This window comes from Triticum aestivum, chromosome 1B (genome assembly GCF_018294505.1).
Source record: "Triticum aestivum cultivar Chinese Spring chromosome 1B, IWGSC CS RefSeq v2.1, whole genome shotgun sequence".
NCBI lineage: Eukaryota > Viridiplantae > Streptophyta > Magnoliopsida > Poales > Poaceae > Triticum > Triticum aestivum.
In genome coordinates, this window is record NC_057795.1 from 494310574 (window position 1) to 494382662 (window position 72089).

The following is a 72089-nucleotide window of genomic DNA, read 5'->3' on the forward strand; positions in this document are numbered from 1 at the left end:
GCCTCACAAGCTTGCGAAGGAGAGACACCTGGCACCGTTAGAGCTCATACATTCAGATCTCTGTGAGATGAATGGTGTGTTGACTAAAGGTGGGAAGAAATACTTCATGACTCTGATTAATGACTCCACTAGATTCTGCTATGTGTATTTGTTAAATACTAAGGATGAGGCTCTACACTACTTGAAAGTCTATAAGGCTGAAGTTGAGAACCAACTTGAGAAGAAAATAAAACGAGTCTGGTCTGATTGTGGTGGAGAGTACTTTTCTAATGAGTTTGATTTATTCTGTGCGGAACATGGTATTATTCATGAGAGGACGCCTCCCTACTCACCCCAGTCAAATGGGGTTGCCGAACGGAAAAACTGTACTCTAACTGATTTGGTTAACGCCATGTTAGATACATCGGGTTTATCCAACGCATGGTGGGGGGAGGCTGTATTGACATCATGGCATGTCCTGAATAAAGTTCCCACAAAGGATAATGAAACTACTCCCTATGAGCAATGGGAAAAGAAAAGAACTGCACTCTCTTACTTATGCACTTGGGGCTGCTTGGCGAAGGTCAACGTGCCGATAACCAAAAAGTGCAAGTTGGGACCAAAGACTATGGATTGCGTTTTTCTTGGCTATGCGAAGCAGATCATTGGCTATAGATTTCTAGTGGTGAAATATGATGTACACGACGTGAAGGATGATACGATCATGGAGTCTAGGGATGCTACATTCTTTGAGGATATTTTCCCCATGAGAGATATGCAAAGCACTTCTAGACTAGAATCTGATGAGACTCCTGAACCTGCCATTCCGATGGAATATTATGAACATAAAAGTGATGAGAGTTCCACGGAGGATGACGAGGAAGCTCCTATTAGGAGCAAGAGACAGAGGACTGCAAAGTCTTTTGGTGATGATTTCCTCGTGTACCTCATGGATGATGACACTCCCAGTTCCATTTCAGAAGCTTATGCATCTCCGGATGCTGACTACTGGAAGGATGCGGTTCGTAGCAAGATGAATTCCATCTTGGCTAATGGGACATGCATGGGAGATCACTGATCGTCCTTATGGTTGTAAACCATTGGGATGTAAGTGGGTGTTCAAGAAGAAGCTTAGGCCCGATGGTACTGTTGAGAAGTACAAGGCTAGGCTTGTGGCCAAGGGTTATACCGAGAAAGAAGAAGAGGATTTCTTCGACACTTCCTCACCCATGGCTAGACTGACAACCATTCGAGTGTTACTCGCTTTGGCTGCCTCACATGGTCTCCTCATTCATCAGATGGACATTAAGACGACTTTCCTTAACGGAGATCTAGACGAGGAAATTTACATGCAACAGCCAGATGGCTTTGTAGTAAATGGTCAGGAAAGAAAGGTGTGCAAGCTAGTGAAATCCTTGTATGGCCTGAAATAAGCGCCTAAGCAATGGCATGAGAACTTCAACACTACTCGGACATCTGCTGGCTTTGTTGTTAACGAAGCTGACAAATGTGTATACTATCGCTATGGTGGGTGTCGGTGTCAAAACCGGCGGATCTCGGGTATGGGTCCCGATCTATGCATCTTAGGCTGATGGTAACAGGAAGCAAGGGACACAATGTTTACCCAGGTTCGGGCCCTCTCGATGGAGGTAAAACCCTACTTCCTACTTGATTAATATTGAAGATATGAGTAGTACAAGAGTTGATCTACCACGAGATCGTAGAGGCTAAACCCTAAGAGCTAGCCTATGATGGTATGATTGTAATTGTGATCGGCCTTCTAAGGACCATCCTCTCCGGTTTATATAGACACCGGAGAGCTAGGGTTTACATGGAGTCGGTTACAAGGAAGGAAACATAATATCCGGATCGCCAAGCTTGTCTTCCACGCAAAGGAGAGTCCCATCCGGACACGAGCCTAAGTCTTGAGTCTTGTATCTTGACGCTTCTATAGTCCGGACGATGAATATAGTCCGGCTGTCTGGATACCCCCTTATCCAGGACTCCCTCAATAGCCCCTGAACCAGGCTTCAATGATGATGAGTCCGACGCGCAGTCTTGTCTTCGGCATTGCAAGGCGGGTTCCTCCTTCCGAATACTCCAATGTTCCCATCATGATGAACAGTGTCCGGCATTTTCATTAATGTTGTACTCCTCGGCTTCAGTGCTTCAATAATGACCATTTCCATGTCTCGAGCGAATGCGAGGAGTCAAGGCATTTTTGCATTATCCACCCTCGGTCCTTCGAGCTAGCCGTCTATTTGAAGAGACGGGGACTCCCAGATCCAAACCTCACTCTCCCTCCTCGAGCAAGCATCCAACAGAGCGCCCAGAGAAAAAGCATTCCAACATGGCCGATCGTCGCAGCTCTTCTTCTTGCTCCCCTTGCCCCAAGCCAGGGGACTGGGGAGAGTGTTCAGTTTCCCATAGCCATTTGGTAAAGTTACAAACCCAAGGGCTCCTCCCGCCAGTGTTCATGGTCCCTGTCCGAGCCGGAGTGGCCGCCTATAACGGCGGAGAACAAGCGGAGAGATCTCCCAATCCATCTCCAGAGGAGCGGATATGCTTAATTCTGCATTTGTTAAGGGGCGTCGGGTTTCCTATTCACCCGTTCCTTCGTGGACTTCTGGAGTTCTACGGCCTCCAGTTGCACAACTTTACCCCAGCCTCCTTACTACATATAGCAGGGTACGTCGCCCTTTGTGAGCTATTTCTAGGCTGCGAGGCTCATTTCAGATTGTGGAAGAAGCTATTCTGCCTTGTCCCCCGCTACCAGGGAGAATCCCTATGTCAAGTGGGCGGGGCCGAAGTATGGCGTATCGCTGAGACCGGATACCTATCCGGTACTCCCAAGAAGGCACCAGATAACTGGACTTCAGAGTGGTTTTATATTGACGATGCTCCCCTTCCAGATCTAGTCCAGACAGGACTCCCCAAATTCAGTAACACCCCGCCGAGGGCACGTCTAAGCTGGCGCCCCCGAGGCCCCCGAGAAGAGGATTCCAGGGAAGTACATTTCCTGATGAGTAGGATAAAGTTAGTGGCCAAATCCAAACTGACGATAGTCGAGGTGATGGCAATATGCATAATGCGGGGAGTGCAACCGCTTCAATACCGGAGCAATCCCATGTGGCACTACAATGGGACAGACGATGCTACCCGCTGTGGCCATAAGGGTCCGGACTCCCCCGCCGCTCTGGCAAGGATACTGTCCGATCTGTACAAAGGAGAAGAGGAAGAATTCCTTCATATCAAACGCGGGACGGATTCTCCATGTACAATCCCCCAAACTGGGTAAGTCGTCATTTATTTCATCGCTTCACTTATTGTGGCGTTCTTTGCTAAAGTTATTTGCATTGATATTTCTAAGTAGGAACTGAGGAGGGACGTGGCAGGAATCTCCAGCCCTTCCCCACAGCCAGAGGACCCCCAAAGGGCCCTGGATCCGGGACTCGAAGAAGACCCAGATGCGGTCGTGGAGCTTGTCGACGGGATATTTTATCGGGCGAGCCGTGACGGCGCCCCGGTAGCTATCACAGCTAATTATCCCGGACTGTTACCTTCATCGCGTGTAAGCCAAGCCGAAAACTCGATCCTCCGAAGAGGATCCTTTCCTGATGTCACACCTTATCCCTGATATGTCGTGCTTTTGCAGAAGCGACGTTCGGAGCGCAGAGCCGAGCCCCTAGGGACCCGTCAGCCACAGGCGTCCGGATTGGGTAGGCTCAAGAGGAAGGCGATTAGAACCGACACGCCTCTACAGAGGTAAGAAAACAATTTGTCATGTAATTTGTTGTCGTTTGAAGTATAATGGTGCCCTTTGTATATCTTGGCAGGAAGAGGAGTATCTGGACTGTATCCGGAGATCCTGCCAACCACGCCTCCACTAGTCGGGCTCCAGGACCAATTTCGAGAGAGGAGACGGATGTAGGGCCGACGCTGTGTAGTCCTCCGACAGAGGACACAGACATGCTCTCTGTCACAAATTCGGAAGTAGAGAGCGCCATGCATCATTGGCGTCGACGGGCCGTGCTTCGCAACAACATCTTTTCCGAAGAGGCATTTAATGCCTTCAATTCGGGAGACGCATACATCCGAGCTGCTCAAAGCGAACTCGCTCGGGCGATAGTCCAGTATACCAAAGATATACGGGTAAGAAAGTTTGTTGAGCATATATATAGCAGTAGCCCCTGAGACTTGAAACGGTTGAAACAAGAGTTTTAAGTATCAATTCATGTGCAGGTTCTTGTAGATAAGAATGAGCAATTGTCTCGGGAGCTATAGGAGTGCAAGACTCAACTGAGGGCCACAGTTGCCAAGCTAGAGGAATCCCAGAAGGCCTCATGTGGTAATATTTATCTAAATTATATGAAAATGCACCAGTTGGCAACTGGCTAGAATGACAAATTTAACAGAAAGTTCTGTAGGCAACCCCGGAGTAAATCCGGAGGGCGGCGGGGATGACGAGTCGCATCTCCAGAGGCAACTAAAGGCCGGTGAGCGCATTCTGACGCAAGTGAAGCATGATAAGAATATGCTCCAAGATGCCAATGTTCAGCTGGACGTGGAATTGAAAGACGTCCGTGCACAGCTGGCAGACTCCGTGAAGGAGAACAGAAGGCTTCACCGCGACATTTATCGTAAGTGCCTAAACAAACTGTAGTATAGATCGGCGAGGAAGTATATTGAAAAAGTTATGTTTGCAGGAATGCTGACGGGTCGCCCTGAGGAGGAGATGCCCTCTTCTGTATGTGATTTACTGCAGGACCTCTCACAACTGCACGAGCGAGCTCGGCAGGTGATGCAGGGCATTGCGCGGTCTCTGTGGCCATCAAGCTCCCTGCCAAATGGCATGGGGGGGGCTTGTGGACATGCTTCAAGGAGCACGGCAGCGCTTCAGTTTGTGGAAGATATCAGCCTGCCGGCAAGGTGCAAGAGAAGCATGGGCGATGGTGAAGACGTGCTACACCAAGCTGGACCCGAACCATATGGCCGAAGTTGGAGCGGCCGGGCCAGATGGGCAAGAAATTCCCGTGAGTCTGGTATATGACCAGGTGGCGTTAGCCGCAAAGTATTCTCAACAGGATTGTAAGCTAGATAGCATGTTGGATAGTATAGAGGCTGAATATAATTAGTCCAAATAATTGTGTAATTCGATGGACGTAAGTAGCCCCTAGCCGGATTAAAATCGTTTGTCTTGGCGGACCTTTTCGCTTCAGCCCCCGGATCCTAAAGTCTGGGGTGTGTCCGAATACCCGCTCGGTTATACAAAACCGGGGTATGCGTGGAGACCAGGCGTAGGGGTCATAAGTGCTTGAACAGAGAAGTACCCAACTAGTTATGTTATATTACATGGTTAGTAAGAAACATCTTCCAGAGAGAATAGTTCCGTTAAGGGTTCCTTTCCCTAGGTAAGCATGTGTCAAGGCACATGTCCGGACTGCGAACCAAAGCGCAGGATACAAAACTTCTGGGGATTAATGTTATAATAAACGAAGACATCTTTCGTTCATCGACCGAATATTCTCTTAAGGAAACTAGCTTTCGGCTTCACCCAGTCTGAGGTACACATCCGGCTCAACCGGCAGTAACAATCGCAGAGGTGCTCCCCTTATGCCCTAGCCGAATTAACGGGAACGTAGGGCATAAACACAGGAGCCAGGCAACCCAGCTTGGCCACGTCTTAAGTCATATCAATGCATATAATGGTGAAGAAAAGGCACACATGGAAAAAATAAACGCATGTGCGACGGGCAAGAAGCCCTGAAAGTAATTTATATTTAGCTTCCATATAGGAAGCCCCCAGGTAAAGCTTACACACATAGTGCGGCCGGAGTAATCCGGTAGTCCGTACTGTATTAAATACTGTGTGAAAAGAAAAAGATCGAGAAAGGAAAAGGGAGGGAGCATAATTGAAAAAGGAGGGTTAAGGAGACGAACACTGAGTTCGCTTCTAGGCGTAGAATCTCCGGAGTCTGGCCGCGTTCCATGGGTTCGGCTCGAGTCTGTTATCGGACGCATTACGTAAGCGGTACGCTCCCCCAGTGAGAACTTTGTTGATGATGAAGGGGCCTTCCCACTTGGGTTTGAGCTTGTCCTTCTTCTTCTCCGGTAAGCGTAGAACGAGTTCACCAATATTGTAATTTTTGGACCGCCCTTCTCTGCTTTGGTATCGTTGAGCCTGTTGCTGATAGAATGCGGAACGGGCCTTAGCGACATCGCGCTCCTCCTCCAGGGCATCCAAATTATCCTGCCAATCTAACTCGGCTTCCTTCTCTTTGTACATACGTACGCGTGGCGAATCATGTATTATGTCGCAAGGTAGTACTTCTTCCGCGCCGTACACCATAAAAATGGTGTATATCCGGTGGTGCGATTCGGCATGGTCGGCAGCCCCCAGAGTACAGAGTCGAGCTCCTCGACCCACTGAGTATCCGACTCTGTCAAGGATCGCACTAGTCTGGGTTTGATGCCGCTCATAATAAGACCGTTTGCCCGTTCGACCTGGCCATTTGTTTGAGGATGGTAGACGGAAGCATAGTCGAGCTTAATGCCCATTTTGCCGCACCAAGATTTCAACTCATCGGCCGTGAAATTTGAGCCATTATCGGTGATGATGTTGTGGGGGACACCGTATCGGTGTACAACCCCGGATATAAAGTCTATTACTGGTCCGGATTCGGCCGTTTTCACTGGTTTGGCTTCTATCCATTTGGTGAACTTGTCAACCATGACCAATAAGTATTTTTTCTTATGGCTTCTCCCTTTAAGGGGTCCAACCATATCCAACCCCCAGACCGCGAAGGGCCAAGTTATGGGGATTGTTTGGAGAGCGGTGGGGGGCATATGACTCTAATTAGCAAAGAGCTGGCAACCTACGCAGTGTTGGACAAGGTCCTGTGCGTCTGCTCGGGCTGTCGGCCAATAGAAACCTGTACGGAAGGCCTTGCTGACTAATGTTCGAGCCGCAGCGTGGTGCCCGCCCAGTCTGGCATGGATTTCAGCCAAGAGTTGCCGCCCTTCCTCTTCGGAGATGCACCTTTGGAGCACTCCAGCGACACTTTTCTTATAGAGTTCCCCTTCATGGACTCTATAAGCTTTAGAACGCCGGACAATGCAACGTGCTTCATTCTGGTCATCAGGGAGCTCCTGCCTATTTAGGTAGGCCAAGAAAGGCTCAGTCCACGGGGCGATGACAACCATTATTTTGTGGGCTGACGATGTTATTTCGGTGGTAGAACCTCCGATTACGTCTGATAGTTCGGAATCTGGGGATGTATTTGGATCAATGCTGGTATTGCTGGACTCCCCTTCCCATACCACGGATGTCTTGAACAAGCTTTCCAGGAATATGTTAGGTGGGACGGGGTTGCATTTAGCGCCGATGTGGGCAAGGACATCTGCCGCTTGATTGTTTTCTCGAGCCACATGGTGGAATTCGAGCCCCTCGAACCGAGCTGACATTTTAAGGATGACATTGCGATAGGCCGCCATTTTCGGATCCTTGGCATCAAAGTCTCCGTTTATTTGTGATAGTGCGAGGTTTGAATCCCTGCGCACTTCTAGGCATTGAATGCCCATTGAGACTGCCATCCAAAGACCGTGCAGCAGAGCCTCATATTCGGCTGCATTGTTGGAGTCTGTGTATAATATTTGGAGGATATATTGGACCGTGTCTCCAGTGGGAGAAGTCAGGACTACGCCTGCTCCCAATCCGGCCAGCATTTTAGAGCCGTCAAATTGCATGATCCAGTTGGAGTACGCGCCGTACTCTTTAGGGAGTTCGGCTTCCGTCCATTCGGCGACGAAGTCGGCTAATACTTGCGACTTGATAGCCCGCCGAGGCTTGTATGTTATGTCGAACGGGAGGAGCTCGATGGCCCATTTAGCAATCCGGCTCGTGGCATCGCGGTTATTTATTATATCGTTTAGTGGTACTTCGGAGGCCACCGTAATCGAACACTCTTGAAAGTAGTGTCGTAGCTTTTGGGATGACATGAAGATCGCGTATGCTCTTTTTTGATAGTGTGGCTATCGGGATTTGCATGGGGTGAGGACCGTGGATACGTAATAAACCGGCTTCTGTAGCGGGAATTTGTATCTGTCAACCTCTCGTTCGACGACGAGTACTGTGCTATGTACAGCAGCATAGGTTCGCCGATTTGGGCGCTGTTAGGACTGGATTTTTGGCCAATAAGGTCTTTATTTCATCGAGTTTGGCCGTGGACGCATCCGTCCACGCGAAGTGTTCGGTACGCCGAAGAAGGCGGTAAAGAGGCAATTCCTTTTTTCCTAGCTTGGAGATAAAGCGGCTTAAAGCAGCCACGCATCCAGCTAGTTTCTGGATATGTTTGAGGTCTGTTGGTATATCCAACTGTGACAAAGCTCAGATTTTTGCTGGATTAGCTTCAATTCCTCTATTGGAAACGATGAAGCCCAGCAGTTTTCCGGAGGGGACGCCGAAAACGCATTTTTCCAGATTCAGCTTGATGTCATATGTTCGTAGGTTGTCGAACGTAAGCCTCAAGTCATCTATTAGGGTTTCGACGTGTCTTGTTTTTATGACTACGTCGTCCATGTATGCCTCCACTGTTTTGCCGATTTGCTTTTCCAAGCATGTTTGAATCATGCGCTGATAGGTTGCTCTGGCATTCTTAAGCCCGAAAGGCATAGTGTTGAAGCAGAAAGGGCCATATGGTGTTATGAAAGCTGTTGCAGCTTGATTGGACTCTGCCATCTTTATTTGATGGTATCCAGAGTATGCATCGAGGAAACACAGCGAGTCGTGTCCGGCTGTGGCATCAATGATTTGATCGATGCGAGGGAGGGGAAAGGGATCCTTGGGGCAAGCCTTGTTAAGGTCTTTGAAGTCGACGCACAGGCGCCACGATTTGTCCTTCTTTGGTACCATTACCAAGTTCGCCAGCCAATCCGGATGTTTGATATCTCTGATGAATCCGGCCTCAAGTAGCTTGGCTAGCTCCTCCCCCATGGCTTGCCGTTTGGGCTCCGAAAATCGCCTTAGGGTCTGTTTAACAGGTTTGTATCCCTTCAGTATGTTAAGGCTGTGTTCGCCCAATTCGCGGGGGATGCCCGACATGTCCGATGGGTGCCAGGCGAAGATATCCCAATTCTTGCGTAAGAAGTCGCGCGGTGCGGCATCCATAGCGGGGTTCAACTGTGTCCCGATGGAAGCTGTCTTCATGGGGTCCGTTGGGTGGACTTGAAATTTTATTATCTCATCTGCGGCTTTGAATGAGGTGGACTTGGGTCGCTTGTCGAGTATCACGTCGTCTCTGTCCACGATGGCGCGCAACATTGTTAATTCTTCTGCCGCTAGGGCTTCGGATAGTGCTTCCAAGGCTAGTGCCGCGGTTTTGTTTTCGGCGTGGAGTGCGACGTCCGGATCACTAGCTAGAGTGATGATTCCATTGGGTCCGGGCATTTTAAGCTTCATGTACCCGTAATGGGGTATGTCTTGAAAGCTTGCAAACGCGTCCCGCCCTAGAAGGGCGTGGTATCCGCTGTTAAAGGGAGCCACTTGGAAGGTGATTTCTTCGGACCTGTAATTCTCTGGGGTGACGAATACCACATCGAGTGTGATTTTTCCCACACACCGTGCCTCCCGGCTAGGGATAATCCCCCTGAAGGTTGTGCCGCTTTGTTCAATGCGGCTTTTGTCAATCTCCATCTTCTTGAGTATTTCTTCGTAGATTAGGTTTAATCCACTTCCGCCGTCCATGAGTACTTTAGTGAGCCGAAAGCCGTCCACTATTGGGCTGAGGACCAGAGCGGTCGGCGCCCGGACGGACCGGAATTGGGGTTCGTCACTGGCATTGAAGGTTATAGCAGTGTCGTTCCACGAATTTATTTTTGCCACATGGCAAATTTCAGCAGAGCTTCGATGCGCTCGCTTGCGCCTATTGTTTAAGGCGAAGGTCTCGAAGACTGTCAGTACCGTATTGTGTTCCTTGGCGGGATGTGGTTCTGCTTTATGGTTCTCGAGGAGATCCTCACCACTCTTAGCTACCTGCCGGAGTATCCAACATGCTCTAAGGCTATGGGTCGGTGTTGCATCAGGCGTGCTGTGAAGCTTACATGGCCCGTTGAGCCATTCTTCCAATACGGTTCCGCGCCCTGGGGCGGGTTTTGGTTTCTTGGGAATTGAGTTGGTCGACTTACGGGAGTTCGGCCGTTTAGTTCGTGCAAAGGTTCTGATGAGGGCCGTACTATCCCAAAATTCTATTTGGGTCTTCCAGACACTTTCCATCGCACAGTACTTCTGTACTATGGTTGCCAAGTCCATAAAGTGCACTATGTCACAACGACTTATAGCATTAAGGAGTCCTTTGTTCGTGCAGTTTCTGCAGAAAAGAGAGACTACGTCCTCCTTGGGGCAGTCCTTGATTTTACTAGGAGCAAGGAGAAATCTGACCCAGTAACGGCGTACCGTCTCCTGGGGCTCCTGCCTGATACGGGAGAGACGGTTTAAGTCCGAGCGGGCGTCGCTGGCTGAATCCGGATTCTGATCCGATCTGATGCCCGGGGGCACGGGAAGTACCGAGCCCGACAATTTGGGATCTGGAGTATTACCTAATCCCTTCGGCCCAACGCCCGTTTCTAAGTCCGGGACCTGGGTCGTGTCTTCATTTGGGTGGGTGTTTGGCTCACTGAGTTCGGTGATCCGGACATAATTCGTCCTCAAAGTTGAGGGGCAACCCACATGTGGTTCCTCCACTACCGCTATCTCATGGGTGGCCGGCGAGGATCTAATGTCCCTCTAGTCGGGTTTAAGCCCAATCTGTTCGTAGTCCGTAGCGACTCCCAAAGCGGCGATGCGATCCAAGAGCTTGTTAAGAGAGGAGAGCTCCATCGGATCCATCTGTTTGGCAAGCTCTGAATCGATGGGAAGGTTATGCGTGATGACCCGAGAGGCCATCGTCAGCGCGATAGCCGATGGGGCGGTCATATGAAGCCGCCAAGCCGGAGAGTCTGGCCTACAGCCAGCGCTCCCCCGGAAGTGATGTCGTCCTTGACAACGAGACGAGCCATTGAGCCTTTGCAGCGGCAACACAGAGGAACTCTCAATGAAAGCACCAATGTCGGTGTCAAAACCGGCGGATCTCGGGTAGGGGGTCCCGATCTATGCGTCTTAGGCTGATGGTAACAGGAAGCAAGGGACACAATGTTTACCCAGGTTCGAGCCCTCTCGATGGAGGTAAAACCCTACTTCCTGCTTGATTAATATTGAAGATATGAGTAGTACAAGAGTTGATCTACCACGAGATCGTAGAGGCTAAACCCTAAGAGCTAGCCTATGATGGTATGATTGTAATTGTGATCGGCCTTCTAAGGACCATCCTCTCCGGTTTATATAGACACCGGAGAGCTAGGGTTTACATGGAGTCGGTTACAAGGAAGGAAACATAATATCCGGATCACCAAGCTTGTCTTCCACGCAAAGGAGAGTCCCATCCGGACATGAGCCGAAGTCTTGAGTCTTGTATCTTGACGCTTCTATAGTCCGGACGATGAATATAGTCCGGTTGTCCGGATACCCCCTTATCCAGGACTCCCTCAGTGGGGGCGAAGGAGTTATACTCTGTCAGTATGTCGATGACATACTGATATCTGGGACCCACCTCAAAGTCATTGAGGAGGTCAAGGCTTTTCTATCTCATACCTTTGAGATGAAAGACCTCGGTGTGGCTGATGTTATCTTGAACATCAAGCTACTAAGAAACTCTGAGGGTGGAATTACACTTTTGCAATCCCACTATGTTGAGAAGATTTTGAGCCGTTTTGGATGTTCGGACTGCAAACCATCTGCAACACATATGATCCTAGCGTGAGGATTCGAAAGTTTGAAGGCACGACTCTAGATAATTGAGATATTCTCAAGTGGTTGGTTCACTCATGTACCTAGCATGTGCTACTCGTCCTGACATCTCATTTGTTGTGTGCAAACTGAGCCGGTTTGTTTCCAATCTGGGAGATGCGCAATGGCATGTTGTTAAGCGAGTGATGCATTACATGCAAGGTACTGCGAACTATGGAATTCACTATTTCTGGGTACCCGGCGGTACTTGAGGGGTATAGTGATTCGAATTGGATATCTGATGCTGATGAGACGAAAGCCACAAGTGGACATGTCTTCACACTTGGTGGTGATGTTGTTTCCTGGAAGTCTTGCAAGTAGACGATCTTAACCAGATCGACTATGGAAGCAGAACTCATAGCATTAGACACATCATGCGTCGAAGTAGAATGGCTTCGAGAGCTTTTGATGGATTTGCCGTGGTTGAAAAACCAGTGCCGGCTGTCCTTATGAACTGTGACAATCAAACGACGATTGCCAAGGCTAAGAGTTCAAAGGACAACATGAAATCCACAAAGCACATAAGAAGAAGATTGAAATCTGTCAGAAAATGAAGAAACTCCGAAGTAATAGCGTTGGATTATATCCAGATGGCTAAGAATCTGGCAGACCCTTTTATGAAAGGGCTATCACAGATTGTGATAGAAAATGCATTGAGGGAGATGGGTATGAGACCCACGTAAGTTGCCATGGGGGTAACCCAACCTATGTGATTGGACATCCCATGAATTAGGACCTGGGAAAACAATCCAGCGGTCAACTGAGGAGAGTATCCTTAACAAACCCACTCCATTGGAGATGCAGTAATACTCTCAATTCTGTAAGGCAGGCTGACATTTGTCTTAATGTGTTCCAAAGCTTGTGTAAGCAAGATGCTAACCTACGGAGCATTCTTTGGAGGAACACACCTATGTGAGCCCGACTGTTGGTCACGGTCTATGAGATTGGGTAATCTCTAGGAAGCTCATGAGAAGGTACGTAGTATGACTAATAAGCTCCACCCGTGAGTTTAGCCTTCGGCAGCCACGTATCAGCTGACAATAGGCGAAACTTCTACACGCCAAACTGACAATTCAAGGCATAGTCCATTGTTCAGTTGTGAAGAAGTCTAATCATGTTGCTCTAGGTGGAAGTTCAACTTATGTAACATCCCAAATTTCCCATTTGGAATGTTTTACAATCATAGCTAAGCATCTATGCATATTGTCTGAAATTGAGTGGCATTTGATTTTTTCAGAGGCTTTTGAGTTATTTGAATTTGGATTCAAATTGGCAGTTGATTTATTTCAAAACAATGCCTAACAAATACTTGAGCAAAAGTATGAGAGGAGTAAACATGACACTCCAAAAATGTCAGAAGAAAAATATTGCCAAAGAGTTTGAATTCAAATTTGAATTTTATTTGAGATTTCCATAAAGTGTTTTTTTAGTTTGAGTTTTGCCCTTGGAAAAATGTCCACGTTGTAGGATAAATTCCCCTAAGCATTTTGATATATATATGTCCTATATAAAAATAATATATAGTTTTTTATATTTTCTCTCCTGTCTAATTCAAAAAAAGAGGGAAAAGCCCCAGGCGCCAGCAAGGCCAACCAGCCCAACCAGCGCCGAGCGCAGCCCACCAGCGGGGCAGGCGAAGCCCACCAGCGCCCGAGCAGGCGTGCCCCCAGCGCCCCGTGCCCGATTCCTCTCCCCCTCGGCCGCCCGCTCGCCTCCACCCCTCTCTCTCTCTCGCTAATGCCCGGGCCCGCCCTCATCTCTTTCCTCTCATGCACGCAAAGCCGCCCGGAGCATGCCAGACGCCTTTGCGGTTCCGATCCTCTCGGGATCGTGATCCCGAGATGCCCCCTCGCCCAAGTTTATGTCCTATATAAACCCAACTCCCTCCTCTCTCGAACCCCCTAAAAGCCCTAACTCCAAACCCACCACAGCGCACGCCATCGCCGTTTGCATCTCACCGCCGCCGCCTCAGTTCACCGCCACGTTCGCTGCCGGTGAGCACCTCCTTCCCTTCCCTACTACTCCACCCGAACCCCCTCAACCCCACGTACCTCCCTATCATCCTATCATCGCCCAGGAAGCGCCGGAGCCGCCACCCCCGAGCTTGACCGCCGCTCACCGGAGCTGCAGCCCACCAGGGAACCGTCATCGTCGCCCCGATCGCCACCGTCGCCCCCGAGCTCCATCGAGACCACCCCGTTGACGCCCGTGCTTCGCCGCACTACTCTGACCACTCCTCCTTCTTCCCTGATGACCGGAGCCGCTGCGTCGCCATCGCCTGAGTCACCGCCGGCGTCTCCGTCCGTCACCGCCGTCCGCTGTAAGCTCGAGCTCCCCTCCACCGTTGGATCTCGCATGTACGGTTTAGATTAGATCTACGAATGGTTAGGTTTATTTTAAGTAGACCGGTTTTAGTTACGGTTTTTTTAGTTGGTTTAGTTACTGGGTTCTTTTTAGATCGGCCGTTTGGTTTATTTCTGTTAGCCCATAGAAGTATTAGTTTATTTAACGCCTAGGCGCTGTTAGTTTGGCGCGCACACTGTTTCGGCCGAGTAACACTAGTTTTTTTTCAGTTTCTGGTTTTTAGCAGATTAGTTCTGTTTTTGTTTTTGCCTTTTCTTTTAGTTGGTTTAGTGTTTTTAGTTGATTCTTTTTTTTGTTAGTTTGAAAATTTCTTGTAGTTTCTGTAGAAAATATGTTTAGCCATGTTTAGATTAATAAAAATAGTTTTATATTAGTTTTAGTCAGATTAGTTTTTCTGCCATAAATTGAGTTAGGATTATTATTTTTTAGTGATTCCTTTTTTTACTGCTTAGTTTTGACTATGCCTAGCAGTAGGAACTTGTTTGGGTATTTTAGATTTAATAAAAAAATTAGTTTTAGTCGAAATCAACTTTTTCTTGTTTATTGAGCTAGCTACTGTTTTCCTACTGTTCTAGTTAGTAAATTATTTTATTTTTATTATGTTATAGTTTATTTTAGTTTAGTTTCTATAGCTACAAAGGATGAACTTTTATTTACAGTAGAATAATTTTTTATTATTTTATTTTCTTTGCTAGAATTGTTTGAGTCATAATATGAGTTCTATAATAGCTTTTAATATGATTCTTTTTGCACCTAGTTTGTATGATGTTTCCCCTTCTGTTAGTTAGCAAAACCCATGCTTAGGTATTTTAAGAAAAGTTTTAGTTGTGTAAAACTATTTCTTAGTTGTTGCTTGATGTGCTGAAAACCTTGATTTGTTTTCTCCGATACTTATTTGTTCTATCGTTTGACTCGGTAGAATTCCCGGAGTGCGAAGCCTGCTATTATGAGTCGCTAGCTTTCGAAGACCGCCAGTCAGGCAAGTCATTTGATCATGTTTTTACAATACCTATGATTTTATTGCATTAGAATTATACCTCCCCACCATGCATGCAGTAGGAGGATTTTGTTAAGTTATGTTCTTGAGTAGTATCATGAGGTAGGATGAACCCATTCCCCTTGTTATCAATGCCCGGGATGATGTAGTTGATTGCTATGCTTTAGTAGACGGGGTTGGTTGAGTGATTAACAAGGGAGATGCGAGAGTCAAGATGATGACAACCCCATGACTTCAAGCTCAAGATGGACTTCAAAATTCACTACTGGGTGGAGGACGGTTGATGGGCACCCTGGAGAAACTAGCGGATGGCCGAGATGCATGGAGGAGCACCATGACATCTTGCGGAAAGCTTCACCCAACCACGAAGAGATGGATGGATACCCCATTGACCGGAAGCTTACTTGTGCAGCCACAAGACATTATTGGCTCTGGCTTGGTCGACCCTAGGCGTGACTCTGGCCGGACGGTGCTACGAGATGTAGAAGAACGGTAGGATTGGATGGGCACCGGCAGTGGCCTAGAGAAACTCTTCGGAAGACCCTGTTTCATTCGTCCTATCTTCAAACACCAGGCAGTGCGAAGATTTAAAGGAGGGAATGATTCTTGCGGGTAAAGTGCACAAACCTCTGTAGAGTGAAGACCTAATCGTTTAGTCGTGTCCCCGGTTATGGACAATTTGAGCCTCTGGAACTTGGAGTATTTCGGATATCTCAACACTAAACTTAATAAATTAATTGAGGAGTTATTTAATAATTGGGAATGAGACATTGGTTGGCGGAACCATCTCAATAACTACCAACATTTTGTAGTAATTGCAAACTAGTCCTTTTATTGTAGGAAAAAACTGGCTTTTTCGCAGAACAATGAAATGTAGAGCCCCACAACCAAATTTGCATATAGTGTTAGTAATTTTTATTGTTGTTCTCTCTTCATGACTTGCCGGCATATTCAAAAATGCTGACCTACATGGCTGCAACATATTATGTTGCAGAGGAGTTTTCCGATCAGGAGTGAGGCTACAATCCACGCTTGGCGATTGCCCTATGGAGTCGGATGGACTCGCTATTCGTCTACGCTTCCACAACTTTGCTTAGTTCATTTCTCATGAGTTGGCCTTTGGCCGAATTTATTATCATGTAATAAAGACTCGATATGAAAATCGTTTAATAAATTCAGGTGTGATTGAACTTTGAATATTTGCATCAATGTACTGTGTGTGCCAGCATGATCTTGGGATGGTACAGCTACACAAAGACTTGACAGATTTCAGGTCGGGTCGCTACAGAGATGGTATTCAGAGCACACACTGACCATAGGACGTAACCCCTAGGATCTGAAAGCCATAGGAAGAGACCAGTTTATTTTCTGTCTTTACTTTTCCTTATTTTTTTTCTTCCCTGATCATTTCTGACTCTTCTCCGATTTCAACAATTCTAGATGTCCATTAAGTTCATCCTGATTCTGCTCCTGGAGTTTTGCCAGCCCGACGAGACTATGCTTTTCGGCAAGAGGATGGTCCAGATCACCAAGGAATTGAAGATTGCTCTGCCTTCAACAGGGACCCCTACCATGGCATTTCCAGACGATCGTCGCTTCAGGATTAAGGTGCACATACCAGGGAGGACGTTCGGAAATCTCTCGGCGCCCATTGACTTCAAGTTCGTTGCACCCGATTGGATCTCGGGAGAGACTTAGCAGTTCATAGTGCACTTGGATGCATACAGGAGGAATACAGGGCCGAGCTTGTTGGATCAGACCACACCATGTTTTCTCACAGGACTGCAGAGGGAGAGATCATCTGCACCAGAAATGACGACTCTGTTCACTCATTCGCCCAAGACTTGGAGGTTCTCATCAGGGCTCTAGAGATTCAGATGCGCAGTAGCATGAAGACGATCCAGAAGTTGCACCATCATGAACTTGATCTGGAGGCTACAGCACGTGAAGCCACTATGAGCATGAGGATGAAGTCAAGGATTTCATGGAGAGAGTCGACAACCTGAAGTTGGATGTGGCTGCATTGGAGGAGAAGCTCGATCATGGAGAAGACCTTTTTCCGAGTGGAGATGATGGGCCTCTCGTGAGCAATGACCGGGATTATGAGAGCTCCACCGAAGGAATCCGCAAGAGGAGGCGCCACAGCAGGGGACACCGCACCAGAGGACGCCGTACCGGAGGACGCAAGGATGATTGATGAAGACATTTAGTCGACTACCATAATTATTTTTATTTTTCCGTTGATCAGTTAGGCCATTATTTTTGATTAGTCGTGAGATTTTGTAATCCGAGGTTGAACCATGTTTGAGATGATCGAATAAATGATTGGTGTGATTGTGATTGTGCATTCATATGGGTAGTGCTATTTTCTCATTAGACCCTTGTTCTATTCTAATCTTCTCATCCAATCCAAAACACCAGATGCCTCCGAGATGTGACCCCAGTTTCAACTTTCTGCCGGAGCTCACCCAGCTGATCCAGCAGTAGAATGCCCTCATGCAAATGCTCATCCAGAACCAGAACAACAACAACAACAATCCACCACCACCACCCCCTGTTGACAACTTGACCCCCTTCCTAAGGCTGAATCCACCAGTGTTCTCTAGCAGCACTGAGCCGATTGTGGCCGACGATTGGCTCTGCAAGGTTGGAAGGGAGTTAGCCACTGCTGGATGCGCAGATGTAGAGAAGTTGCGCTTTGCCGCACATTAGCTTGATGGACCTGCAACTTCTTAGTGGGAGAACTACACCACCACTTACCCGGCCGCCACCTTGACATGGGCTGAGTTCCAGCAGGCCTTCCGCATCACTCATGTCTCAGCTGGAGCCATGAGTATGAAGAAGCGTGAGTTCTACAACTTACGCCAGGGGAACCGTACTGTGGGGCAGTACGTGAATGAGTTCAGCAAGTTATCTCGCTATGCCCCGGATGATGTGGCCACTGATACGTCTCCAACGTATCTATAATTTATGAAGCATCCATGCTATTTTATTATCTATTTTGAAGGATTACGGGCTTTATTATACACTTTTATATTACTTTTGGGACTAACCTATTAACCGGAGGCCCAGCCCATATTGCTGTTTTATTGCCTGTTCAGTATTTTGAAGAAAAGGAATATCAAACGGAGTCCAAACGGAATGAAACCTTCGGCAACGTGATTTTTTGGAAGATTATCATCCTGGAGACTTGGAGTTCACGTCAGAAGATACTCGAGGAGCCCAGGAGATAGGGGCGCCCCCCTACTGGGTGCGCCCCCCTGTCTCGTGGACCCCTCGAGCACCCCCCCCCCGATCGACTTCTTTCGCCTATATAAGCCTACATACCCTAAAACCATTGAATATCAAGATAGATCGGGAGTTCCGCCGCCGCAAGCCTGTGTAGCCACCAAAAACCTCTTGGGAGCCCTTCCCGGCACCCTGTCAGAGGGGGGATCCTTCACCGGTGGCCATCTTCATCATCTCGGCGCTATCCATGACGAGGAGGGAGTAGTTCACCCTCGGGGCTGAGGGTATGTACCAGTAACTATGTGTTTGATCTCTCTTTCTCGTGTTCCCTCTATGGCACAATCTTGATGTATCCCGAGCTTTGTTATTATAGTTGGATCTTATGATGTTTCTCCCCCTCTACTTTCCTGTGATGAATTGAGTTTTCCCTTTGAAGTTATCTTATCGGATTGAGTCTTTTATGAGAACACTTGATGTATGTCTTGCCGTGCTTATCTGTGGTGACAATGGGATATCATGTGCCACTTGATGTATGTTTTGGTGACCAACTTGCGGGTTCCGCCCATGAACCTATGCATAGGGGTTGGCACACGTTCTTGACTCTCCGGTAGAAACTTTGGGGCACTCTTTGAAGTACTTTGTGTTGGTTGAATAGATGAATCTGAGATTGTGTGATGCATATCGTATAATCATGCCCACGGATACTCAAGGTGACAATGGAGTATCTAGGTGACATTAGGGTTTTGGTTGATTTGTGTCTTAAGGTGTTATTCTAGTATGAACTCTATGATAGATTGAGCGGAAAGAATAGCTTCATGTTATTTTACTACGAACTCTTGAATAGATTGATCCGAAAGAATAACTTTGAGGTGGTTTCGTACCCTACCATAATCTCTTCGTTTGTTCTCCGCTATTAGTGTCTTTGGAGTGACTCTTTGTTGCATGTTGAGGGATTGTTATATGATCTATCTATGTTATTATTTTTGAGCGAACTTGCACTAGTGAAAGTATGAACCCTAGGCCTTGTTTCCTACCATTGCAATACCGTATACACTCACTTTTATCGCTCGCTACCTTGCTGTTTTTATAATTTCAGATTACAAATACCTTTATCTACCATCCATATTGCACTTGTATCACCATATCTTCGCCAAACTAGTGCACCTATACAATCTACCATTGTATTGGGTGTGTTGGGGACACAAGAGACTCTTTGTTATTTGGTTGCAGGGTTGTTTGAGAGAGACCATCTTCATCCTATGCCTCCTATGGATTGATAAACGTTAGGTCATCCACTTGAGGGAAATTTGCTACCGTCCTACAAACGTGTGCACTTGCAGGCCCAACAACGTCTACAAGAAGAAGGTTGTGTAGTAGACATCAGCCACAGATGCCGCAAAGCAGGAGAAGTTTCTCGAGGGACTCAATGATGAGCTGGGAATGCAGCTAATGGTGGCTACCTTCAACAACTACCAGGAGCTGGTAGACAAGGCCACCATACTTGAAGGCAAGCAGCAGCAAATTGATAGCCGCAAGCGGAAGTATGGCCAGGGGAAGTACAACTCTGGAGCTCAGCAGAAGCCCCGTTATGCCCCATACTCGGGACGGCATACCCATCACACTCATGGAGGACATAATCATGGAGTACATAACCATGGAGGGAATGGGAACAACCGCAACCACGACAACAAGTCAGGCAATGGAAACGATAATGGCAACCAGCATCATCCTGCCCCGACTTAGAAGGATCTGAGTCACATCACCTGTTTCAAATGCCAGAAGACAGGGCACTATGCCACCGACTGCCCGGAGGCCAAGCAGAGGAATGGAAACGGCAATGGCAATGGAAGCTCAGCAAAGAAGCCCAACCCTTTTCCTCGTGCGCAAGTGAATCACATTGACGTGGAGGACGTCTATGATCAGCCAGAAACTGTGGTTGGTGAGTTTTTTTATTAAATTCATGTCCAGTATTGGTACTCTTTGATTCTGCTGCAACACATTCATTTATAACAATGGTAGTTGTGGAAAAGTACGGGTTGCCCACTAGAACCCTTAGAAGCCCTCTTCAGGTCAGTTTCGCAGGAGGAGAAATGATGCATGCTTAGGCTGTCGTGCAACCCTCAACATCGGAAACCATAATTTTCCCGCAGACCTCATAGTATTGGAATCCCAGACCTTGGATGTAATCCTAGGCATGGATTGGTTGACGAAGTTTGAACGAAACATCGATTGTGCCCGCAAGACGATTCTGCTCAGTACCCCGGAGCAGAAGAGGATCAAGTATGTATCCAGGCGCACCCCGACGAAGAATTAGGTGAATTCCCTCACAAGAGTTGTTCAGGAGGAAGTGCCGGTAGTGCGAAATTTTCCCGATGTGTTTCTGAAGGAATTACCAGGAATGCCACCAGACAGAGACATTGAATTTCTAATTGAGTTATTACCCGGCACATCCCCAATATCCAAGAGACCTTATCGGATTCCCCCGAACGATTTGGAAGAGATCAAGAAACAAATTAATGAGCTGTTGGAGAAGGGATATATTTGGCCAAGCTCATCACCTTGGGGAGCCCTAGTTCTTTTGGTAGAGAAGAAGGATAAAACCCTGAGAATGGTTGTGGATTATCATTCATTGAACATCGTGACCATCAAGAACAAGTACCCTCTGCCGATGATTAATGATTTATTTGATCAGCTAGTTGGAGCCAAGGTATTCTCCAAGATCGATCTTCGATCAGGGTACCATCAGTTGAAGATCCGTGAAAAGGATATACCCAAAACAGCTTTCACCACCAGGTATAGTTTATATGAGTATACTGTCATGTCATTCGGATTGACTTGTGACCCTGCATACTTCATGAATTTGATGAACAAGGTATTTATGGAATATCTGGACAAGTTTGTCGTGGTGTTCATCGATGATATATTGATTTTCTCCAAGAGCGAGGAAGAGCATAAGAAACATTTGCATCTAGTTCTGGAGAAACTCCGAGAACATCTGTTATATGCCAAGTTCAGCAAATATGAATTTTGGCTGAAGGAAGTCGGATTCCTCAGACATGTTATATCAGGAGAAGGAATAGCAGTCGACCCCACCAAGGTTGTATAAGTCACCAATTGGCAGTCACCCACCTCGGTCAAGGAGATCCGCAGTTTTCTCGGACTCACGGGATATTATCGGAGGTTTATTGAGAATTTCTCCAAGATTGCCAAGCCCATGACTGAGCTATTGAAGAAGGACACCAAGTACATTTGGACCGAGGATTGTGAAGCCAGTTTCCAGGAATTGAAGAAACATTTAGTTACAGCCCTAGTGCTGATTTTGCCGGACATACACAAGGATTACCAGGTATATTGTGACGCTTCTCGTCAGGGACTCAGAGGAGTACTCATGCAGGAAGGAAAAGTTGTAGCTTATACCTCCAGACAGCTACGACCTCACAAGATGAATTACGCCACACATGATTTGGAGTTAGCAGCCGTAGTGCATGCACTCAAGACCTGGAGACATTTCCTTATCGGAAACAGTTGTGATGTTTACATGGATCATAAGAGCTTGAAGTATATTTTCAAGCAGAAAGAGTTGAACCTCAGACAGTGGAGATGGCTAGAGTTAATCAAGGACTATGACATGAGATTGCATTACCACCCGGGGAAGGCTAATGTTGTAGCAGATGCCTTGAGCCGTAAGAGTTATGTGAATACTCTTATAGCGGGAGGATTACCCCAGGAGTTAGTCGATGACCTCAGAGATCTTCGACTGGAGATAGTTCTGAGAGGATATGTTGCAGCACTGGAAGTTCAGTCCACTTTGGCCAAAATAATTCGTGAAGCCCAGACGTTGGACAAGGAAATTGATGAGATAAAGAAAAGGATGAATGAAGGAAAAGCTAAAGGGTTCCGTAAGGATGAATATGGAGCTATATGGTTCGAGGATCGTATTTATGTACCCAATGATCCCGAACTCAGGAAGCTAATTCTTCAGGAGGCACATGATTCACCGTACTCGATTCACCCACGCAACACCAAGATGTATCTGGATTTGAAGGAAAGTTTCTGGTGGACAGGTATGAAGAAGGATATTGCCGAGTACGTAGCAGTATGCGATGTTTGCCAGCGAGTAAAGGCGGAACATCAAAAGCCAGCAGGGTTACTTCAACCTTTGCCGATTCCCGAGTGGAAATGGGAGAAACTTGGAATGGATTTTATCACGGGATTACCCAGGACCCGTTCAGGTTATGATTCCATCTGGGTAGTGGTTGATCACTTGACCAAGGTAGCTCATTTCATTCCCATGAAGACTACCTATACCAGCGCTAAGTTAGCCAAGATATACATGACCAGGATCGTATGTCTGCATGGAGTTCCAAGGAGTATCGTGTCAGATAGAGGAACACAATTTACCTCAAAGTTTTGGAATCAGTTGCGTGAAACTTTGGGTACGAGGCTGGAGTTCAGTACAGCTTTCCATCCGCAGATAGATGGACAGACCGAGAGAGTCAACCAGATTCTAGAGGACATGTTGAGAGCTTGTGCGCTAGACTACGGGTCTAGCTGGAATGATAATTTGCCATACGCAGAGTTCTCGTACAATAACAGTTATCAGACCAGTCTAAAGATGACCCCTTTCAAAGCTCTATACGGAAGGAGGTGCAGAACACCATTATTGTGGGATGGTGTTGGAGATCGAAAAAATTTCGGTCCCGATCTTATCAGAGACTCCAAAGAGAAGGTCAAGCTGATTCGAGATAGACTCAAGGTAGCTCAGTCGAGGCAGAAGAGTTATGCCGACAGTAAATGCAAGGAAGTAACATACGAAGCGGGAGACCGAGCATATCTTCGTGTGTCCCCACTTCGTGGAATCAAGAGGTTCGGTGTTAAAGGAAAGTTGGCACCCAAGTTCATTGGCCCCAACAAAATCCTCGAACATCATGGAGAAGTTGCTTACAAGTTGGAACTGCCAGGAGGATTGTCTGGAGTTCACGATGTCTTCCATGTTTCCCAGCTGAAGAAATGCCATGCTGAGATGGCCGATATTTCGTTGAGAGACACAGTGCCCCTAGAGGCCATACAGCTCGATAGTGACCTGACTTATGAGGAGAAACCTGTCAGAATTCTCGAGACTACGAACAGAGTCACCCGCAGCAATATCATCAAGTTTTGCAAGGTTCTGTGGAGTCATCATTCCGAGGAGGAAGCCATCTGGGAGCGAGAAGAAGATCTCCGTCGAGACCACCCGCACCTATTTGCTAGCCAACCCGAATCTCGAGGGCGAGATTCATCTTAAGGTGGGTAGGTTTGTAACATCCCAAATTTCCCATTTGGAATGTTTTACAATTATAGCTAAGCATCTATGCATATTGTCTGAAATTGAGTGGCATTTGATTTTTTTTAGAGGCTTTTGAGTTGTTTGAATTTGGATTCAAATTGGTAGTTGAATTTATTTCAAAACAATGCCTGACAAATACTTGAGCAAAAGTATGAGAGGAGTAAACATGACACTCCAAAAATCTCAGAAGAAAAATATTGCCAAAAAGTTTGAATTCAAATTTGAATTTTATTTGGGATTTCCAAAAAAGTGTTTTTTTAGTTTGAGTTTTTCCCCTGGAAAAATGTCCATGTTGTAGGATAAATTCCCCTGAGCATTTTGATATATATATATATATGTCCTATATAAAAATAATATATAATTTTCTATATTTTCTCTCCTGTCTAATTAAAAAAAAGGGAAAAGCCCCAGGTGCCAGCCAGGCCAACCGGCCCACCATCGCCGAGCGCAGCCCACCAGCGCCCGAGCCGGCCTGCCCCCAGCGCCCCACGCCCGATTCCTCTCCCCCTCGGTCGCCCGCTCGCCTCCACCCCTCTCTCTCTCGCTGACGCCCGAGCCCACCCTCATCTCTTTCCTTTCATGCACGCAAAGCTGCCCGGAGCACGCCAAACGCTGCCACGGTTCCGATCCTCTCGGGATCGTGATCCTGAGACGCCCCCTCGCCCAAGTTTATGTCCTATATAAACCCAGCTCCCTCCTCTCTCGAAGCCCCTAAAAGCCCTAGCTCCAAACCCACCACAGCACACGCCATCGTCGTTCGCATCTCGCCGCCACCGCCTCGGTTCGCCGCTAGTGAGCACCTCCTTCCCTTCCCTACTACTCCACCCGAACCCCCTCAACCCCAAGTACCTCCCTAACATCCTATCATCGCCAGGAAGCGCCGGAGCCGCCGCCCCTGAGCTTGACCGCCGCTCACCGGAGCTGCAGCTCACCAGGGAACCGTCACTGTCGCCCCGATCGCCACCATCGCCCCCGAGCTCCACCGAGACCACCCCGACGACGCCCTCGCTCCGCCGCATCGCCCCGACCACTCGTCCTTCTTCCTCGACGATCGGAGTCACTGCACCGCCATCGCCCGAGTCGCCGCCGGCATCTCCGTCCATCACCGCCATCCGCTGTAAGCTCGAGCTCCCCTCCACCGTTGGATCTCACATGTACGGTTTAGATTAGATCTACGAATGGTTAGGTTTATTTTAAGTAGACCGATTTTAGTTACGGTTTTTTAGTTGGTTTAGTTACTGGTTTTTTAGATCGGCCGATTGGTTTATTTCTGTTAGCCCATAGAAGTATTAGTTTATTTAACGCCTAGGCGCTGTTAGTTTGGCGCGCACACTGTTTCGGCCCAGTAACACTAGTTTTCTTTTCTTTTTGTTTTATTTTTAGTTTCTTGTTTTTAGGAGATTAGTTCTGTTTTTGTTTTTGCTTTTTCTTTTAGTTGGTTTAGTGTTTTTAGTTGATTCTTTTTTTGTTAGTTTGAAAATTTCTTGTAGTTTCTGTAGAAAATATGTTTAGCCATGTTTAGAATAATAAAAATAGTTTTATATTAGTTTTAGTCATATTAGATTTTCTGCCATAAATTGAGTTAGGATTATTATTTTTTAGTGATTCTTTTTTTACTGCTTAGTTTTGACCATGCCTAGTAGTAGGAACTTGTTTGGGTATTTTAGATTTAATAAAAAAAATTAGTTTTAGTCAAAATCAAGTTTTTCTTGTTTATTTAGCTAGCTATTGTTTTCCTACTGTTCTAATTAGTAAATTATTTTATTTTTATTATGTTATAGTTTATTTTAGATTAGTTTCTGTAGCTACAGAGGATGAACTTTTATTTACAGTAGAATAATTTTTTTTATTTTTTTATTTGCTAGAATTGTTTGAGCCATAATATGAGTTCTATAATAGCTTTTAATATGATTCTTTTTGCACCTAGTTTGTATGCTGTTTTCCCTTATGTTAGTTAGCAAAACCCATGCTTAGGTTCTGCTAAGAAAAGTTTTAGTTGTGTAAAACTATTTCTTAGTTGTTGCTTGATGTGGTGAAAACCTTGATTTGTTTTCTCCGAGTTTTTCTTTGGTTTTGGTTTGAGTGCTTGTGTGTTTTACTTCAACTTGTTGTTATGTTATTGTGCTATACTTATTTGTGCTATTGTTTGACTCGGTAGAATTCCCGGAGTGCGAAGCCTGCTATTACGAGTCGCTAGCTTTTGAAGACCGTCAGTCAGGCAAGTCATTTGATCATGTTTTTACAATACCTATGATTTTATTGCATTAGAATTATACCTCCCCACCATGCATGCAGTAGGAGGATTTTGTTAAGTTATGTTCTTGAGTAGCATCTTGAGGTAGGATGAACCCATTCCCCTTGTTACCAATGCCCGGGACGATGTAGTTGATTGCTATGCTTTAGTAGACGGGGTTGGTTGAGTGATTCACAAGGGAGATGCGAGAGTCAAGATGATGACAACCCCATGACTTCAAGCTCAAGATGGACTTCAAAATTCACTACTGGGTGGAGGACGGTTGACGGGCACCCTGGAGAAACCAGCGGATGGCAGGGATGCATGGAGGAGCGCCATGACAACTTGCGGAAAGCTTCACCCAGCCACGAAGAGACGGATGGATACCCCATTGACCAGAAGCTTACCTGTGCAGCCACAAGCCATTATGGGCTCTGGCTTGGTCGACCCTAGGCGTGACTTTGGCCGGACGGTGCTACGAGATGTAGAAGAACGGTAGGATTGGATGGGCACCGACAGTGGCCTAGAGGAACTCTTCGGAAGACCCTGTTTCGTTCGTCTTGTCTTCAAACACCAGGCAGTGCGAAGACTTAAAGGAGGGAACGATTCTTGCGGGTAAAGTGCATAAACCTCTGCAGAGTGAAGACCTAATCGATTAGCCGTGTCCCCAGTTATGGAATATTTGAGCCTCTGGAACTTGGAGTATTTCGGATATCTCAACACTAAACTTAATAAATTAATTGAGGGGTTATTTAATAATTGGGAATAAGACATTGGTTGGCGGAACCATCTCAATCACTACCAACATTTTGTAGTAATTGCAAACAAGTCCTTTTGTTGTAGGAAAAAACTGGCTTTTTCACAAAACAATGAAACTTAGAGCCCCACAACCAAATTTGCATATAATGTTAGTAATTTTTATTGTTGTTCTCTCTTCATGACTTGCCGGCATATTCAAAAATGTTGACCTACACGGCTGCAACATCTTATGTTGCAGAGGAGTTTTCTAATCAGGAGTGAGGCTACGATCCACGCTTGGTGATTGCCCTATGGAGTCGGATGGACTCGCTATTCGTCTATGCTTCCGCAACTTTACTTAGTTTATTTCTCATGAGTTGGCCTTCGGCCGAATTTATTATCATGTAATAAAGACTCGATATGAGAATTGTGTAATAAATTCAGGTGTGATTGAACTTTGAATCTTTGCATCAATGTACTGTGTGTGCCAGCATGATCTTGGGATGGTACAGCTACACAGAGACTTGACCGATTTTGGATCGGGTCACTACAACTTAACAGTCTCCACTGAAATTTCTGATATATCAAACATTGTTTGGAACAGTTGACAAACTTATGTTCCTCGAGATATGATGGGGGATTGATGGATTATGGATGGGCTTAGGTCCATATAAGACACTAATCCCTGGTTAATCTTGAGGCCCATGTATGAGATGGCAAGTGGTGGGAAGTTTAGTCCCACCTTGCTAGTTGAGAAGAGTTGAGACCCCTTTATAAGGGTTGCTCTACCACTTGCCATTGGGAGCTTGGGAAGAGGAGTGGTACATGCGCTCCTCCTCCGCCGCCTCCCGCCTCGCCTGGCCTCGCCTTGTCAGGACGCGCGCGCACCGCGGGTTGCGGGTTGCGGGAATGAGCCGAGCCGAAGCTTATTTTTGCCACTCAGAAACGAATTAATTAATCAGTGATTAATTAACGAGTCACTAATAGGTGGGCCACTGTCCGAGACATTGGACTGTGGGCTGACTTGCGTTGCCGGGATTCGTTGACTCCCTTGCCGGGAGTGCGACCCTTCTCCAACTCCCTTGCCGGGAGTGCTTCGACTCGGTCGTGGGCCTCCGTCAGGCCCACGACTTTCTCCCCAACGGACTATATAAGAAGGCTCTGGCCAGTGGAGTAACCTAGTTCGGTTCACTCACTCCCTCTCGTGTAACCTAGCCGTCATCTACTATTCCTTTCTCTGTGCTGTCTCTGTCGATCCCATCCCGACGAATGCGTGCACGGTTGGTCGGGAGAGCAGGTGCCTTCGGAACCCTGTCGTTTGAGATCCTGCCTGGGAGATCGGCAATAAGGTTTTTGGGGAGCGTCTCAACACGACTGCTCCCGATCCGTCCCCAACTCCGTCCGCCTATGCTTCCACTACTTCCCCTGCATCAACATGGCCGACGACGCCACCACAAAGAAGAAGGCCACGGATGAAGCCGAGGTTGCTGCTGCCGCCGTCGCGTTGGCCTGGCCAACCGGAGGGTATGATCTGTTCATCCTTCATTTACTCGTGCTTGTGCTATCCGTATATGTGCTTCTCATAGATGGTTTGCTTCTATGTTCTGTACGTGCTAGTATGCCTAGGAATCGGTATGAGATGCATACCGTATTTGCCATGCTTACTGTTTACTCGTGGATTAATCTAATTGGAAAAGTGCTAATATTTCCAACAATTTGTTGGTCTTGTTTATATTTTGTGTCAAATTTTGATTATAACTTTAACTACCAAAATATTAATACATGTCATAAAAAATTATACCGTTAGGTTCGTATTTGAACATAGTTTTTGATAATATTATTTTGCTATGTTAGCTGCTTTAGGGGTTGTTTGGATACGTGGTTTATACAAAATCTATTTTCCCTAATGATGTTTAGGACTCTAACCACCTAAAACCATGTTGGTTACTCTAAAAAACCTGTGCATAAGAAAAAATTAGTTTCCCAAAAACCCAAAAAATGAGTATTAGGAAATCCTTCGTTTCAATTGGAGAGGGCTCTACCTTCCATTACTCCATTAGATGCCGGTGGGCAGCGTCGGTGAAGGAAATATGTCCTAGAAGCAATAATAAAGTTATTATTTATTTCCTCACTTCATGATAAATGTTTATTATTCATGCTAGAATTGTATTAATCGGAAACTTAGTACATGTGTGAATACATAGACAAACAGAGTGTCACTAGTATGCCTCTACTTGACTAGCTCGTTGAATCAAAGATGGTTAAGTTTCCTAGCCATAGACATGAGTTGTCATTTGATTAACGGGATCACATCATTAGAGAATGATGTGATTGACTTGACCCATTCCGTTAGCTTAGCACTTGATCGTTTAGTATATTGCTATTGCTTTCTTCATGACTTATACATGTTCCTATGACTATGAGATTATGCAACTCCCGAATACCGGAGGAACACTTTGTGTGCTACCAAACGTCATAACGTAACTGAGTGATTATAAAGGTGCTCTACAAGTGTCTCCGATGGTGTTTGTTAAGTTGGCATAAATCGAGATTAGGATTTGTCACTCCGATTGTCGGAGAGGTATCTCTGGGCCCTCTCGGTAATGCACATCACTATAAGCCTGGCAAGCAATGTGACTAATGAGTTAGTTGCAGGATGATGCATTACAGAATGAGTAAAGAGACTTGCCGGTAATGAGATTGGACTAGGTATTGAGATACTAGCGATCGAATCTCGGGCAAGTAACATACCGATGACAAAGGGAACAAAGTATGTTGTTATGCGGTTTGACCGATAAAGATCTTCGTAGAATATGTAGGAGCCAATATGAGCATCCTGGTTCCGCTATTGGTTATTGACCGAAGATGAGTCTCGGTCATGTCTACATAGTTTTCGAACCCGTAGGTCCGCACGCTTAACGTTCTGTGACGATTTTTATTATGAGTTATGTGATTTGATGACCAAAGTTTGTTCGGAGTCCCGGATGAGATCGGGGACATGACGAGGAGTCTCGAAATGGTCGAGCCGTAAAGATCGATATATTGGAAGGCTATATTCGAACATCGGAAAGGTTCCGAGTGATTCGGGTATTTTTTGGAGTACCGGAGAGTTACGAGAATTCGCCGGGAGAAGCATTGGGCCTTATTGGGCCATACGGGAAAGAGAGAGGGGCTACCTAGGGCAGGCCGCGTGCCCCCCAAGGCCTAGTCTGAATTGGACTAGGGGGAGGGGCGGCGCCCCCTCCTTCCTTCTCTTCTCTCTTCCCCTTCCTTCTCTCCTACTCCTACTACTTGGAAGGGGGGAATCCTACTCCCGGTGGGAGTAGGACTCCCCAGGGCGCGCCATAGTAGAGGGCCGACCCTCCCCCTCCTCCACTCCTTTATATACGGGAGAGAGGGCCCCCCCATAGACACACAAGTTGATCATTGATCTCTCTCAGCCGTGTGCGGTGCCCCCCCTCCACCATAATCCACCTCGGTTATATCGTTGCGGTGCTTAGGCGAAGTCCTACATCGGTAGCATCATCATCACCGTCATCACACCGTCGTGCTGACGAAACTCTCCCTCGACACTCTGCTAGATTGGAGTTCGTGGGACGTCACCGAGCTGAACGTGTGCAGATCGCGGAGGTGCCGTGCGTTCGGCACTAGGATCGGTCGATCGTGAAGACGTACGACTACATCAACCGCGTTGTCATAACGCTTCCGCTTTCGGTCTACCAGGATACGTGGACAACACTCTCCCCTCTCGTTGCTATACATCACCATGATCTTGCGTGTGCGTAGGATTTTTTTGAAATTACTACATTCCCCAACATCCGGTGCATCTACCGCAAGGTCAGCCGTGCGCATCTATCACGACAGAGTCGACCGTTCCATGTGACGTGGCGGCTGCTCCCGGCGACGGTGGCGCACAGTAAAGTATGACAAGGTCAACCGATTCCAGGTGTCGGTGTCAGTGTCAAGGCTGCTGCTCGCTTTGTAGACGACGACCAACAAGAACGTCGACGAGGTGGGGGCAAATCCAGCACGCCGACGCCGTCGGCAAGCCCACGTTATCACCATCAGCTGTCTCACAAGACCACCTTCGGTCGTGGCGTCCTCCTCTCAACGGGGGCATGAGCATGGGTGGGGGTTGACAATGGTGGTGGTGCCGTCGAAGACGTGGTTGTGGCTGCTGACGAACCCGGGCTGGTCGGACGTGAGGAACAACATGACCTTGTCATGCCGGCCGCATGCAGGACCTTCTATCAAGGCCTCCATCTCCTCGACGCTCACGACCACCATGACGCAGCTCAGCGGTGTGGCACACCACTTGGGTACATGAGGCTGACGCGCACGCCGTGGTGACCGAGCTCTCAGGCAACCGCGCGCACCAGGCAAGCAGCGCCCCGGAAGTTGGCGGCCATGACACGGTCGAGAGTGCCTTGGTCAGTGTCAGTGATGGGGTCGTCGGGAACAGTAGGAACTGTGCCATTGTTGACGTGCTGGGCACGGTGCCTACACTCCTGGATATCCTCACCTCTCGCGTGAATTACTTGGGCACATCCTCAAGGTTGAGGATGACCCAAACTAGCATCAAAACTCGATTGTGATATTACGCCATCGAGAGAAGTCAGCCGCGTCCAAACAAAGTATCTATAAACCAGTTTTAACAGAATAGCAACTTTAAACTAGTTTTCCTAAAAATGACCTTAAAACGGGTTTTGCTAAAACTTGTTCTAAATACTAGTTATCCAAACAACCACTTAATTGTTGTTGGTCGGACGTGGCAGTAAACAATCACATCCCCGCACGGGGTAAATATAGTAGTTGTTGTTGGCTGCCGTTGGCCATGGCAAAAGGTGCGGCGGCCTAGGGCCCATCTTAAATAAGGGTCTAATATATCTACATACTTAAATAAATTTAAAATAATAATTTTGCGAAACATAAAATCAACATGGATGGGGGCATATGCCCCCACCACCCTGCGCACTTCACCACGTTGTATTTATTCAATATTTATTTAAAATTATGGCTTTATTTGCTAACTAAAATTATTTTTCTTTATGTCTTTATATTTTTCATGATATACGCTATATATTGTTGAAAGTATATATGTTACTCTGTAAGGTAGGTTCATTGTGTCTCAATCGCGCCAGGGTCTCCATAATACTCGGGCCGACCCTGGCTGTGGATATCCAGGAGTCTTGCCAAGGATGAGCGGCAAATTCAAGACCCGACAACCATCAAGGAACGTGTCTATTGGTCATAGAGGTTAGTAGCTACACCGGCTGCAGCTACTTGGTGTAAGCCAGATCTTAGATGGATCAAAGCGAACTCTGACGGTGCACTTTCAAAGAACAAGGAGTTTGGAGGGGGAGCACTCCTGCGGGACCATCATTTTGTCTTCACTTTTGGATCATTTCATTTTTTTCTCGACCCAGAGCTGGCCGAACTGATGGCCTGTCGTCGAGTTGTCTATCTAGCCCAATAATTGAACGTTCAGAGGGTGGTACCGGAGACGGATTCTCGAAACGCGGTTAGGAAAATCAACGATGAATCGATAGGTTTGTCTGTTCATGGGCATCTTGTTCAGGAGGTGAATGTATTACCGAAATCCTTCGAGGATTATAAGGTAGTCTGGGTGCGACGGTCGGCGAACAAAGTCGCACACGTCCTAGCTAGGGAGGGTTGTACAATAAATTATGTAAAACTTGGTTCCGGGCACCTCCGACATGTGTTAGTTCGGAGGTTACCGGTAAGGACGCCGTGACTGTTGAATAAAACTGCAATAATTTCCACTCAAAGAAAGAAGAAGACCTGAACACCACACAAAATTTAGACCATGCCACACAAAGAATGATTTTGTGCTGAAGCAACGAAACAATTTGGGCTGTGTGTACACGCGACTGTGTGGCAGTAGCAGTTGACCGTGTGAACTCGTCCACTCGCGTCTCCGCAACAGCAGCCGAAGCTCCTCTCCCCTGTTCGGCTGTTCCCCGTCTCCGCTCTTCCTCTTCCCCAAATCCGTCGAACCCGAACGCCCAGCGACGATCTCCGCGCCCCCGCGCATTGCCGCGGCCCCCGGCCGATCCTCACCAGGTTCGTCTCCGCCGCTTTTCCCGCTCAGATTCCGCTTCAAGTATCACGTCCTTTCTCCGGGAAAGACAAGAAATTGGGCGTCCGTCGTTTCTGAGCCGCACCGTTCGTCTGGTTTCTGGCAGGCAGGCAGGCGCTCATTACATGGATTGGAGCTGCTGGGATCGTGCCGCGGCGTAAACCCTCGTGCCTGAGCTGGTCCGGTTCGTCCTGATTGGTTGGTTCGGTCAGGTCTTGGTGGATTGAGTGGTTCCTGGAGGAGGAGCTGTTTGGGGTATTCTGGAAGCTGGTGGAATTGGAGTCGCTAGATCGCTTTAGATTTGTGGAGGATTACAAAATAATACGGTATCATGGTGCATAGGAGGTGAGCAGTTGGGTTAGCATAAGGTGGGGATCAGGGATTTTGGTTAACAAGGAGGGGGATGGGAGGCCTCTGCTCAAAAGTCTCTGCAGTAGACAAGTCGCCGAGCGACACCGCGCTCGGCAGGAACCAGGTATTCGATCATGAGCCGGTGGTGGCGTTGAAGGAGGAGAAGAAGTCGGTGTCCGAAGAGGCCGCGGCGAAGAGGGTGGAAGAGCAGCAGCAGCAGCAGCAGTCTTTCTCGTTCTTGGAGAGCGTCGTGCCCGGCCTTGCTGTGCATAATGGTGCAGATGCTGAGCACACAGGGTCCAGGACACCACAACTGGCTCGGACACTGTCGCAAAAGGCTGGTCTGGGCAAGGCCAAGGTTAGAGGAGTTTTTGTGCCATTTCTTTCAATCTATGACGAATTAGGCCGCAGGGTGCCGCATTTCGTTAACTGTTAGCTTTTCAAAGTAATTCTCCGGTCCTTAGTTTGTTAGATCGTATCACAATTGTAGTGACATATGGCGTTCCTGTTTTATCATATGCATAGGTACTATGTTTTCTTTTTACTGTAAAAAGAATAATTAGTCAGGTAACTATCTTATGAAGAATAGTTTTGCTTATTACTTATTAGCAACCTCACGAAATAAAGGTCCATTACTCCAAATGCCCTTTTTTCCCCTTGTTCTAGATGGTGCACATGTAGTTGAGTCTAGTGAGCGCATTGTATCGAATCTAACTGTAGTTGGCTGGGGCTGAAGCATGTACATCAATTTGGTTATATTTTTATAATTTCATACTGTACTGTGTAGCCTGGATATTTTCTGATCTTTTCGCTGTATTGATATGCTAAAGCAGGGAATTAGAAATCCTAAGTTATAACTTCCAAGCAAACACGTCAATGAGTATATAACACTCGCCCCTGTTTAACAGTCTGGATTAACAATCGCAAGTAGTTTTCAGTGATATGTACTGGTCAGTTAAGTGTGATTAACAATATTCTGCAGTTACTTTTAAAAAATTTATAGCTGAGGAAAAACTCATATCATCTTACAAAATAAACCAAACTGCCAGATGCATGACTTTGCACATAATGAGCTCATCCTTCCTGGCTATCCTATGCAAGTTTGTTCCATGCAAGCAGCAAAAAATTCCTCAACTATTTTGGGCTTCTCGGGCTTAAATAGCAAAAATTGTCATGCTATGAAAATTATTATGTAATAGACAATAAAAGATGCAATTTTTGTGAGCTTTTCCTACTATAAGGATCACTTTGTTTTTTGCATTTAAATTAGGTGTACACTTGTCTTTGCTCTTTTTGACTGTCCAGAGTGTTCATTCCATAAAACATTGTTAGGCTGCTTAATGGTTGCTTGCTATACTGACTATTGAAACAGGTTTCGGAAATGAGCACAATTTTAGGTAGAGCTAGCACTGTTGGGCTTGGGAAAGCTGTGGAGGTTCTAGACACACTTGGTAGTAGCATGGCAAGTTTAAATGCTAGCAGTGGCTTTGTGTCAAGTTCTGGAGCAAAGGGAAATAAAATATCTATTTTGGCTTTTGAGGTGGCAAATACAATAGTTAAGGGTTCCAATCTAATGCGTTCTCTGTCAAATTCTAACATAAAGCATATAAAAGAAGTGGTGCTTCACTCAGAAGGTGTCCAACACCTGATATCCAAAGATATGGATGAACTACTTGAGATTGCAGCCGCTGACAAAAGGTAAGTGTTGAATCTACACTGCTTATTACTCCCTCCATTTTAATATATCTATCACTGGCCTTATGAGTGGCCATTTAAAAATATATGACCATTGAAGTAATCGATAATGCAGTTAATATTTCAATACTTTGCCAGTACTTTAATGCTTTGGTAGGAGTTAAGTGGTAGCATGTCATTTTATAGGGGGATGCATGATGATTTTTCATTAAATATATCTAAGATTTAGTGCTACCTTTGTCTGTCCGTATGATAGGCTGATGACAGATATAACATAACAAAGGGAGTAGTTTCATTACCCCAGTAGAACTGTATTCACTATTCGAAGAACTTCAGCAGAACCTTTCTTGCATCTTCTTGTCAAGTGGTTAATTGTTTGATTCCAACAGGGAAGAGTTAGATGTATTCTCAAAAGAGATTATTCGTTTTGGCAATCGTTGCAAGGATACTCAGTGGCACAACTTGGACCGCTACTTTGAAAAGTACAGTTCGTTTTCTATCCTTGTCTTTGGCAAAGGTGATTATTATAAGGTACTAACTTGTGTTTCACTGTTGCCATTCTTAGGTTGGCGTCAGAAAGAACTTCCCAGTATTCCATGAAACGAGATGCCGAGACCGTGATGCAGCAGTTGATAATTTGTGTTCAGTATACAGCTGTAAGGATCACCATGCTAATTTAGCATGGTTTTTATATAAGTCATTTGCATTATGTACCGTTTTGATTACTTAAATTTTGCACATGATTGTAACTGTGCAAATGAATTTAGCACTGAATGATAGCTACATAATGAATAGAACGTAGCAATGTCTGGGCCATTTCAGTTGTCAATACTTTGTTTGAGTGGTCCATGATCAAATTTGTTCGATTACTTGGATTTTTCTAGTAACTGTTGCACTTGCTCAAAGAACCATGTAGTGCACTTCTAGTTTGAATTGTAAGCGTCAAACATTTTCAGTTTTGACCATCAATAAATGAAGAGATCTCTAGAAATCTAGGTTGGCTGCATGATTTCAGTACTAATAGATTCGTCTTGAAAGCAACAATGTATTGTGATGGAAATTCATAATCAAACTGGTATCTTGTGGACCGTGTAAATTCCCAAAACGACCTATATTTTTGACTTTTGCTAGATGTCCTTTTGACTTCTGATATTTTGGTCTTTTGAACTTCTGATATTATTCTGGTCTTTTTTTTATAACATGAGTTATTCTGCTTATTGATTTCATGTTATTCACTTTGCTTCGCTTATTTACCTTTCTCCCCTCAGGAATTATATCATGAGTTGCATGCATTGGATAGGTTTGAGCAAGACTATCGTCGTAAACATCAAGAACATGATGACTTGAGTTTAACAGGTTATTTTTGTTTCTGAACTGTAGACCTGTTTGATTTATCAGGCCTAGCTCCACATTTTTGCATGTTTTTAGCTGGGTTCGTCCTGTTCTGTAACCATTTAAGAAATAGAACATAAGCATTGCCATTTTTTAATGAATAATCATATATCCCATTAGATGCAGTCTTCGACTAGGTTGCTCGTATAGTTCTTATGTTGCCATTTATCAATATTCTTTAAAAACTCATCCCAGAGTAATGCCTTTCTTGTGTGCATAGTACTGCAGAATACAATAATATGGTGCATCTCAATGATTTGTGGGCTTTCCGTTAGAAAACAGTCTTTAAGGATTGATATTTATCATTGGATGCCGTTTATCTGTAAAACTATAATCTATAGCTACATAAGAATCGCGAGTTAAGTTCAGTCTAATCAATCCAGACCATCCAAGCGGGACTGGTCCAATGGATGAGAAAATACGTTGGAGCTTTGCACTATCATCACTCACACAGCATCACCCTCTTAATTGCACAACTACTAGTTTTCACCAACTAATTACCCTTTACATCTTGACGTTTCAAATTCTAGCATATTCACCCTCTTCCATTTGCATGCTGTGCTGTTGCAGAGGGTGCTCCCCTTGTCCCCTTCTCTTGGTTGCTTATCTCACTACATAATTCTTATGAGTTATGATATATACCTCCTCGTCTCGGTTTCATTTGTCAGTATGCATTCAGGCAATATATATTCTGTAAAATGTGCATTGCACTTAGAGGGATGCTAGTGACGAGCTAAAGGAAAACTTATGGTTTATTTGCAGATGACAGTCTGCATATACTAAAGCAGGAAGTGAAGAGCCAAAGCAAGCATGTTAAAAGTTTGAAAAGAAAGTCACTTTGGTCCAAGAATTTGGAAGAGGTCAGTAGTACAGAGTTTGTTATAATAAAATCTATTACAATAAGAAATGCTGGCTCTAGGAAGGCATTGGTTATGTTGTAGGTTAGTACTAGATGTTTAAACTACGTGGATTTTTATATCACCTCATGCTCCCAGATTTGAAGAAAACTACTCTCTTTGCAGGTGATTGAAAAGCTTGTAGACATCGTCCACTTCTTAGATCTGGAGATTTACGATGCCTTTGGTCATGCTGGTATTGAGCCTTATGGCTGCTGTCTTACAAGAGTGAATGTTGTTACTAGTAATTATGGTGATTGAAGGATCATATATATGCTTTGCCATAATCAACTTCCCCCGCATATGTTTTAAAAATGCATTCTCATGTCTTTTGTTAAGTTTTTCATGTCAGCCAGTTTTTCTGATATTAATCCACTAAAAAAATCTTAAAGGGGTTGGTTCTCTTGCCCGGATAGATGACCCTCAGTTTCCTTGCATCCATATCGAATAAAGCTCTTATCGAATTTAGCTAGTTTGGCACCCTTAGCCATGCAAAGGTAATGAATCTTTATTGAGATCATGTCTGAACTTATTCACGTTCAGCAGGGGGGACAAGGTACATACTACCTCCATCCGGAATTACTTGTTGCAGAAATGGATGTATTTTAGACGTATTTTTAGTTCTAGATACATCCCTTTCTGTGACAAGTAATTCGGGATGGAGGGAGTATGTTCCATGCTCTAGTATAGATGTGTTCTTGGGTTTTTATCGCAGCTTTCGAAATTGCATGTACTTGCTATGGAGTGTGCAATTTTTTTTTTTGGGGAAAAAACGGCTTTTGTGCATGCATGAACACACACTTTAACCCTGTAATATGGTAATCTAAATTGTTTACCTCAATAGGTAATGTAAGTGTAGGCTGATTCTTGTCAAAACATTGTGATCTTATTATGAATCATCATTCATTGTGGCAATGATTTAGAGGTTCCTGCTCCTATTAACTGTAGAGAGTGAAGAACCACAAGAACCCGTGAAACGCCATAAGAGATTGGGACCAGCAGGCCTTGCGCTCCATTATGCAAATATCATCAATCAGATTGACACACTTGTAAGTTAACACTACTGGAAATATCACAACTATTCTGCAATCACAGTAATATCACAGATTCTGATCTATCTCTAATCCAAAGATGTCTGCTTAAGTTCAAGATTCTTACAAAATTAGCACCATTTTCATAGGCTACATGTGTTGTGCAGTCACCCTTTGTTGTGGCTCATGCAATTGTCTTTGGTTTTGGGCACCCATTATCTTTTCATACATTTGAAGGTTGAAGTTAAAATACTAAAGGGCACTATGGCATTCTACATACTGCACCATCATCTTTTTGGGATTTTTTCATATGTTGAGCAATGTTGTTGATTGCGGACCCAAAATCGTGAGTTTTCTTTTCTTTTAGAGAAAACACAAAACCCGGTATTACAACATGACGCCTCTCAACACTTGACACCGCCTCTGCCGGTAGCAATGCCGCAAGACCCCTCTCCCCTGCCATTGCCTGGCTTCCACATTGATTGTGTTAAGGAGGTGAGCTAAGCTGAGTGGAGCGTGCTAGACGTATGCTGCAGGCCTCGCCGTGCTAGATGCTCAGCCGTCCTGGCAGACGAGCCACACGAAAAACTAGTTCCTGTGGGGAGCCCAGTTCAACTTCCAAGAGCTCGAACTGGCCGCTCCCTGAAAGAAGGCGGCGTAGCAGCTCTTAGGCATGTACTGAGCCATCCGATATCCAGCACCACTGGAGGACGTCTGGCGAGCTAGAAAGCTGCACCTTTGCTCCATCCGCCAGACCTCGATGTACTGCCATAAGGCCTGCAGACTGAAGACCCCCCTGATTGCATGAGTACATATCTTGCGATATTTATAAGTATCATACTCAATTGCACTATCAGATGTTGCGAATTAGCCACAGCAACCACGTGCAGCAGCTCATATTCGTGTGGTGATATATCCTTTGACTTGAATTTCTTTTGATATTTACTAAAAAGGATTTGCGACTTGGCAGGTTTCCCGGTCAAGTTCTATCTCTTCAAACACGAGGGATAATCTATACCAAGGTTTGCCGCCTACCGTCAAATCTGCTCTCCGGCCTAAGCTACAATCTTTTGAGATAAAAGAAGAGGTATGCCACACTGGAGGCTCATATTCGCTGCTACTATGAGCAGACAGTTGTGAATCGCGATGCCATGCTGTGGAATCGTGAATCACAATTCCTTGCTATGGCGATGTATCTTATAACACTGGAACATGGTTATGCTAAATGGATGCAGCTTACGGTTTCTCAAATCAAAGCTGAAATGGAGAAAACTTTGCGATGGCTTGTCCCTATTGCCCATAATACGACTAAGTACTTATTATCACCTATGACCTGTTCTTTTTAATTACAAAAACTATCCATATCTGACTGAGAATGTGATTATCTATTCATATCAGGGCACACCACGGCTTTGGTTGGGTTGGAGAGTGGGCAAATACAGGGTTAGCTTATGATTACAACAATTTTGAAGAAAACTAACGAAAATAGAATTTCTCAAGAGTGTCAATCTTTTTGTTCTATGCAGATCTGAGCTGAGCTGCAAGCTATCAGGACAGATGGACTTGACCCGGATCGAGACACTGTATAATGCTGAGAAGGACAAGACTGAAGCACATATCCTTGAGCTTGTTGTGTGGCTTCATCATCTCATCAGTAAATCCAGAGCAGCCAATGGAGATATAAGGTCTCCTATCAAATCTCCTGTCCGTTCACCGACACAAAAGGGTCATACAATTAGGTTGCAGCTGGACCCAGCGAACAATTCATCGCCGATTCTCACACCAGAGGATCAGGATATGCTGAGGTGTGTCAAGTACAGGAAATTCGTCCCTGGGATAAGCAAAAGTCAAGAATTCGACACGAAGTCAAGGCACGACAAACATAGCAGATTGTGCAAGAGCAATAGCCATTCTCCAACCAGTGGAAACAGGAAAGATCTGCTATCATTTAGGAGGTTCTCCATGCTCCCTGTCATAGACTTCGAGATTGATAGGACAAAGGCTTTGGATTTAATTGACAGGCTTGATGGTCTGGAAATTCAGTCAGGAATCAACTGAAAGAAACGTGAATGAACCTGGATACTGTGTAGTCATCTTTTATCCTGAAATCCATAGCTCTGGCAAGGATGTAAAAAGTGCAAGGCCACCCGTCCGAGGTGAAGGCCTAGCAGTATGCCAAACTGAGAGTAACTGGTGTAGCAAACATTGTATTATATACCATGTTCTGAACAGAGGAGCGGAGTTATTGTAAAAACTATCTAATGTTTAGTTGCTTGTATAAAACACAAGTTTTGAAGAAAATAGGATATATGTGTTGTGAATATACATGGCCTGCAAATTCCAGTGCTAACAGCATAATATTTCAAATGTGGATGTAAGGCCGATCAGATTTCACCAAAGTAGCCATGGGTAGTCCAGAAAATGCGAGCGAGCATTTAATTGTGCAAAATTGAAACCAAGTTCCACTTATCCATTCTTATTCTGTAAAAGATTACAAAAAAGAGTTAACTCAACTTTCACATGCTCATACAGATCAGCTCAGACCCCTAGTCAACCATGTAACTACATGGCAATTTCTGATGTGCCGTCAGACTTGTGATGTAGGGATATAGCCACCATATCCTCAATAGATTCCTCATTCCACACATAGGTCCAGAGAAATTGTCCTATGATGGTGCTACAAATGACATTGTGATTGACGTGCGTACTACAGTGAGTATGACCTCTGGTAAAGTGTTATATTCATTGTTCATGTGGGAGGTCTCTCTAGGGCAACCCAACCAAATCTTCCTTTCCGGAAGTCGGATAAGATGCGGAAAGCTGCCTGGGTGGTATCTCCATTGAACAAGTGGACCGAGAGCTTTGTGACAAACCTGTAAAATGTCAACTATGGTATAAGGACATCGGCTCAACTCCAAAAATTCTAATGTCATTTCAAAGAACTGCAGTTGATCGAAACATACAATTTACCGCAGTCACTGTCTACATCGATCTTGTATCGTTTTCGAAATGCCTCAGAACCTGTTTCACACAAACCTGTCAGTAACGATTTTGATTCGCACCCGCACTTGATGATGGAATGGTATGTAGAAAATGTTTTTTTTTCTTGCAACTGGAGAGAGTATGCAACATATCATTAGATTGTCGGACCACTCACCCACAGCCGGATGTCTTAACAATATCTGCACAAGAATTGCTGCCACATCAGCAAAATCATATGACCTTTCTCCAATATCATCACAGATAGCAAGCTTAAGTGCAGCTGTCTGATCACTAATTCTCATTGGCAAAATTCCAGGTGAGTCTAATAGCTCTAGATCCTTCCCAAAACGAACCCACCTGTTTGAGGTTTCAAATGTTAGAATTTGAATAGAGAAAACATCACATTGTTTCCTACTAAGAGAAACTACAATATGTGTATACAACAACCATCAATGTTAAGACCACGTATGCAGCTGAGTAACTCACTTCAGTTCTCTTGTGACACCTGGTCTAGGTGCTGCTGGACACATTCTTCGTTTTAGCAAGCGATTAATCAAGGAAGATTTACCGACATTTGGATATCCAACAATACCAGCTCGAACCTTAAAAAAAACAAGGTACAACAGAAACAATGAATAAGGTAAACAGACCGTCATTATCTGGATGATTACTCAAATTGAAAAAGGATCAAGAAATATTGCCTTCACACAAGTCTGCAAAACAAATCTAATGTAACTAACAAACCAATGACTTTACACAAGTCTTCCAAATAAATCTAACTGCAGCCTATATGAAACCAAAGTTTTTCAGAGTTCAGAAGGGATGCACGCAAACATTACTTCTATGATATCGTAACCAAGTTGCACAGTGTACCTCTTCTTATGGAAAAGTTCCAGGACAAAAAAAAATTGACAGGAAGCAAAACAAATCAATTGAGTTACCGGACGAGGAAGCAATCCCTTTTCTCTTCGCCTTGTGTTCACAGTAGATGCTGCTGATTTTGCCATTCTGCCTAATTTCATCGTACCCTGACCACGAACAGGAAAGTGATATACTGCATCAGGGCATAAACCAGCATATACCTGACCAGTTGGAAACAGAGATTACATAACGGTTGTCTTACCATGCCCAGCTGGCCATTTGAGTAAATAACTTTGATGCCCTGACTAGAAAAGTAAGTTGCCCATGCATTTCTGTCGTCGGCCGACACCATGTCCTCGCGGTTCATCACTATGATCCTTCTTCGGTTGCCTAGCCAGGAATCCATCTGGTCATTCAAAACATGTCTCAGCACAATCGAACACCACCGCTTCTAGAAATAAACATGATAAACCGCCAAGACCTCTACCTTAGGATGGGTGGTTGCCAAGGGAATTCTAGCATCCCGGACCTCTATGACAACATCCATGAGCTTTAGCTGTCCTTTCAGTTCCTTCTCTGTTTTTGCAATATGACCAGGATACCACTGCAAGGTCCAGATAGCAATGAGTAAATGAACACACTAGACATTAGTAGCTGATTTTTACAAGCTAGAGCTATTACAATGTTGAGCATATATGTATGACTGCTTATTCCACTATGAAGCACACCTGATATATACCTGCACCGGGCGCAGGGATCTGGTCCAGTACTGCAAATCAGCATCCAAGGTTTCCCAGAACACGTCTTCTCTGGACTCCTCGTCGGCGTATCGTGACAGGCCTAGCCTCTCTTTCTCGTACAGACCCAGCAGTGTGTCACCAAACTAAACATTTGAAGCAAAGCAATGCAAACATCAGAGAAATAGTACAATTTTCACCATTCTAACTGATAAGGTCATAATTTCTGTAAGCAGTATCCCTAAATCGCTGTTTGATTATCTACAGGTAGCGAATTCACAAGGCAGGAGCATCGTACCACGGGAGGTGTCGCTGACGTCGCCCTCGCGGTCGCCGCTCGACCATGCTGTCGCCGGAACCGGAGGGAGGGCCGCGCAGGGGAGATGTACGGGTGCACGGATGGGCGGGAAGGGGCAGCAGGGAGGCGGCGCGTCGGGAGGAGCATGGGGGCGGCGGGGTGGAAGGACGCCGGCGAAGTAGGTCAGAGAGGGCTCGAGCGGAGGCGGAGCTGAGCTGAGCTCGGGTGCCCACTGTGTGCAGAGAGGGAGAGGGATTATGGCTGGGTGGCCCAAACCTTATCTTTCTCGCTTTCGTTTCTCTTTCTGTAAATTTTATTTATAGTCGCCACAATTACTTTTTCCGCGGAAACAGAGTTTTCTTTTCTGGAGCTACTAGTAGCTCGGTACACACAGGAATTTCACATATTCTTCCATGGTCAGTCAGACAGTCCATAACCCAACTCTGTTCACAAGTAACCTTACATTTTTTTCAGGATAAGTAATCTTACATAACAAGTTGCGTCTGATCTCCGACGGAAAACTGACAAATGGCAAAGTGACAGAAGGGAGTTTGCACAAGGAGTTACCCAGGTTCAGGCCCTCACGGTGAGGTAATACCCCACGTCTTGTTTCGAATGCATGGTTACAAAAGGGATGATAAATATAGCTACCGAGAGTATGTCTACGGAGTAGATGGCTGAAAACTGCCCCTAACCTCGCCTTATAAAGGTACCGAGAACTAGAGTTTACAGGCTTCCTAACCAACATCGTACCGAGGGTTCCTTTGCATGTACTCCAACTCTCCAGGATGCTTCTTTCGCCCCGCGCTAGGTCTCCTGGATTGCTTTCTAGAGCCAGACTGCCTCCTGGACCTTGAGGCCAACCCAACATTGTGTTCATCGGTCGATGGGCCACCCCCGGTGTATTGCATCGTCAGTAGCCCCCGAGCGTCACTGGATTTTGAAATCTCATGTTCTTTGGGGATGAAACCCAGATGGGCTCTATTTTTCGACAAAGGGTGGATTTTATTGACTCAAAATGAAGCATCGAGTGGATACAAACACAGTGAGCACACACCCGACCTCTGCATAGCTAGGATGCACACAACCAACACCAACGCACACACACAAAAACCCGCTGGCAAATAACAAAGTCATATAAGACCAAAGCAATGCCTAAACGAGAGAAAAAAACATCAAATCAAACAAATCTGTGATCGACAATATACAACAACAACCGTATCCGCACCGACCATCTCATGACACCATAAGGACAATGAGGTTCCTCAACAGCAACACCTTCATGAAGGGAGTGACACTCTATGCCCCCGTCACCGGATCCAACCATCAAAGTTCAGATTCTAGGTTTTCACCCTGAAGAATCAGTCCGAGCTTATCCGAGCAATGCCTTCAGCAAGGTCACGACGCAAAGCGTCGCCATTGCCGTGTATGAACAACTTGTGTCAAACCTAGGTTTTCACCCCGGAGCTCAAGACCATGTACTTTAGAAGCACCACCATCGGAGTCAATCATATGTTGTCGCCACCACTTTTCCGCGATCCAAGCAACTGCGTGTGATGGGCTAGAAAACCGACCTCCGCCACTGCACAACCTTACCCTCTGCGTCAAGACATCGTCCATATATTGCATCTCACCATCAAAGGCAACCACCGATATGGGGAGAAAAATCCTTGCGAAGATCTTTCAGTGGCCATTGCAATCCAGAGAGTCCACCGCACCAAACCGTGCAGCACATTGAAGGAAATATGCCCTAGAGGCAATAATAAAATTATTATTTATTTTCTTAATTCATGATACATGTTTATTATTCATGCTAGAATTGTATTAACCGGAAACTTAGTACATGTGTGAATACATAGACAAAACCTATAGTCCCTAGTATGCCTCTACTTAACTAGCTCGTTAATCAAAGATGGTTATGTTTCCTAACCATAGACATGTGTTGTCATTTGATGAACGGGATCACATCATTAGGAGAATGATGTGATGGACATGACCTGTCACGCCCAATATGCGATACTATCCTAAAGAGACTCGAAGGTCCCACCAAGGATAGAACTGCATATTGAAACGCTTTTGCAAGGTGGATATCATTACATCAACATTACATAATAGATGGGGATACATACAAGAGGCAAACAATGCCACATGAATACAACATCAATACATCATACATAAGAGCATCATCCGACTACGGATGAAACACAAACAGAAACTCAAACGACATCCACCCTGCTAGCCCAGGCTGCCGACCTGGAACCTATCCCCTGATCGAAGAAGCAGAAGAACAACTCAACGCAAGCAAGCATCGCTCTCGCGTCATGATCATCGCATAACCTGTACCTGCAACTGTTGTTGTAGTAATCTGTGAGCCACGAGGACTCAGCAATCCCATTACCATGGGTATCAAGACTAGCAAAGCTTAAAGGGAATGGAAGGGGGGTAAAGTGGTGAGGTTGCAGCAGCGACTAAGCATATATGGTGGCTAACATACGCAAATAAGAGCGAGAAGAGAGCAATCGGAACGGTCGTGAAACTAGCAATGATCAAGAAGTGATCCTGGACTCCTACTTACGTCAAACATAACCCAGAAACCGTGTTCACTTCCCGGACTCCGCCGAAAAGAGACCATCACGGCTACACACGCGGTTGATGCATTTTAATTCGGATCAGGTGTCAAGTTATCTACAACCGGACATTAACAAATTCCCATCTGCCTATAACCGCATGCACGACTTTCGAAAGTTTATACCCTGCAGGGGTGTCCCAACTTAGCCCATGATAAGCTCTCGCGATCAACGAAGGATATACCTTCTCCCAGGAAGACCCGATCAGACTCGGAATCCTGGTTTACAAGACATTTCGACAATGGTAAAACAAGACCAGCAAGACCGCCCGATGCGCCGACAATCCTGATAGGAGCTGCACATATCTCGTTCTCAGGGCAACACCGGATAAGCTAAGCGTACAGGTACCGACGTAACCCAAGTTGCCAAGGGATGGCCCCGCACGGTGCTCTAGTTTGGACCAACACTTAGACAAGCATTGGCCCGGGGGGGCTATAATAAAGATGACCCTCGGGTTAATTACTCCCAAGGGAAATGTAGGTGATGGTGAGGCAAATGGTAAAACCAATGTTGGGCCTTGCTGGAGGAGTTTTATTCAAAGCGAACTGTCAAGAGGGTCCCATAAATCACCCAACCGCGTAAGGAACGCAAAATCCGGGAACATAACACCGGTACGACGAAAACTAGGGCGGCAAGAGTGGAACAAAACACCAGGCATAAGGCCAAGCCTTCCACCCTTTACCAAGTATATAGATGCATTAATTAAATAAGAGATATTGTGATACCCCAACATAATCCTGTCCGTCATGGAGCAATCTTCAACTTCACCTGCAACTAGCAACGCTATAAGAGGGCTGAGCAAAGCGGTAACATAGCCAAGCAATGGTTTGCTAGGAAGGGTGTCAAAGGTTAGAGGTTCATGGCAATTTGGGAGGCTTGATGAGCTAAAGATAGGTAACGCAGCATAGCGATAGAACGAAGCAACTAGCATAGCAATGATAGTAGTGAGATCCAGGGTAGCGGTCATCTTGCCTGAAATCCCGCTAGGAAGAAGAACGAGTCCTTGAAGAAGATGAAGCCACGAAGACGAACCAAGAGTAGACGAACACCTCCTCACGATCGCAACGATACGGGAACTATCGAGAAGAAGCACACAACATGGTAAACACACCACACAAGAACAAGTCATGATGCACAACCAAGCATGATGCATCACAAGGATACATGAAGCTACTCATGGCAAGAGATGATGCAAACAAGAGCAACACATCAAAGCAAGTTTAAATGAGGCCGGGAACAACATATAACAATTCCGATAAGTCCTCATATGCAAATTTTGAAATTGGTCCAGATCTGAATAAACATTATATTCAAGTTGTTAAACAGCAAGTTAAGATGCACCAAGATGATCTACACGAGATTCTAGTCAAGTTACATATGAAGTTCATTAGATTTGGAGCTACGGCCTAGGAGATATGAGCAAAACAAGTTAAACATGGCATTGATGCAAAATGCACCCAAACATCAAGAAAACACCTCAACACAAGGATGCAATATGATAATATGAAGCTACATGCAATTCTAAGCAAGTTTCATATATAGCACACTCAAACGGAGCAACGGTTCAACACACACACATGAAACAAGTTTAAAGGACAAGCTGTCCAAAACAGCAACTAGGCATCTTGCAAGAATCAAAACATCATGCTATAGGACCTTAACAAGAAAACAAAAGGCATGGGCATGATGTACAGGTAAAGCATAACAAAACATGAACACTGAGCTATCTCCAGAAATCACTAGAACATGCTCAAACACACATGGCAAGATTGCAAATAATAACAGTTTAGACTTTGCAGAAAATAACACCAGATTGCAATGTTTAGAGCTATCAAACAACATGTTACAGGGGCTTATCATGGCAAACAAAGGCATGGCATGAATCTACTAAATGCATAGAACAAAATTCCCTTACTGACCATGAGTCAAAAAGGATCAGAAAATATGATGGCACCCATGTAAACATGGCAAGTTATATGACAGATTCATACATGGCAGGAACAACAATAAGTAGGCATGTTGATGAGCTTGTACCACTCACCACAGAGCAATAAATGGCATGGCAAGGCAACCAACAGTAAGAAGGCATGTTTATGAAGCTAAGCATGGCAAGAGCAAGTTCATAGGGTGCATGGAACACTAGCAACAATCATGGCAACAACTGAACTTAATGTTAACAGGCTGACAACAATATTATTTAGCAACTTTGGAGCAAGATAACAACAAGCTACAGCAGACTATAAATGCAACCAGGGGCATGGATGGATAGAGCATGACATGTAGAACAAAATACCCCTAGTGAACATCTCCAGATTATGCATATAATGACTTGTAGCATCAGGTTTACATAGCACCACAAAATAACAGATTCAGCTTAGCAAAACAGTAACAGCAAGTACCCTACTTAACAAGCTTGATTCACTCACCACAAGTCATTGCATGACAAGATAAGCATAGCATCAGCAAGAATACATGTTTATGAAACAAACCAAGGCAAGAACAAGTTCATAGCATGCAAGGATCAACTACAACAACCTTGGCAAAATTGAATATCATGTAAACAATCTGCCAGGAAACATTTTGGAGCAAAAAAAGAGCTCGAAAATGACATGCTAGACTACTCCATAATTGCAACCAGGGGCATGAATGGATAGACCATAATCATATGTTCAAAACATCCATACTGAAGTATCTCAAAATATGCATGGATCTCTCTGTAGCATCATGTTTACATGGCATAAAAATAACAGCAGAACAGGGACTGAAATCAGCAATATCACGAAGCCTAGTTTGCATGCTTGTGCTAGTCACCACATTGATCACAAAAATACATGGCATACACCACTGTAAAGATGTCATGGCATAGTTCAAAACACATGTAGACATCAACCTCATAGGATGCACACATCAATCATGGCAAAAATGACAAAAGAGCATGTTCTGTTAACAGACAACATACAACATTATGAAGCACTCTTGCAACGATGATTCAGACATCAAGATGAACTCAAATGAACATGGTGCAATGGAATGAAATGAAGTACTTGTTGAGGCGAACAATTTGACATATTACATGCACAAAACGGAGCTACAGATGCAGAGTTACAGCAGGTCGAACATGCACACATATTATGAGGTTTTGAGGACTTGGCCGTTTTTTTGGAAAAAAAGGACGAGCGCGGGATAACTAATATGTGACCAGGGCGGGATTTGGTGGTTTCTCACCATGGGCTCGGCCCAGTCAGTGGAGAGGCAAGGTGGCCGGAGCAGGCCAGCAGGAGGAGGGCCGACGATGGGCCAGGACGAGGCCGGCCCACGCGGGGTTGATGCGAACGGTCGCGCTCCTCCGCGCGAAGCAGGATGGCGGCGGCGGCTTGTCGTGTCTCCGACGGAGCTCCCGCGGAGGAGGGAGGCGGATCCCGCCGGGGATGAATGGATCCGGGTGGTGGGGACCGGATCCCGTCAGATCTGTCCCTGGAGCAGGGCGGCAGCAGGGAACCGATGACGAACTCCATGGCGGCGGCGGCGAGGGGCACTGCAGGGGAGAGGAGAGAGGTTAGGGAGAGGCAGGGAGATGGAGAGGAGGGGCGGCGGAGCTGGCCTGAGGCTCGGCAGCGGCGGAGCTAGCCGGTGGAGGGGCGCTCGGGCGGCGGGGCGGCGAGGCCCTGGTCGCCGGCGGCGGGGCGGCGGCTGACGGCGGCTCGGGGAGGATGCGAGCGCTCGGGCGCGGGAGGCTGGGGCAGCCTCGGGCCCAGATCTGGCCCGGGGCGGGCCAGTTGCGGGCTTCCGTGGGCCGCGGCGGTGGGGAGGCGTGAGGTGAGGTGGCGATGCCACATGGCGGCAGTGCAGAGGCTGGCGGGCGCGAGGAGGTGACGTGGCACGCGTGGATTGGTCCGGGCGCGCCGGCGGCGGTGCCAAGTGGCAGGGAGTGGTTTGGCCGGCGCAGATAATGAGGGGGAGGCGGTTGGTGGCACGGAATTTTATGAGGGAGACGGCAGGGAGGTAGGGGAAGGGCTAGGCTGCCCAAAATAGAAGTAGGAGGGGTTTATATAGGGTAGGTGCTAGGGTTAGGAGGATTTTGAGGGGTTTTGGAGCCCTCCGATCACGATCGGACGGCACCGGACGCGAGGAGGGGTAGGTTGGACCTTGTGGGTTGTGAGATAGAGGTTTGGGCTGAGGGGAGAGAAGGGAAGTGCAGCCCGGCAACTGTTTTCGGAGACCGAAAATGTCCGATGATAGACCGGCTATAATGCGGTTGTAGGTTTAACGGTTGGGCTATCAAATGGACTCCGAATGCGACAAAACTTGGCAGGCGGTCTGTCTACACTATAATAAGACCGCACGACAAGTTGCAACCCATTCCGAGAACATTTTTATGCCACTTATAAAATAATATTTCGGAGGTGCCGCGGGCGCGTGCGAGTGTGTCTAGACTCCGAACGGACAACGGAGAGGACTGGCGGAACCCGAACGGATGCAAGTTTTGAAAAACATGCAGATGAAATGCAGATGATGACATGGAAAAATGCAACACACAAGCAAATGACATGGCAATGACGGCGAATAACTGGCAGACACCTGGCGCATCGGATCCGGGGCGTTACATGACCCATCCGTTAGCTTAGCATTATGATCGTGTCAGTTTTATTGCTACTGCTTTCTTCATGACTTATACAAGTTCCTTAGACTATGAGATTATGCAACTCCTTAATACCAGAGGAACACTTTGTGTGCTACCAAACGTACATAAATGGGTGATTATAAAGATGCTCTACAGGTGTCTCCAAAGGTGTTTGTTGGGTTGGCATAGATCGAGATTAGGATTTGTCAATCCGTGTTTCGGAGAGGTATCTCTGGGCCCTCTCAGTAATACTCGTCACTATAAGCCTTGCAAGCATTGTGAATAATGAGTTAGTTGCGGGATGAAGTATTACGGAACGAGTAAAGAGACTTTCCGGTAACGATATTGAACTAGGTATTGAGATACCAACGATCGAATCTCGGGCAAGTAACATACCGATGACAAAGGGAACAACGTATGTTGTTATGCGGTTTGATCGATAAAGATCTTCGTAGAATATGTAGGAACCAATATTAGCATCCAGGTTCCGCTATTGGTTATTGACCAAAGATGTGTCTCGGTCATGTCTACATAGTTCTCGAACCCGTAGGGTCTGCACGCTTAACATTCGATGATGATTGGTATTATGAGTTTATGTGATATGATGTACCGAAGATTGTTTGGAGTCCCGGATGTGATCACGGACATGACGAGGAGTCTCTAAATGGCCGAGACATAAAGATTGATATATTGGACGACTATATTCGGACACCAGAAGTGTTCCGGAGAAGTTTCGGATAAAACCAGAGTACCGGAGGGTTACGGGAACCCCCCGGGGGATTAATGAGCCTTAGTGGCACTTAGTGGAGAAGAGAGAGGGCCGGCCAGAGGTGGCGCCCCCCTTGCCCAGTCCGAATTTGACAAGGGAAGGGGGGCGCCCCCCTCTCCTTCCTTCTCTTCTCTCCACTTTCCCTCTTCTCCTTCTTGGACAAGGAAAGGTGGGAGACCTACTCCTACTGGGAGTAGGAGTCCTCCCCCTTGGACGCGCCATAGAGGGCCGGCCCTCCCCCTCCTCCACTCCTTTATATATGGGGGAGGGGGGCACCCCTCAGACACACAAGTTGACAATTATTTTAGCCGTGTGCGGTGCCCCCCTCCACAGTTACACACCTCGGTCATATCGTCGTATTGCTTAGGCGAAGCCCTGCGCCGGTAACTTCATCATCACCGTCACCATGCCGTCATGCTGACGAAACTCTCCCTCGGCCTCAACTGGATCAAGAGTACGAGGGACGTCTCCGAGCTAAACGTGTGCTGAACGCGGAGGTGTCGTACGTTCGGTGCTTGGATCAGTTGGATCACGAAGACATTCGACTACATCAACCACATTAACTAAAACGCTTCCGCTTTCGGTCTACGAGGGTACTTGGACACACTCTCCCCTCTCGTTGCTATGCATCACATAGATAGATCTTGCGTGATCGTAGGAATTTTTTTGAAATTACTGCGTTCCCTAACAGTGGCATCCGAGCCAGGTCTAGGCGTAGATGTTATATGCACGAGTAGAACATAAAGAGTTGTGGGCGATAATAGTTATACTGCTTACCAGCATGTCATACTTTGATTCGGCGGTATTGTTGGATGAAGCAGCTCAGACCGACATTACGCGTACGCTTACGCGAGACTAGTTCTACCGACGTGCTTTGCACATAGGTGGCTGGTGAGTGTCTGTTTCTCCAACTTTAGTTGAATCGAGTGTGGCTACGCCCGGTCCTTGTTGAAGGTTAAAACAACATACTTGATGAAAAATCATTGTGGTTTTGATGTATAGGTAAGAACGGTTCTTGCTAGAAGCCCGTAGCAGCCATGTAAAACTTGCAACAACAAAGTAGAGGACGTCTAACTTGTTTTTGCAGGGCTTGCTGTGATGTGATATGGTCAAGGCATGATGTGATATAAATTGTTGTATGAGATGATCATGTTTTGTAACAAAGTTATCGGCAACTGGCAGGAACCATATGGTTGTCGCTTTATTGTATGCAATGCAATCACCATGTAATTGTTTTACTTTATCACTAAGCGGTAGTGATAGTCGTAGTAACAATAGGTGGCGAGACGACAACGATGCTACGATGGAGATCAAGGTGTTGCGCCGGTGATGTTAGAGATCATGACGATGCTTCGGTGATGGAGATCATGAGCACAAGATGATGATGGCCATATGATGTCACATATTTTGATTGCGTAACAAAGTTATCGGCAACTGGCAGGAGCCATATGGTTGTCGCTTTATTGTATGCAATACAATCACCATGTAATTGTTTTACTTTATCACTAAGCGGTAGTGATAGTCATAGTAACAATAGGTGGCGAGACGACAACGATGCTACATGGAGATCAAGGTGTTGCGCCGGTGATGTTAGAGATCATGACGATGCTTCGGTGATGGAGATCATGAGCACAAGATGATGATGGCCATATGATGTCACATATTTTGATTGCATGTGATGTTTATCCTGTATGCATCTTATTTTGCTTAGAACATTGGTAGCATTATAAGATGATCCCTTACTAAATTTCAAGGTACAAGTGTTCTCCCTGAGTATGCATTGTTGCTACAGTTCGTCGTGCCGAGACACCACATGATGATCGGGTGTGATAAGCTCTACGTTCACATACAATGGGTGCAAGCCAGTTTTGCACACACAGAATACTCGGGTTAAACTTGACGAGCCTAGCATATGCAGATATGGCCTCAGAACACTGAGACCGAAAGGTTGAGCGCGAATCATATAGTAGATATGACCAACATAGTGATGTTCACCATTGAAAACTACTCCATCTCACGTGATGATCGGACATGGTTTAGTTGATTTGGATCACGTGATCACTTAGATGATTAGAGGGATGTCTATCTAAGTGGGAGTTCTTAAGTAATATGATTAATTGAACTTTAATTTATCATGAACTTAGTCCTGATAGTATTTTGCAAATTATGTTGTAGATCAATAGCTCGCGTTGTTGCTTCCCTATGTTTTTATATGTGTTCCTAAAGAAAACAAAGTTGAAAGATGGTAATAGCAATAATGCGGGCTGGGTCCGTGATCTGAGGTTTACCCTCATTACTGCACAGAAGAATTATGTCCTCGATGCACCGCTAGGTGACAAAACTATTGCAGGAGCAGATGCAGACATTATGAATGTTTGGCTAGCTTAATATGATGACTACTTGATAGTTTAGTGCACCATGCTTTACGGCTTAGAATCGGGACTTCAAAGACGTTTTGAACGTCATGAACCATTTGAGATGTTCCAGGAGTTGAAGTTAATATTTCAAGCAAATACCCGAGTTGAGAGATATGAAGTCTCCAACAAGTTCTATAGCTAAAAGATGGAGGAGAATAGCTCAAGCAGTGAGCATGTGCTCAGATTGTCTGGGTACTACAATCACTTGAATCAAGTGGGAGTTAATCTTCCAGATAAGATAGTGATTGACAGAGTTCTCTAGTCACCACCACCAAGTTACTGGAACTTCGTGATGAACTATAGTATACAAGGGATGACGAAAACGATTCCCGAGCTCTTCGTGATGCTAAAATCAACGAAGGTAGAAATCAAGAAAGAACATCAAGTGTTGATGATTGACAAGACCACTAGTTTCAAAAAGGGGCAAAAGGAAAGAAAGGGAACTTCAAGTAGAATGGCAAGCAAGTTGTCACTCCCGTGAAGAAGCCCAAAGCTGGACCAAAGCCTGAAACTGAGTGCTTCTGCTGCAAAGGAAATGGTCACTAGAAGCAGAAATGCCCTGAATATTTGGTGGATAAGAAGGATGGCAAAGTGAACAAGGGTATATTTGATATACATGTTATTGATGTGTACCTTACTAGTGTTTATAGTAGCCCCTAGGTATTTAATACTTGTTCGGTTGCTAAGATTAGTAACTCGAAACAGGAGTTACAGAATAAACAGAGACTAGTTGAGGGTGAAGTGACGATGTGTGTTGGAAGTGGTTCCAAGATTGATATGATCGTCGTCGAGCACTCTCTATACTTTCAGGATTAATGTTGAACCTAAATAAATGTTATTTGGTGTTTGCGTTGAGCATGAATATGATTAGATCATGTTAATTGCAATACGGTTATTCATTTAAGATAGAGAATAATTGTTATTCTATTTACATGAATAAAACCTTCTATGGTCATACACCCAATGTTGATGGTTTATTGAATCTCGATCGTGGTAATACACATATTCATAGTATTGATGCCAAAAGATGCAAAGTTGATAATGATAATGCAACTTATTTATGGCACTGCCATTTGGGTCATATCGGTGTAAAGCGCATGAAGAAACTCCATGCTGATGGACTTTTGGAATCACTTGATTATGAACCATTTGATGCTTGCGAGCCGTGCCTTATGGGCAAGATGACTAAAACTCCGTTCTCCAGAACAATGGAACGAGATAGTGACTTATTGGAAATAATACATACCGATGTATGCGGTCCAATGAGTATTGAGGCTCGTGGTGGGTATCGTTATTTTCTTACCTTCACAGATGATTTGAGAAGATATGGTTATATCTACTTAATGAAACATAAGTCTAAAACATTTGATAAGTTCAAAGAATTTCAGAGTGAAGTGGAAAATCATCGTAAGAAGAAAATAAAGTTTCTACGATCTGATCGTGGAGGAGAATATTTGAGTTACGAGTTTGGCCTTCATTTAAAAACAATGTGGAATAGTTTCATAGCTCATGCCACCTGGAACACCACAGTGTAATCGTGTGTCCGAACGTCATAACCGCACTTTATTGGATATGGTGCGATCTATGATGTCTCTTACCAATTTACCACTATCATTTTGGGGTTATGCATTAGAGAGAGTTGCATTCACTTTAAATAGGGCACCATCAAAATCTGTTGAGATGACACCTTATGAACTATGGTTTGGTAAGAAACCAAAGTTTTCGTTTCTTAAAGTTTGGGGCTGCGATGCTTATGTGAAAAAGTTTCAACCTGATAAGCTCGAACCCAAATCAGAGAAGTGCGTCTTCATAGGATACCTAAAAGGAAACTGTTGGGTACATCTTCTATCACAGATCCTTTCTAGAGAAGGAGTTTCTCTCGAAAGAAGTGAGTGGGAGGAAAGTAGAGCTTGATGAGGTAATTGTACCTTCTCCCGAATTGGAAAGTAGTTCATCATAGAAATCAGTTCCAGTGATTCATACACCAATTAGTGAGGAAGCTAATGATGATGATCATGAAACTTCAGATCAAGTTACTACAGAACCTCGTAGGTTTTCCAGAGTACGGTCCGCACCAGAGTGGTACGGTAATCCTATTCTGGAAGTCATGTTACTAGACCATGATGAACCTACGAACTATGAGGAAGCGATGATGAGCCCAAATTCCGTAAAATGGCTTAAGGCCATGAAATCTGAGATAGGATCCATGTATGAGAACAAAGTGTGGATTTTGGTGGACTTGTCAGATGATCGACAAGCCATTAAGAATAAATGGATCTTCAAGAGGAAGACGGACACTGATAGTAGTGTTACTATCTACAAAGCTCGACTTGTCGCAAAAAGGTTTTCAACAAGTTCAAGGTGTTGACTACAATGAGATTTTCTCAACTGTAGCGTTGCTTAAAGTCCGTGCGAATCATGTTAAAAATTGTCATATTTTATGAAATCTGGCAAATGGATGTCAAAACTGCATTCCTTAAATGGATATCTCTGAGGAGAGTTGTATATGATACAACCAGAAGGTTTTGTCAATCCTAAAGGTGCTAATAAAGTGTGCGAGCTCCAGCGATCCATCTGTGGACTGGTGCAAGCATCTCAGAGTTGGAATATATGCTTTGATTAGGTGATCAAAGCATATAGTTTTATACATACTTGCGATGAAGCCTGTATTTACAAGAAAGTGAGTGGGAGCACTACAACCTTTCTGATAAGTATATGTGAATGACATATTGTTAATCGGAAATGATGTAGAATTTTCTGGTAAGCATAAAGGAGAGTTTGAAAGGAGATTTTCAAAGAAAGACCTTGGTGAAGCTGCTTACATATTGGGCATCAAGATCTATAGAGATAGATCAAGATGCTTGATAAGTTTTTTCAATGAGTATATACCTTGACAAGTTTTTGAAAGAGTTCAAAAATGGGTCAGTCAAAGAAGGAGTTCTTGCCTGTATTACAAGGTGTAAAGTTGAGTAAGACTCAAAGCCCGACCATGGCAGAAAATAGAAAGAGAATGAAAGCCATTCCCTATGCCTCAGCCATAGGTTCTATAAAGTATGTTTTGCTGTGTACCAGACCTATTATTCACCTTATCATGAGTTTGGCAAGGGGGTACAATAGTGATCTAGGAGTAGATCACTGGACAACGGTCAAAGTTATCCTTAGTTACCTAAGAGGACTAAGGATATATTTCTTGGTTATGGAAGTGATAAAGAGTTCGTCGTAAAGAGTTACGTCGATGCAAGATTTTTACACCGATCCAAATGACTCTGAGTCTCAATCTGGATACATATTAAAGTGGGAGCAATTAGCTAGAGTAGCTCCATATAGAGCATTGTAGACATAGAATATTTGCAAATATACATACGACTCTGAATGTGACAAACCCGTTGACTAAACTTCTCTCACGAGCAAAACGTGATCACACATTAGTACTCTTTGGGTGTTATCACATAGCGGTGTGAACTAGATTATTGACTCTACTAAACCCTTTGGGTGTTGGTCACATGACGATGTGAACTATGGGTGTTAAATCACATGGTGATGTGAACTAGATTATTGACTCTAGTGCAAGTGGGAGACTGAAGGAAATATGTCCTAGAGGCAATAATAAAGTTATTATTTATTTACTTAATTCATGATAAATGTTTATTATTCATGCTAGAATTGTATTAACCGGAAACTTAGTACATGTGTGAATACATAGACAAAACCTATAGTCCCTAGTATGCATCTACTTAACTAGCTCGTTAATCAAAGATGGTTATGTTTCCTAACCATAGACATGTGTTGTCATTTGATGAACGGGATCACATCATTAGGAGAATGATGTGATGGACATGACCCATCCGTTAGCTTAGCATTATGATCGTGTCAGTTTCATTGCTACTGCTTTCTTCATGACTTATACAAGTTCCTTAGACTATGAGATTATGCAACTCCCGAATACCAGAGGAACACTTTGTGTACTACCAAACGTCACAACATAAATGGGTGATTATAAAGGTGCTCTACAGGTGTCTCCAAAGGTGTTTGTTGGGTTAGCATAGATCGAGATTAGGATTGGTCACTCCGTGTTTCAGAGAGGTATCTCTGGGCCCTCTCGGTAATACTCATCACTATAAGCCTTGCAAGCATTGTGAGTAATGAGTTAGTTGCGGGATGAAGTATTATGGAACGAGTAAAGAGACTTGCCGGTAATGAGATTGAACTAGGTATTGAGATACCGATGATCGAATCTTGGGCAAGTAACATACCGATGACAAAGGGAACAATGTATGTTGTTATGCGATTTGACCGATAAAGATCTTCATAGAATATGTTGGAACCGATATGAGCATCCAGGTTCCGCTATTGGTTATTGACCAGAGATGTGTCTCAATCATGTCTACATAGTTCTCGAACCCATAGGGTCCGCATGCTTAACGTTCGATGACGATTGGTATTATGAGTTTATGTGATATGATGTACCAAAGATTGTTCGGAGTCCAGGATATGATCATAGACATGACGAGGAGTCCCGAAATGGTCGATACGTAAATATTGATATATTGGACGACTATATTCGGACACCGGAAGTGTTACGGAGAAGTTTCGGATAAAACCGGAGTACTGGAGGGTTACCAGAACCCCCGCGGGGATTAATGGGCCTTAGTGGGCCTTAGTGGAGAAGAGAGAGGGCCGACGAGAGGTGGTGTCCCCCTGCCCAGTCCGAATTGGAAAAGGGAAGGGTGTGCCCCCCTCTCCTTCCTTCTCTTCTCTCCTCTTTCCGTCTTCTCCTTCTTGGACTAGGAAAGGTGGGAGACCTACTCCTACTGGGAGTAGGAGTCCTCCCCCTTGGGCGCACCATAGAGGGCCGGCCCTCCCCCTCCTCCACTCCTTTATATACGAGGGAGAGGGCACCCCTCATACACACAAGTTGACAATTGTTTTAGCCATGTGCGGTGCCCCCCTCCAAAGTTACACACCTCGGTCATATCGTCGTAGTGCTTAGGCGAAGCCCTGCGCCGGTAACTTCATCATCACCTTCACCATGCAGTCGTGCTGAGAAACTCTCCCTCGGCCTCAACTGGATCAAGAGTACGAGGGACGTCTCCGAGCTAAACGTGTGCTGAACGCGGAGGTGTCGTACGTTCGGTGCTTGGATCGGTTGGATCGCGAAGACGTTCGACTACATCAACCGTGTTAACTAAAACGCTTCCGTTTTTGGTCTACGAGGGTACATGGACACACTCTCCCCTCTCGTTGCTATGCATCACATAGATAGATCTTGAATTATCGTAGGAACCGCGTTCCTCAACACACATCACCGTCGATTGCCACCTTGCCGAAGAGAGTTCTGTCCAAGCCATCGACCTAGGGGCCGACATGGCCAGATCTAAAGCCGGAAAGCAGAATTGTTTGGCAGCCAAGACCCACGACGCCGCATCACGCATGACATCAACACCCATGGTCCCCTGGCCTAACTCCACCGAGACGTGGCCATGCCCAATGCCTAGTAGAAGCCCAGCCGCCACACAAGTAGACGGTCTGGTCATCACGTCGCACATGCCTCCGCACCTGACACAACCTTACAGCCATGCCGCCGGTGACCGCTGCGGCACCCTACACGAGGACGCCGAGAGCTATTGGGGAACGTAGTAATAATTCAAAAAAAATCCTACGAATCACCAAGATCAATCTAGGAGATGCTAGAAATGAGAGAAAGGGAGTGCATCTTCATACCCTTGAAGATCGCTAAGCGAAAGCGTTACAAGAACGCGGTTGATGGAGTCATACTCACAGCGATTCAAATCGTGGAAGATCCAATCCAAGCGCCGAACAGACGGTGCCTCCGCGTTCAACACATGTACAGCCCGGGGACGTCTCTGAAAGATCGAGGATGTTGCCTAGAGGGGGAGGGGGGTGAATAGGCGCTTTAAAATAATTACGGTTTAGGCTAGAACAAATGCGGAATAAACCTAGCGGTTAATTTGTCAAGCACAATACCTAAAACAACTAGGCTCATCTATGTGCACCAACAACTTATGCTAAGCAAGATAAGAAACTATGTGATAGCAAGATATATGACAAAGAACAATGTGGCTATCACAAAGTAAAGTGCATAAGTAAAGGGCTCGGGTAAGAGATAACCGAGGCACACGGAGACGACGATGTATCCCGAAGTTCACACCCTTGAGGATGCTAATCTCTGTTTGGAGCGGTGTGGAGGCACAATGCTCCCCAAGAAGCCACTAGGGGCACCGTAATCTCCTCACGCCCTCGCGCAATGCAAGATGCCGTGATTCCACTAAGGGACCCTTGAGGGCGGTCACCGAACCCGTACAAATGGCGACCCTTGGGGGCGGTCACCGAACCCGTACACTTTGGCAACCCTTGGGGGCGGTCACCGGTACCCGTCAAATTGCTCGGGGCGATCTCCACAACCTAATTAGAGACACCGACGCTTGCCCGGAGCTTTACACCACAATGATTGAGCTCCGAACAACACCAACCGTCTAGGGCACCAAGGCACCCAAGAGGAACAAGCTCTAGGGTGTCCAAATACCCAAGAGTAACAAGCTCAAGGGAACCAAGCACCCAAGAGTATAAGCTTCTCAACTTGTAAGTTCCACGTATCACGTGGAGAACTCAAACCGATGCACCAAATGCAATGGCAAGGGCACACGGAGTGCCCAAATCCTTCTCTCTCAAATCCCACTGAAGCAACTAATGCTAGGGAGGAAGATGAGAGGAAGAACAAGAAGGAGAACACCAAGAACTCCAAGATCTAGATCCAATGGGTTCCCCTCACATAGAGGAGAAAGTGATTGGCAGAAATGTGGATCTAGATCTCCTCTCTTTTCCCTCAAAAACTAGCAAGAATCCATGGAGGGATTGAGAGTTAGCAAGCTCGAAGAAAGTCAACAATGGGGGAAGAACACGAGCTCAAAGGATAAGGTTGAATGGGGAAGAAGACCCCCTTTTATAGGAGCTCCCGAATCCAACCGTTATGTCCTCAGTCCACGCATGAGCAGTACTGCCGCTCAGGGGAGCGGTACTACCGCCCGGGCGGTAGAACACAGAGACGGAGCAAAACAGAGGGCGAGGCAGCGCCGAATGAGCAGCACTACCGCTGGAGCCAGTGGTACTATCGTTGGCCACAGCGGTACTACCGCTTGGCCCGGCGGTACTAGGGGCGGTAGTAGCCACGGTACTACCGCACACGAGCGGTACTACCGCTCCTACTGCTGCTACTACTGCCGCTGAACCCGACACGAGAAAACCACGTCTCGAGTCGAGGCGGTACCAGCGCGGAACTGGAGCCGTACTACCGCTTATGGCCATGGGCGGTACTACCGCTGTGGGACAGTGGTACTACTGCTTGTGGAGATACGCAGTACTACCGCTGGCGCCAACCTTATGCCACTTCCATGAAAACAAGTACACTCCAAAAAACCAGAACTGCCATAACTTGTGCAAATGAGCTCCGAATTGAGCAAACTCAAGCTTGTTGGATACAAGACAACGAGTAGCATCAAAACATCAGAGAAGAACCGGCAGAACCCCAACATCGAAAACAGAGAAGAACCTCCAAAAGAGGAGAGAAACCTCCAACAGAGGCAGGGGAGGCAGGGGAGGTATGCCTAACAAAAAGAGGAGAGAAACCTCCAACAGAGAAGAACCAGCAGAACCTCCAACATCAAAAACATCATAGAAGATGCATGTGAACTCTGTTTTCGATGAAGTCAAGCTTGTCAACAAGATGACCAAAATGTCCAAGACTCACAAAGAGAACCAAACAAGAACCAAGAAAGATGATGCAAGGATGCAATGGTTTGAGCTCTCTACGAATGATATGATCAAGTTACTCATCGAGAGCCCCCCTTGATAGTACGGCAATCGAACCTAAAACCCGGTCTCCCAACTACCATCATGAGACCGGTAAAATGGAAAACCTATCAAGGGAAAAACTTTGCCTTGCACATGGTCCACTTGAGCTAGATGATGACGATCTTGACTCCCTCAAGTTGGACCACCTTTCTTGATTGTGTTGGCTCGATGAAGACTAGTTGATTGCTCCCCCAACTCCACTATGGGTGAGCCACTCTTCCGCACATCTTCACAAGTACATTGTCACCACAATGGACGGCAAGCTTCAAGCATTTGATCTCTTCGTGATGCTTCACTTGAACTTGCACACCACAACCTAACCCCACAAAGAACTCTCACGAAGATCATGGGTTAGTACACAAAGAGTAATTAACAATGTTTACCATACCATGGGATCGCTTGATCCCTCTCGATACATCTTCTATGCTTTGTGTGTTGATCAACTTGATTCACTGTTGACTTAGTATTGATCAACCTTGAATCTTTCCAACTCTCTTCATTTGGATGATGTCTTGAAGGTAAACATGAATGATCACACAATCTTCTTCTTCAAGACATGCTTGAAATAAGCTCAACACTCACATGACCAATCTTTGGATAATTCCTTAATAGCACCTTGGTCAACTCATAAACTCCTTGAAACCAACACATGGACTTCAAGAAAAGCCTATGGACAAAACCTTCAAATATAACTCAAGGCAACCATTAGTCCATAGAGATTGTCATCAATTACCAAAACCAAACATGGGGGCACCGCATGTTCTTTCATTATCCTCCTTCTTGATCCAACATGGGGAGAGGAGAAATTGAGGGAGAACTCCGGCAACATGACAGTGTGGTGGTGGAGCTCGTGGTTCTCCGGCAGGGCTTCGCTAAGCACTACGGAGGAGGAGGAGGTGTAAGAGGGAGCAGGGCTGCGCCAGGGGAAGGGTTGTTGCAGCCCTCTCTCTCCCTCACTATATATAGGGGAAGGGGGAGGAGGAGGCGCCCTAGGGTTTCCCTAGGGGAGGGGCGGCGGCCACAAGGGAAACCCTAGATGGGTTTGCACGCCCCCACCCCTAGGAAACATGGCCCCAAGCCGGGAGGGGCGGCTGCCCTAGGGGAGGCGCCCCCACCTCTCCATACGTGGGAGGCACAGCCCCGTAGTGGGCTGGTGTGCCCCCTCCCCTTGGCCCCATAAGGCCCCCAAACGCTTGTTGGGGCCTCCGAAACTCCTTTCGGTCACACTAGTCGTCACCCGGTACCTCCGGACTCCAATATCCTTCGTCCAATATATCAGTCTTCACCTCCAAACCATTCTGTAGTTCCTCGTCACGTCCAGGATCTCATCTGGGACTCCGAACAACCTTCGGTAATCACATACTATTCCCATTACAACACTAGCGTCACCAAAACTTAAGTGTGTAGACCCTACGGGTTCGGGAACCATGCAGACATGACCGAGAAACCTCTCCGACCAATAATAAATAGCGGGATCTGGATACCCATACTGGCTCCCACGTGTTCCATGATGATCTCATCGGATGAACCACGATGTCGGGGATTCAATCAATCTCGTATACAATTCCCTTTGTCCATCGGTATGTTACTTGCCCGAGATTCGATCGTCAGTATCCCCATACCTTGTTCAATCTTGGTACTAGCAAGTCTCTTTACTCATTCTGTAACACATGATTCCGTGACTAACTCCTTAGTCACATTGAGCTCATTACGATGATGCATTACCGAGTGGGCCCAGAGATACCTCTCCGTCATACGAAGGGACAAATCCCAGTCTCGATTCGTGCCAACCCAACAGACACTTTCGGAGATACCTGTAGTGCACCTTTATAGCCACCCAATTATGTTGTGACGTTTGATACACCCAAAGCATTCCTACGGTATCCAGGAGTTGCACAATCTCATGGTCTAAGGAAATGACACTTGACATTAGAAAAGCTCTAGCAAACGAACTACACGATCTTGTGCTATTCTTAGGATTGGGTCTTGTCCATCACATCATTCTCCTAATGATATGATCCCATTATCAATGACATCCAATGTCCATGGTCAGACCACAACCATCTATTGATCAACGAGCTAGTCAGCTAGAGGCTCACTAGGGACATATTGTGGTCTATGTATTCACACATGTATTATGGTTTCCGGTTAATACAATAATAGCATAAAAAATAGACAGTTATCATGAACAAGGAAATATAATAATAAACATTTTATTATTGCCTCTAGGGCATATTTCCAACAGTCTCCCACTTGCACTAGGGTCAGTAATCTAGTTACATTGTGATGAATCAAACACCCATAGTGTTCTGGTGGTGATCATGTTTTGCTCGTGGAAGAGGTTTAGTCAATGGGTCTGCAATATTCAGATCTGTATGTACTTCTCAAATCTCTAGGTCATACTGTAGATGCTGCTTCCACGCTCCACTTGGAGCTATCCCAAATGGTTGCTCCACTATACGTATCCGGTTTGCTACTGAGAGTCATCCGGATAGGTGTTAAAGCTTGCATCGACATAACCCTTTACGCCAAACTTTCTATCACCTCCATAACCGAGAAACATTTCCTTATTCCTCTAAGGAAAATTTTGACCGCTATCCAACGATCCACTCCTGGATCACTCTTGTACCCCCTTTCCAGACACGTGGCAAGGCACATGTCAGGTGCGGTACACAGCATGGCATATCGTATAGAGCCTATGGCTAAGGCATAGGGGACGACCTTCATCCTTTCTCTTTCTTCTATTGTTGTAAGTGCATCTAGTGCCCCTTAGTGATTTTGGTGTATTGAAGACTTATAGGTTAAGAGACTGATACGTTTGTGAGTGTACACATGTCTATAAGTCTATGAGGAGTTTGATATTTACAGAAAAAGTCGACCCCTAAAAATGAAGTTCTTCAACTGAAGACTTTGGATTTCTGAAGACTTTCTGAAGACTTTGAAAGTGAAGAAATTGGTGTGACCTTGAAGACTTGGAAATCATTCGAGGAACATGAAGCGTGAAGACTTTGTTTTTCGTTGTTTCATTTTCTCTTTCTTGAGTCATAGGAAACATCGTACTGTTAAAGGGGGTCGAGGAAATACTAAGGAAAAATTTCCATGTGATGCTCAACTCAAAATCCTACACCTACCAATCCTTTCGAGTGAAGCCATTGGAAATCTCACACAGTTCAGTCATATTCTTCAGTGACAGAGACAAAGTTCTTCTGGCCTCTGAGGAATTTGTTCTGACTAAGGTGTTAGGAATTCGCCAGTGCGGATTGCCTACATAGTGAGGATCATGATAGCCCTGAGGAATTTGAGAGTCAAAATTCCGACCATTGTTGTGCTACGCGCCAGCTGTCCCAAAATATCTACCCACCGAACAGTCATATTACTGAAGGGCATTTATGTCTTATCATGTCGGGCTGCTCCCTAGGCTATAAATAGCCGCCTCCTACAACCACTAGCTGGTTGGCTGCTCCGAGAGAAACTGGCACTTGTCATTTGAGAGCAATCCATCCTCCGAGGACTTTGAGCGAAAATCATCAAGTGAGGAAAACCCAAACCCAAACACCTTCAAACCCAAAGTGATTGAGCATCACTGAAGAGATTGATCCTGCGTGGATCCGACACTTGTTTCCTTTGAAGACTGTGCTTCTTCCAGACAGTTAGGCGTCAAGATCTAGAGCATCCAAGAGGAATTGTGGATTACCGAGTGACCGAGTTTGTGAAGGTTCGGAAGTCACCTGAAGACTTACCACGAGTGATTGGGCGTGGTCTGTGTGACTTTAGCTCAAGGAGAATATAGTGAGGACTGTGTGTCCTTTGGTTTAAATACCTAGACGCTCCAACCAGATGTACAACTGAGACAGCAGTTGGAACTGGTCTACCAAATCATTGTCTTCACCAAGCTTATTGGTTCTATTTCCTCAACTCTTTCATTTCCTCATAAATGTGTTGTGTGCTTGTTCATATCTGTTTGAAGACTTTGACTGAAGACTTTCTCAATTTCCTCAGTTCAATTTCTTCAGTCTGTTTGTCTTCATCCTGTGTTATCCTGTGCTTATGCTTCCTGTACTCTGTGCTTGTCTTCATTTCATCATGATGACTGTGCTTGTGTTCTGTTATGTTTACTTATGAGTACTTATTCCGCTGCAAGTAGTTCTTCTCTAAGGAATTTCCTCACCAGCAAATTCCTTAGTGAAGAATTCATAAAAATCGCCTATTCACCCCCTCTAGTCGATATAACGCACTTTTAATTTGTATCAGAGCAAGGTACTCCCTTGTTCTGTGTGATTTTGGTTTAACCACCTGGAGTTTTAGTTATGTCGACCGCAGGTATGATCAAGGTCTCTGCTGGGTGTCCTACCTTCGATGGGACAGACTACCCCTACTAGAAGAATAAGATGCGAATGCATCTTGAGGCAATTGATAACGATCTCTGGTATGTTGTGGAAAATGGTGTTCCCTCAGTCACACCTTCTCTGAACGCTACTAATGTGAAGAGATTCAAGCAACTCGATTCTCAAGTGAAGAACATCATATGTGGCCATCTGAGCAAAGGGCAGTATGGAAGAGTGAGTGCTTTGGAAACTGCTAAGCTTATCTGGGATAGGCTGTCCAAAGTAAATGAAGGAGTCTCAACTCAACGTGCCTCTCGTGTTGACGTTCTTCACAATCTCTTCAACCGTTTCAAAAGACTCGACAATGAAAATGTTCAGCAAACCTTCGATCGCCTCACTGACATCTCAAATGAGCTTCAAGCACTTGGTGCCACTTACATCACCGACCATGAGGTGGTGAAGAAATTGTTGAGACTGCTTGATTCTTCATTTGACACTCTAGCACTGATGATTCAAGAGCGTGCTGATTACAAGTCACTTGATCCCGCTGATATCCTCGAGAGGCTAAACACTCATGAGTTCCAGCTTGCTGAGAAGAGAGATCTCTATGGTTCGAGCTATGGCAAACCACGTGCTTTGAAGGCTGTCTCTGAGTCTGAAGATGAAGACTCTGGCAGCAGCCTTGGTGATCCTGATGAACTGAGCCAGGAACTAGCACTGATCGTGAAGAAGTTTCAGAAGTTCTCAAGACGTGGTCGCTTTGGAAAATCCTCAAGGAGCAATGATTCCTCTTCCAGTGTCTACAAGAAGAGGCTATGCCACAAATGCAAGAAGCCTGGTCACTACATTCAAGATTGTCCTCAGTGGGATAAGGAATTAAAGAAGAAGAAGTACAAGGATGACAGTTCTGATGATGCCAAGAAGAAGAAGAAATCTTCAAATTCTTCATCATCAAAATCCTCAAAATCTTCATCTCACAAGAAGAGCAGCTCCAAGAAGGCTCGGACATTCATTGGCAAGGAAATGGACTCTGAGACTGAATCCGAGGAACATGAGGAAGAGGAGGCATCCGAGGAGTCCGAGTCTGGTGTGGCAAGCCTAGCTCTTGCTACTGCATTCGTCAGCAAGTCTATCTTCAACTCTGAAGAAAATGGCAACACCAACAAAGCTGATGAAGGCAATGATGACTATGCTCCCACCTATTGCTTCATGGCAAAGGGTGCCAAGGTAACTAAATACCCCTCCTCTGAATCTAGTGAGGATGAATCTGATGAAAACCTCAAGCCCAACTACTCTAAACTTGCTAAGATTGCTGTGAAACAACAAAAGGCTATTGAAAAGGTTCAAAACATGCTAGACAAAAGTGATGATATGTTGGGTGAAGAAATGGATCGCACTAAAGACTTAACTGAAAATCTTCAGAGACTTCAGTCTAAGTTTGACAACCTTCAAGGTCATCATAACACTCTCTTATCTGATCACGAGAAGCTTTCTTATGAATTTCTTCAAAGAAAGCAAGATCTTGAGAAGCTAAGAGTGAGTTATGAAGATCTTCAGAAGGAGCGCGATTCATTGCTTTCTCAACAAATCAGCGCTACTCAGGAAGAATTTATTCCTCCATGTCTAAAGTGCATTGAACGTGAATCTGCTAATTCTTCACCTGAATGTTCAAATGCTTCTAATGCTACAAATTCTTCTCCTATCTCTGCTATCACTAATTCCTCATCTGAGGACATTGCTAGTATCACTGATGATGCAGGGCTGAAGGAATTGTACATGAAAGGCATGTACAAAAGCCTCAAAGGGCATCAGATTCTTTGTGATGTGCTCAAAAAGCAGATCCTCAACAAGAACCCTAGGAAAGAGGGTATTGCCTTTGAGAGGAAACTCAATGCTGATGGAACATATTGGAAGCCTGAGCAGTACCCCAAAACCTCATGGGTTGCTGCAAAGGGACCTCCAATTGATCCATCCAATTTATCTGGCTTTACATGTGAATCTCCTCATTCTTCTGATGAGTCATTTGACTCCAACTATAAACTGTTCAAAAATCAGAATGGTGAAGTATTTGCTAGATATGTTGGCACTAACTGCAGGAACGGTTCCCCTATGAAGAAAATCTGGGTTCCCAAAAGTTGCCTTGCAAGTCTTCAGGTGAATGTCCTCATGACACCACCTGTGAAGAATAGGAACCCCAGATCAAATTCTTCATATGAACCAAATTCTTCATATGGATCCAAGTCCTCATACAGACAAAATTCCTCATGTGGATCAAATTCCTCAAAAGGATCAAAGTCCTCATATGATTATCATCGTGCTAACCCCTCTGTTTCGCAGGGAAGAGCTAATGGCTATGAATATCAGCATTATTCTTCTAATCATTATGTTCATAAGTCCTCAAAGAATTTCTCTGCTTATCCTAACTCTTCATATGAGAAATGATGTGGACTGGCTTCTATGCCACTGTTCTCATATGGTGCTCGCAGAGTGATGAACTCTTTGCCACCCCTTCAGATGTGGATTGTGAAGAAAAGGAACTAATCTCTCATGCAAGGTCAGGTCTCTAGACATGTTTTAAATGTCTGAAGAATTTGCTGGAGACCTGAATGTTGCCTGAAAGGATGCATGCTAATCATGATGAAATGAATTTTCATTTATCACGTCCTCATACTGATTTATCTGTGCTATTTCTTGATCAAATTGATCTGATGATATTGATGTCATATTCTTCACTGATGAAGTATATGAGTTTGTAAGTTGCACTAATTCATCTGCAAGATGATCAACCCAAAGCAAATGAGTGGGTCCTTGATAGTGGATGTACGAATCACATGACTGGTGACAAGAATCTATTGATGGATGCTCCCTTATCACCGTCGCATCTGAAGCATATCATCTTTGCTGACAAAGGCAAAATTCAGGTATTGGGTCTAGGTAAGGTTGCGATCTCAAAGGATAGACACATGGACAAAGTCATGCTTGTCGAATCCTTAGGATACAACCTCATGTCTGTCTCAATGCTTTGTGATCTCGATATGGTTGTTGTCTTTGGCAAATATCGTTGTGTTGTGATCATGGAAGCTGACCATTCCAAAGTCTTCGAAGGCTTTAGGAGAGGAGACTTGTATATTGTTGATTTCTCTACAGGACCTCAACCGACCGTATGCCTACTTGCAAAAGCTTCAGAAGGCTGGCTATGGCATCGACGACTTGGTCATGCTGGCATGAGGAATTTGCACACGCTCGCGAAGAAGAAGCATGTCATTGGCATTGAGAATGTCAGATTCCTCAAGGATCACTTATGCGGAGCCTGTGAAGCTGGAAAGATGACAAAGGCCAAGCATCCAGCAAAGACTATCATGACTACCACTCGACCATTTGAATTGCTTCACATGGATCTCTTTGGTCCTAATCATTATTCTGCAATTTTAAATGATGAAACTCAATATGGCTTTGTTATTGTTGATGATTATTCTCGTTACACATGGGTACACATTGTTACTTACAAACATGAAGTGCAGGAAGTCTTCAAACGATTTTCTTCGAGGGCTTCAACCAACTTTGGTGTGAAGATCTAGCACATCATAAGTGACAATGGAACTGAGTTCAAGAATTCCGGTCTTGATGGCTATCTTGATGAACTTGGTATTACTCATGAGTTATCTGCTCCTTATACTCCTCAGCAGAATGGTGTCGTGGAGCACAAGAACAGAACACTCGCTGAGATGGCTCACACTATGCTTGATGAATACAAAACGCCTCGTCGTTTCTGGATTGATGCAATTGATACTGCATGCCACGTCATCAACAGAGTATATATTCACAAATTCTTCAAGAAGACTGCTTATGAACTCCTCACTGACAAAAAGCCCAATGCGAGTTATTTCAAAGTCTTCGGTGTTAAATGTTGGATTAGAGATCCTCATCACACTTCCAAATTCTCACCGAAAGCACATGAGGGTTTTATGCTTGGTTACGGAAAGGACTCGCACACCTACAGAGTCTTCAACAACGTCCTTCACAAAGTTGTTGAAACTGTAGATGTGCGGTTCAATGAAACTAATGGCTCGCAAAGAGAGCACCTACCTTCTGTGATAGATGAACCAACACCTGAGGAATCTATCAAGTTCAAGGCTACTGAGGATATTATTCCTACCGAAGAATCTGCTGAAGAATTCATTCCAGAACGTGAAGAACGTCGGGCTGGAGCACCTGAAGAAAATGGTGCTGAGGAAAATGGTCCTGAAGAAAATGCGGATCAACTTCCTCGATGTCAACCCACTCATCCTTGCGTTGCAAACGAAGTGTAAATTGAGAAAATCATCGATGACATTGAAGCACCAGGTCCTCTTACACGCTCAAAAGCTTCACATTTGTCTAACTTTTGTGGGCACTTTGCTTTTATCTCTATCACAGAGCCCACTAAGGTAGATGAAGCATTTCTGGAGCCTGAGTGGATTCAAGCTATGCAAGAAGAATTACATCAGTTCGAGCTCAACAATGTCTGGGAACTGGTCAACCGTCCAGATCCTCGCAAGCACAATATCATTGGCACAAAGTGGATCTACCGCAACAAGCAAGATAAAAATGGCCTTGTGGTGAGGAATAAGGCACATCTTGTAGATCAAGGCTACACACAGGTTGAAGGAATTGATTTCGATGAAACTTTTGCATCTGTTGCTAGACTTGAGGCTATTCGCATATTACTTGCTTATGCTAACCATCATAATATCACTTTATATCAAATGGATGTGAAAAGTGCATTCCTCAATGGTAATCTTGAGGAAGAAGTATATGTTGCTCAACCCCCAGGTTTTGAAGATCCAAAGCATCCTGACAAAGTCTTCAGACTCAATAAGGCTCTGTATGGCCTCAAGCAGGCCCCTCGGGCATGGTATGGTACTTTGAAGGATTACTCATGAAGAAAGGCTTCAAACCCGGTTCACTCGACCCAACTCTTTTCACTAAGTCTTATGATGATGAATTGTTTGTGTGCCAAATTTATGTTGATGATATTATCTTTGGCTGTACTGACCAACGTTATAGTGATGAATTTGCCTATATGATGAGTGAAGAATACCAAATGTCTATGATGGGAGAATTGAAATTCTTTTTAGGTCTTCAAATTCGTCAACAACACAATGGCATATTCATATCTCAGGAGAAATACCTCAAAGATGTATTGAGGAAATTCGGCATGCAAGACTGCAAAGGGGTCAAAATTCCAATGCCCACAAGTGGACATCTATGCACTGATGAAAATGGTATCGACTTTGATCAAAAGGTATACCGCTCCATGATTGGCTCTTTATTATACTTATGTGCATCTAGGCCAGATATTATGCTTAGTGTTTGCATGTGTGCCCGATTTCAAGCTACACCGAAGGAATCACACCATAAGGTTGTGAAGCATATTCTTCGATATCTTGCTCACACACCAACACTTGGATTATGGTACCCCAAGGGCTCGGCTTTTGATCTCATTGGATATTCAGACTCTGACTATGCTGGTGACCGTGTGGACCGCAAGTCAACATCTGGCATATGCCATTTCCTTGGACGATCTTTGGTCTGTTGGTCCTCGAAGAAACAGAACTGCATATCACTATCTACAACTGAGGCTGAGTACATTGCTACTGGCTCTTGCTGTGCTCAACTGCTATGGATGAAGCAAACTCTCAAGAACTATGACATCAACATGAAGAATGTGCCTCTCTACTGTGACAATGAGAGTGCAAACAAGATTGCTCACAACCCAGTTCAACACTCAAAGACAAAACACATCCAGATTCGTCATCATTTTCTTCACGATCGTGTGTGGAAGGGCGGCATCTCCATTGAGCATGTACGGACTGAAGAACAGCTAGCCGATATCTTCACTAAGCCCTTGGATGAGAAGAGATTCAGCAAGTTGAGGTGTGAGCTAAATATCCTAGAATCTTTGAATGTTCTTTGAAAAGGACATACATCCTAACACTTATGCAAAATTGATGACTTTTGATGTGCAACACACAAAGTAACGTTTTTCTTCAATCAATGAAGACTAACCCTCCAAGTGTGAAGAAATTAATGAAGAAATTGACTCTCAGAGCCCTACGACAATTGTACGCTGTGTCTGAAGTCAACTTTCTTATACGGTGGGTTACACCACCACCAAAAGTTGAAAATCTTCAATTTGAGTTTTTCCTCAATTTTTTGACATTCCTCACTTTTCAAAATCTTCAACTTTGCAATGTCTTTAGTATTTCCGTCGTTTTTCTTCATTGGATATATATATATATATATATATATATATATGTGAGTTTATGTCCTCTACAACATTCACTTATTGCTATTTCTTCAAGTTGATCTTCTCTGCTAAGTGAATGTGATCGG

General features: G+C 45.2%; 2 protein-coding genes across 2 annotated transcripts; one reads left to right on the plus strand and one right to left on the minus strand.

Annotated features, from left to right (window-relative positions):
- Positions 1-32584: 32584 nt before the first annotated feature.
- On the plus strand, positions 32585-40531 carry LOC123134422 (protein PSK SIMULATOR 1). The gene is made up of 13 exons (XM_044553683.1): positions 32585-32827; positions 32950-33552; positions 34567-34892; positions 35279-35371; positions 35455-35545; positions 36158-36245; positions 37044-37141; positions 37304-37373; positions 38126-38226; positions 39179-39295; positions 39444-39520; positions 39607-39651; positions 39735-40531. Exons 2-13 carry the CDS (start codon positions 33247-33249, stop codon positions 40264-40266), a joined length of 1944 nt encoding a protein of 647 aa, XP_044409618.1. The 5' UTR covers positions 32585-32827; positions 32950-33246; the 3' UTR covers positions 40267-40531.
- Positions 40532-40618: 87 nt separating this feature from the next.
- On the minus strand, positions 40619-43376 carry LOC123134434 (DAR GTPase 3, chloroplastic). Its single transcript, XM_044553688.1, has 9 exons — positions 43087-43376; positions 42791-42934; positions 42539-42655; positions 42314-42457; positions 42132-42218; positions 41677-41792; positions 41366-41547; positions 41172-41229; positions 40619-41081 (listed from the first exon to the last, which is right to left on the minus strand). The coding sequence occupies exons 1-9, from the start codon at positions 43231-43233 to the stop codon at positions 40958-40960; spliced, it is 1119 nt and encodes a 372-aa protein (XP_044409623.1). The 5' UTR covers positions 43234-43376; the 3' UTR covers positions 40619-40957.
- Positions 43377-72089: the final 28713 nt, after the last annotated feature.

Coding starts and splice junctions, on each gene's coding strand:
- LOC123134422 (XM_044553683.1), top strand. CDS start 33,247: ATGGGAGGCCTCTGCTCAAAAGTCTCTGCAGTAGACAAGTCGCCGAGC. Junction 35,372..35,454: donor TTGGACCGCTACTTTGAAAA/GTACAGTTCGTT, acceptor TGCCATTCTTAG/GTTGGCGTCAGAAAGAACTT. Junction 39,521..39,606: donor ATTGCCCATAATACGACTAA/GTACTTATTATC, acceptor TATTCATATCAG/GGCACACCACGGCTTTGGTT.
- LOC123134434 (XM_044553688.1), bottom strand. CDS start 43,233: ATGCTCCTCCCGACGCGCCGCCTCCCTGCTGCCCCTTCCCGCCCATCC. Junction 42,458..42,538: donor TGGCAACCACCCATCCTAAG/GTAGAGGTCTTG, acceptor TTGAATGACCAG/ATGGATTCCTGGCTAGGCAA. Junction 41,548..41,676: donor GGTGTCACAAGAGAACTGAA/GTGAGTTACTCA, acceptor AACCTCAAACAG/GTGGGTTCGTTTTGGGAAGG.